Source organism: Pogona vitticeps, chromosome 2 (assembly GCF_051106095.1).
Source record: "Pogona vitticeps strain Pit_001003342236 chromosome 2, PviZW2.1, whole genome shotgun sequence".
Classification (NCBI taxonomy): domain Eukaryota; kingdom Metazoa; phylum Chordata; class Lepidosauria; order Squamata; family Agamidae; genus Pogona; species Pogona vitticeps.
In genome coordinates, this window is record NC_135784.1 from 143,400,912 (window position 1) to 143,458,902 (window position 57,991).

General features: G+C 44.3%; 2 long non-coding RNA genes across 2 annotated transcripts; one reads left to right on the forward strand and one right to left on the reverse strand.

Annotated features, from left to right (window-relative positions):
- Window positions 1-26,689: 26,689 nt before the first annotated feature.
- On the reverse strand, window positions 26,690-33,413 carry LOC140704586 (uncharacterized). Its single transcript, XR_013541054.1, has 2 exons — window positions 32,611-33,413; window positions 26,690-31,672 (listed from the first exon to the last, which is right to left on the reverse strand). It is a non-coding gene; the product is annotated as an uncharacterized LOC140704586 (long non-coding RNA).
- Window positions 33,414-35,556: 2,143 nt separating this feature from the next.
- On the forward strand, window positions 35,557-46,039 carry LOC144586300 (uncharacterized). The gene is made up of 2 exons (XR_013541053.1): window positions 35,557-35,917; window positions 44,722-46,039. It is a non-coding gene; the product is annotated as an uncharacterized LOC144586300 (long non-coding RNA).
- The last annotated feature ends 11,952 nt before the right edge of the window (window positions 46,040-57,991 follow it).

Genomic DNA, 57,991 nt, shown 5'->3' on the forward strand with positions numbered 1-57,991 from the left:
CAAATCAAGCGATAGCTTCTAATTCCTTTGTTTTAATGAGAGAGGGAAGTGGGGCTTTATTAATCGTTTGGGGCTTTCAGAAATTGCCTTTAAGTACCTCACTTTGTTAAGGGAAAAATCAATAATGCAAAGAAAATCCAAGTTTGTAAATGGACACAAGTGACAAAAGCAGCCAATTACTCCCCCCTCCCAAAAGGAGGCACTTCCTAAGCTTCCATTAACTCAATTACAGTTTCTAAAGCCTCCCCAATCACCTACTCCTCTTCCCATCCCATCCCATCCAGTTCTGCATAATTTTTACATCCAACTTCATAACCATTAATTTACACCAAGCTATTTATTAGGGAGGGGGGGACTTATGCCTCCCTTGTATTCTTATTGGAAGCTCATCTTCAGCTGTTGTTTTGGGTTGGTTTGAAGAAGCTCACCATCATTGTGGTGACTTATCTCCAAGTAACCTACTTTTCAGTGCAGAACCATTTTCCCTAACTTGGTGCCTCCAGACTATAGGGTCAGGTGACAATACGCATCAACACTAGCTGGCATTACCATGCAGTTTCATGAGAATGGGAGGTGTGGTCTAACACACATGGCAGGAGAACACCGGATGGAAATAGTTTCTTCTAGAAAATGGAGAATCTGAATAGAAGTACCTTGGATATGCCTGTTTTTTGACATGCATCTGATCCAGCAGTCGTAAGGTGACCACATGAAAAGAAGACCAGTGTTCCTGCTCTTCTAACAATTGTATGAGACTGAGAGCCTGACTACATGGACTGTTTAGCCTGCTATCTACAGGGATGGGGTGGTGCACTCTTAAAGGTGGCAATCAGGCGATGTCTTTGCTAGAGTGCACCAACCTGCCCCCAGAGCATTCCTACTGCATCTTTCTGGGCCCCATCAGAGGGTTCCACTTATTCGGTGCAGGTCGGATTGTTCTGCTTTGGGCTGGTTCCAGCACATGTGATTGCTAAAACTAATCCAAAGCAAGCCTTCCTCTTTTTATTTGCAAATATCTTTAAGTGGCTTACTAAAGCCAGGATATGGGCAAATTATTCACCTTCCCTGCTTGGCAGAGGGCATGGGTACTGAATTTTTTTAAAAAAAAAAACTTTATATAGATTATAGCTGATATGCTGTATCAGTTATACAAAAAAATTAAAAAATCTTTTCTTTGGCTCATCTTAAGTGGCTTCAGCTGCAGGCATTTTCTCAACCAGCCCTTTAAGAGAAGGGGGGAAAATATATTTAAAACCATTGAAGCACCGCATCAACAACAGTCTATATACAGATGGGGGGAAAATATTTTTTCCACTTCCTTGAACAGGGGAAGTGATTAATTTACCAATACTGTATCCTGAAATGGCTCGCTTACTAAGCCACTTAAAGATATTGGCAAATTGAGGTTACTACGCCACTTCACATTATTGGCAGGAGCAATTTCTGTTTGAATGGTCGGGCTTGATTAGATTATTCAAACTAAGCCCAAACATTCCAAAGCAGCCCACATTAGCTCACTCACTGCTAATAGTGTAGTTGCACCCTGAGAATTTTAGCAGGAGTAGCTTCCATAGCAACTGGGTTAGAAGAACAAAGATAGGGTGCAGACTGAAGGGTGGGACTGATCAATGGGTGAGTTGGGTGAGAAGGGACATAAAGAAACATTTCTTCATCAAAGCACAAACGTGCAATTTGTCTCTCACATACTGTAATTCTCTTGAAGCTGTCGCCATAATGCAAAAAACACAATGTGTACACATGCACACGCACCCTGTAGTAGCTACTGGCACATGTAAAAGAAAGAGAAGAAGACTTGGAGGAGTGTTTCAGAGGGAAGAAACTGAGTCAGAGCAAAAAGCGGAGGGAGTGGAAAAGAAAATAGGAGTGAATGTGGCGAGGCATAGGAGCAAAAGAGGCAGCTCCTGGGTTTCCTAAGAAAATCAGCAACCCCAGACAAAATAATAATTTTAAAATGCTTTAAGACATGGGGGGGGGGCAGACTGTGGTCATCCAAATCTTATTGGACAACAGGCCCCATCATCCTTCACTCTTGGCCCATACTGTCTAGGAGGCTGACAGAGAATGGGGTCCCAGGGCTTGGAAGCTCTCCCCTTCTGTGGATGGATAAACGGACCAGCCCATTAACTCAGCATTCCTATTCCAGCAGCAGCCAGCCAGGTGTGAGTGGGAGGCACAGAAGTAGCTTGAAGCTGGCAGGTATACCTTGTGTTTAGAGGCATACTGTCTCTATACGTCTGCATTGGAGGCTCCTTGTAACTAGAGGGCTGCTACCTGAATGTACAAAAAGCCCTCTGGTCTGTTGCTTTGCTTTCTGTAACAAATCCCATGCAGAACAAAATGTTCACAGTGCTTCTTCTCACAGATCAAATGCGCTGATGGAATGTTCTGTCGGTGTATATGTCGCAGTAGTCGTTTGTCTGGTGCTGCACTGTTACCAGAGGGCTTCTATCATACCTTACAGTAACCTCAGTTGGAACATTGTTGGTAATGTATTATCCTTTCCAGTGTAGGATAGTGTATTTAAAACACAACCAGTAGTATAAGGTGGTTTGAATACTAAGAGCAAAGAAGAAGAAGAAGCATGTATTAGCGCAGCTAACAAATGGTGAGCAGAATAAGAACATCTTTGCAAGTCTCATCAAAAATATCAACGGAAATACCCTAGCAGACTATATGGGAAAACAACTTTTTTAAAACAAATCCATAACAGAAAAGGCTCTATTTCAGGATGTTGACAGCTTATGGAATGGAGGCACCCCCTGTCTCCGTCATGAGCCATCACTGTTCCTGGGGAACGTCTGACCTCTGAAAACAGATACAGGATGTGAGCTTTATATACTCTCTGAGATAGACCTGAGCCATTTAGGACTTTTATCAGCACTTTGAACTGGCTCTGGAAATTGTCTGCTGTGAGTCGTTAGGTTACAATATGGCCTAAAGTCTTTCCCCCCAAAAATGTGTATTATCCTTTCTAAAAACATTGCCTTGTAGGATTATAGGGTTATAATGCATATGTAACATGTCCTATTTCAAAATTAATAAAGTTCATCTAAAACAAAAATTATAGAGCTTAGTGCTGAAATCCAATGTTGGCCGTGACTGAGTGTTGTAAAGCAGGACCGACTCTGAGAACAAAGCCCAATTCTGTATTGTATTATACCAACCCGACCATTAGGCAATGTGGCATCCTCTTCGGATGGCAGATGTGGGGTGTGAGGGCATGAGCAGAAATAGTGGCAGTGCCCCCCTGGCTTCTGATCTTAAGACCTTCAGCCCCTGTCCATTTGTCCCAATTGGAGGACAGAGGTACAGATGTGTATGCATGTATATGTGTGGCTTGTCCTATGCCCCCGCCCAAGCTAGTCATCTGCCATCAGGTGCAATGGAAAACATCACCCTGTCACTCAGATGTGGAAGTATAGATGGTTGAGCTATTTTAATCCATGCCACCTCAAATATTAAAACGCAGAGACCTGACTGCTATAGGAGTAAAACAAATCCTTCTACTTTTTATTTATTTATTTATTTATTTATTTATTTATTTATTTATTTATTTATTTATTTATTTATTTATTTATTTATTTATTTATTTATTTATTTATTTAATACCCCGCCTATCTGGTCATTTTGACCACTCTACATAGTAAGATATTGCCTAAGTACAAACCATACAGAGGTAGTCATCATGGTGTGAAATTTAAAATATCTTCAGCATGATGGCTAGCTACAGAGATAGTACATGAGCCTTTGGTATATAAAGTAAGCCACTGTGCTTCTCTGCTGGACCAGGGAGATCATCACAGGTTAAAGTCCTCATAGAGCCATGAAACTGACTAGGTGGTCTTGACCTGACAGATGGCTTGAAGATGTTGTGAGTATTAAGTGGGAAAGAGAGCAAGCATACACATCACCCTGGGCTCACAGGAGAAAGGTAATGTATAGATGTAATAATATATGTAACTGAATGCAACTAAGAGTTGCAGTCCTAAAAGTATAAGATAAAAAGTTGTTTCTAAGAATTCATAGTTTAGATTCTAGAAACTGTAGTCCAAAAAATTACTTTTCCAAGAGAAGGAAGGAAGGAAGGTTTAAGGTTATAGTTATATTCTGCCAGGGTTAGAACCAAAACACTGGTACTCTTTGGTCAAAAATTGCTTGCAAAGCTATACAAAGGGTGTAAAATGTGAAAGCAAATTCCCCTGAATTAAAAAAAAAACACATCATCAACATTGTCAGTTGCATGCTGAGTCACATAACTCAGTATGCAACATATCAAGCCTACAGGGATTTTTTTTAAAAAAAGGCAATTTGCCTCCAACAGTCACAGCATTTGTGTTACACCAACATAACTAGGCATGAGAATCGGGGCCTTTACAATCTGTTTCCTGAGGTTCAAAATATTATGCGTCTTCCAGAATTCAATTTGATTTGGTCCAGTAATGACAGCCATTCTCATGTAGTGGACAGAGTGTTGGAGGAGGACTGAGGACACCTCGGTTCAAATCCCCATAGGATGGACACTTATTCAAAGCTGGCAATGAAACACCACTCTTTGAACATCTCATATACCCCAACAAACCTATCAGGGTTGCCCTATATTTGGAGGAGCTTGATGACACATAATAAGTTTAATATAATCCAAAAATAAGCATGGGCAATACTATTACTGTGTTGAGATTTGTATCTCAAAATGTGTTAACTATAAATGTTCTATAGTGAAAGTAAAATGGCTGATTTTACCTGAGTCATGTACTGACTCTATTCAGGTGTAGGTACCAAGGTTTAAGACTTGATGTTGTACAGTGGGATCTTGACTTGAGAACTTAATCCGTATTGGAAGGCGGTTCTCAAGTCAAAAAGTCTGTAGGTCAAGTCTCCATTGACCTACAGTGCATTGAAAACCGATTAATCCCATAACAGGCCGTTTTTGTTCCATTTTGGTTTTTTTTCTGGTCTGTAAGTCAAATCTCAGTCTGCAAGTCAAACCTAAATTTTGCGGCCAGAGAAGTCTGTAACTCAAAAAGTCTGTAAGTCAAGCCGTCTGTAAGTCAAGGGTCCACTGTACAGCTGGAGAAAATAATGTAACTTTATGTAAGTAGAAAATGAAGAAATGTATTTTCTGATTGGTCCCAAGAATGTATGTATATAAGTCATGTGTAAAGGGAACATTTTATCTGCTGTAAGCCAGATCAGTTTTTCTATGCTATGTATTGTACCATGTCATGTTATGCTGCCAGATGAATGTCTATTCTCTCTGTATATATATTAATAGTCTAAGTTGGTATTTTACTCTCTCAGTGTTATAGTGTCTTTGTAAGCTGATATCTCCTAAGTCTGCTTATGTCCTGAGAATACATATTTAACCAAAATTTTCAACATACTGAACCACTAACATGACATAAATGGACAAGTTTAATTTTACATAGTTAAATTTGTACTTTGGTGGAATTCATAAGAATTGTTGCTATCATATGAAATCACTGTTGGGGTGATCATCAACCCAACATTGCCTTTTCTATTCTGTGACCGCAAATATCTGAGACCCAGCCCAAGAGCTTTGCCTTCTGTTGCTGAAGTCCGCCTGGGACTCAGCTCATGGTATCATCTCTCTTTCCCACCTAGAAGACAAGAGGCAATATTTGCCTGGCTTTTCTACTTACAAGGGCATGTTGTTTACTGTATTTGTTAAGTGCTTAAAATTGTATGAAGTATGGCACTAGAAATAAAAACAAGATAAGTGCCTGACAAAACAGCTTACAATCTAAAATAAATGTAAAAATAATGGCAACAGAGTGCTCTTCAGCGTAAAATTAGGTGTTTAGCGTCCTTCCCCACCCCTGCAAGACAAGAGAGCAAGACTGCATGGATGCACACACACACACACACAGAGAGAGAGAGAGAGAGAGAGAGAGAGAGAGAGAGAGAGAGAGAGTTTTCTTTTTATATGAAGACAGTTCTATGCACCTACCTATGATGAAAAGGACAACATCCACCTGGTCATACTAGGTTAGAGATTCTGGGCACTGTGGTCTAAAAATTAACTTTTCCAAAAATCTGACACTATGTGGCCACCATGAATAAAAAGGAGAAATGTATTGGGGAAAGTTCACCCATCGTTCCCTTCTTAACCACAGCACTCACCAATGCTTCTGGGAACCTCCAACCCGCCACCCCTCTGTTTTGCTTCCCTTCCCATGATTAGCTGTGCAGATGAAGAAAGGCAATCTTAGTGATTTTTACCAGTTTCCCTTCAAAGGCAGAAACTGAGCACAATCTCTGGAGCACACCCTACCTGTTTTTAATTAAAAATTTACACTTACAAACTTTAACCTTCTCCCGACTCGGTAGTTCTCCATAGTTAAAGATGGGGTGGGTGGGTTTGGAAATGCAATAATATGAAAACAACACAAATGTTATCAATTTCATATCTTTTTCTTGTCTCAGTCTCTCTTCTTTCCTAGAAATTGTAGTTAAGTCTCTACAGTTGCAGTTCCAGGAACTCCATAACAAAGGGGTAACATTCTGAAACAGATGATGGTGGGAAGAATAGGTCAGGTCATAGAGGAAGACAGAGTTTCATAAGCACATCACAACCCACACCTCAAGACTGAATCAGGGCACACGGTCCATTTGCATTTGAGAAGCATTGCACCCCAAGTGGAAGTTTCAAAAACCCTGTTCCCCACCAGCACTTTTACGGAACTAGTATGACCCTGGGGGGAAAGGCATGCAACCATCTGGGAGAGAGCTGACACAGATTGTCTGGAATAAATATAAGAAAATAGTGTCAAAACTTGAGAAAGAAACGACTGTGGAAATATTTACTCTGCATGTAAGACAGGCAGAAAACCAAACAGGAGAGAATCATGGGCTAAATGAAATCATAACTGAGCCACGATTAAGTGAGTGAGGAATTAGAGAACATACATTCAGAGGACTGGAAGTGGGCATGTAGACTCCAGATTCAGAAAGGATTTCCTGTCAAAATGATAAGCCAACATCTTTCAGACTAATGTGTACCATCCAGAAAGAGTGAGATCAACAGTGAACAAGATTTGCTATGGTAAAAGTCCCTGGAGGACACAGAGTAAGTCAACTGACTCAGTGAAGTAAATTCTACCATGCATTACAGGGAATCTCCTCCTCGTCCGCAATATATAAAACCAACCTCAATCTAGGGCAGGGATGGAGAATCAGATCTTCTTAGAATTCAGTTCCCAGCAGTCTCAGCCAGCCTGACGAACAGTGAGGGAGAAGAGGAGTAATGGCTCATCAATACCTGGAGGGCCTCACTTTTCCATTCCTGTCTTAGGAGGGTATTTTGTAGATCATGGATATATTTTCAGAGAGCTAGTCATATCCGTCTCTTTCAGCAAAAATATAAGGAACAATTCAGTGTGAGTTTTCATGGATTACATCTGTCTGAAAAAGTTTTGATTTCATGGGTATGCTGTGAATTATGTACGTTTTGCCCAACAGCAGCTGTCGTTGGCTCTATTGTTTACCCTACATTGATGCAGTTAATTCTAATTAGGACTTAGTACTATACGAAGCTCCCTCGTTTTGTGTAACATCTAATATGTCACCTGGCAGGACAAAGTTCCAAATAGAGTAGTCCTACATTGAGCTGGAATTTTCAGCATGTATACATTACTGAAACAGCAACGTCTACATTGGCTTGGGCATGTTGCGAGAATGGCTGATGGTTGGATTCCAAATGATCTCCTGTATGGAGAATTAGTGCAGGGAAATCGCCCCAGAGGGAGACCACAGCTGCGATACAAGGATATCTGCAAGTGAGATCTGAAGGCCTTAGGAATGGACCTCAACAGAAGGAAAACCCTGACATCTGAGCGTTCAGCCTGGAGGCAGGCGGTGCATCATGGCCTCTCCCAATTTGAAGAGACCCTTGTCCAGTAGGCTGAGGCAAAGAGGCAGTCCCAGAAGCAGCCAAATCAGGGAGCTGGACAGAGGACAGATTGTATTTGTCTTCAGTGTGGAAGGGATTGTCACTCTCAAATTGGCCTTTTCAGCCACACTAGACGCTGTTCCAAGTCCTCGATACAGAGCACGTTACCATAGTCTCTGGAGACTGAAGGATGCCTAAGACTACTAATGTGTGTTGTGACTGGCTCCAAAAAGGGTCCTCATGGGTTCTGCTCCTTCTCCAAGCTGTGTGTGGTGAGGAAAGCAGTGCTGGCAGTTCCCAGGGGTCAAGCAGGTAATCTCTGAAGGAAAACAGGCACACTTTGCAATCTAGCATGCTGCTTCTCCCATGTGCTCATGTCTTTTCCTTGTGGCTTTTGCCAGTTTATTCCATGTCCCTTCCACATTCAACTTACTCTCCCCCACTCCTATGGTCTTACGACTTGTGTCATATTGCTCTGATATCTGCCAATCCAGTGTTTGTTAAGAGATTCAACTGGTGAAGCCATGCCTGCAGCCTCAGAGCCTTCCCACCCTTGTGTGTGTGTCACATGCAGCATGACACACACACACTTTTTGTATAACAACCCTGGCTGAAGGGGTGCCCGACAATGCTGTGCTTGCTTTGCACAATGCCATCATGTCATCATAGCATCAGGGAAGGCATCCAGTGAGTCAAGCATGTCAAACACATCATGAATCCAGAACCTGGCACTGAAGTGTCAAATCGTATTGGCATTTAATCAATATGTTGCCATGACATTGTGAGCAGTCAATGCCAAGGAGGGGGGGGAAAAGCTTAGTACTGGAGATGCGCTAGCAAGCGTATTCAGAATAAGCAGGAAACAGAACATTCCACGGTGGGGCCATGTAGGCAAGACCCTGACAGCAGACTAGAGGAAAACAGGCAGGCAGGCCAGAAGTACAGATGACGACCTGGGCTAGGTGCTGGATGTACCTTCACATGGAGGGCAACATACACTTAAGGACACATGCAGGTTATGTGACCACACTCCGACATGTAACACATCCACCACACAATGTACTCCTGAGTTTTACACAGTTCTACACACACACACACACACACACACACACACACACACACACACACACACACACACACACACACACACACACACGTGTTATTTATAACTGATAAGGAGGAGGAGAAGGAACTGCTAGTTTGGGGTCTTTGATTTCCTGTCATACTCTCAGACAACAGTATGATAGGAAATCAAAGACCTCAAACTAGCAGTTCCTCCTCCTCCCTTCTATCAGTTAAAAATAACATGGGGGGGAAAAACTGTAGTTCATAGCAATTCAGTGCAAAACCCAGGAGTACATGGTGTGTTTTCAAAAATACACAAACACTTTGCAAGGCAGACGTGTAATAAAATTCCTTCTCTGCCCCCCCCCCCACTGGCTGTTGAACCCTTTTCAGTGTCACAGTAAAGCCACAGGAGCCGTTCCCTTGGAACGCTCCAAAATGTGGCCAGTTGTGCATAATACTAATTGAATTAATGTGATTTGCACACATGCCCTCCCAATCCTCACTGCAGATGGCTCTTGCTGACAAGACTGCAGAGCGTTCTCCATGGAGAGCCCAGGTGCTTACAGTGCCAAAGGCATGCCTCCAAGGACCAGATGCCAAATTGAAGAGAGGCTGGCAAACTGCAAAATATTCCAAGACGCAAGTTTCTGCCTGGAGGCTCCCATTAATATAGGGGACACCCCTACGCAGGGCTCACACTCTGCATGCTCACACAATGCCAGAACTTGGCAAATGAATCACCCATTGAATTTTGGGAGTTGTAGTCCCCAAAGCACCTTTTCTCACCTCTGCACAACACACAAACACATACAAACTAGCAACTTACTCCACATGGAAAGGACTCATGTGATTAGGGATAAAATGACCACATCTGCCTATTTGTGTTCAGTTTGATATATGCTGTCCAATAATCAATAATTCTGTAATTTGAGATTGGTTAGTGGGTGTCACATGGCCCAGGGCATGTTACAATTTATCATTTATATAGCAGATACTTAATGTACACTGTGCTTTACCGTATTTATCTTGTTCATCCTCATGATTCTTCAAAGAGGCGGTCATTAGCCTCCCTTGCTTTATGGATGAGCAGTGGGGGCTGAGAGGTAGTAAATGGCCCAAAGCCACCTTAGGTGCTCTTAGCTTGACCCTGGATTTGACCCATGGTCTGCCACTCTATAGACGGCACTCTCTCCACTGAGCCACACTGCCGTTCTCATGTTATCTGAGTGGATGAATTAATTTCAGCATGGTCTATTGACAAATATGCACTAAACACATCAAACCAATCAATACTGAAGGCAGACCATCCTATTAATAAGGATGAAAGCTCTACAAATAGCCCTGTTTCACACCAGATTACACTTCTGCTGATTGAGGTCACAGTTCTTAAGCTTCTAGATATTTGCAATTTTGGGTTGGGCATCTTCTGAGAAGAACAGGGTTGGACCAAGACATGTTGTGGCCTGAAGCAACCATGAAGTTCCCTCCCATTTGGGATGGGCAGCTGTATCTTTCCTCTGCAGTGACTGTGGGGAAGATATGGGCAACAGGATACTTTACGGAGAATAAGAGAGGCTGCCTGGCACACAGCTTCCTCTTATGACTTATGACACTTTGCTGCTGCCTCCCTACATCTGCTGCCTGAGCTGCCTGATGCCTTCTGCCTAGGATAGCGACAGCTCCGTGTTTGTCCACTGAGGGAGGGAAAGGCTTTCCTTTGGGACTGGCATTCAGTGGTGATGTTAGCCTGGAGTGGGAAAAGAAGCACAGTCTACCCCACTGCAGATGGGGGTATTTGCCCCACCATCCCAAATTGCCATGGGCCATCACACTCAGAAGAGGAAGGGCACATGGGCAGCAGCGGTGTGGTCTGTAGCCATGCCAAGGTAGTGGTACTCCCACATGTTGCTGAAGAAGCAGATCAGACATTGCCACAGAGGACTCTTGGTGTTCTGTGACAGACGCATCATAGTAAGGCCATTTCTCAGATGGCAACTTCAAAAATGCCTAGTTTCAAGAAAGTCATCATGGAAAGGGGGACATTTCCACAAGGCCCTCATCCCAAGGGACCTCCTCTGATCTGGGCATTTTTGAATTAGCCAGCCAAGAAGTGACAAAGTGATGGCATGGCATGGAGCAGCATGGTGTACAGCTCCAGTGGATGGCAGCTCTGGCACTCTGGCACTTGAAGCAACTGTTTCACCGTGGATAAAGGTAGGGCCGGCCCTGCTTGGAATGCATTCAGACACACCTACGTGAGTCAGGTCTCAGCCAAAATAGTATATCCAGAATACTGATATATTGATTTTATTCAAATATTTTCATCCCCACTTCTCCCCTCCCCTGTTCATGGCTCCTTTTCAGTTTGCGGTGCTGCTTGTATCAACACAGCTAGAATGTCAAATGCTGCTCTCATAGAGATTTTTCATTCAATTCAATTCTATTGCGACATAAATTGGTCACCATTAATACCTTCCTTTGCTCTATCCCATTCTGAGAGCCTTGGAGAGCAATAACATCAGAGCTGGGGGGAAAATTGCTTTTTTGGACTACAACTCCCAAAAGCCTCCAGCCAGCCTAGCCAATGAACTAGAGCCTTCTTCTTCTTCTTCTTCTTCTTATTCTCCTTCTTCTTCTTCTCCTTCTTCTTCTATTTTGGGTAAGAGTGCATTCTTCCGTAGTTTGAAATCAACGTCTACTGATCCATTTAATTTAAAATGAAAACGACAGCAGCAAGCAAGTGGTTTCCCTGCAGTAGAGTTTCCCACTCTTCCAGTAAGAATATAGCTGCTGCCACCCACCCCACCCACCCTATTTGCATGGTGGATCTATGTTGCTGGTGCCAGAGGGAGGGTAGGGCAGCTGTAAAGCTGTGAAGAAAATCTGATTTTGCTTTAAGGTTGGGTGTACATGTGCGCTTTTCCTGACAAAGTCTTCTAAAGACCTCGTATTTTTAATGTGTTTGTTTTGCTACCATCTGTTTTCATGTATAGATATTTTGCCGAATATCTTATGTAAATATTTTCCTTTAAAGTTGGTATATTTGCTTTCTTAATGGTCAGGAAGAACAACTGATTACTGGCACACGTATTTTAAAACAAATATAAAATACCTATTTTTAAAAAACTGGCATCCTGCTCACTCCACCACCACCCATGTCCTTTAAGCTCCAACATCAGGACAGCAGACATCTGCTGAGACCTTATTCTGTTTTCTGCCTTTCATCTCCACCCCCATCAACCTGTTCTAGATGGTCCCCTAATGTTGAAGCAGATTTTGAGGGTCCACAATGGGCCTTGGTTAGGGGGATGATCTAAGCAGCTTTTAACCTAAAGAGGTCTGTTTCTTCCCACTCGTATAATATTTTGATAAGGGACTGACCTTAACTTCTAACATTGAAATCACCATGAGTCCAGATCCCACTGCTCCAGTGTTATGTGAAGCCCAGGGCAACTCAAAAAAAGCTAGCTGGAAGGGGTAGAAAAGGTGACAGAGAGCATTACTGAAGAAGGATTAAGGATTCAACCTATGCTTTTATAATATATACAGAGAGATTCGGAGTCAGGAATTGTTTGGGAGTGAGGGAGTGCCTACTGTCTTGCACCACCCCAGGAATCACCCCCTCCTGGGGACAGACCATCAGAACCCTTAACTGTAACATAGATCATTTGTATTGACCCCTATTTAAAGTGGTTGCTGCTTTTAAGTTTTAATTGTTGCTGGGTTTATTTTATTTTATCTGCAATGTTATGTTTATGGGTCCTTTTTTGGCAATTATTTTAGTTGTATTAATTTTCTGTAAACCACTTTGGAAACTATGCAGGACTGTGGGTACTGCTAAAGTGTGTTAATTCAGAAGTAAATTTAAGTAAGTTCATTAGGGCTTGCATTCTAATAAGTGTGCTTCAGTTTGTCTCCATGTAGCCTGATCCTCTGACTATTTACACAGAAGTTGCATTGAGTACAATGGGATTTCCTTTCAAGTAAGCAGACATAGGTCTGCAATGGCACCAGCTCAGAAGCAAGTACTTTGCTCAATGCGGCTTACTTCTAGGTAAGCATGGACAGAAATGCAGCCATCCAGCATGTGCTTATGCATCTCTACTTAAGTTCAGCAGGGCTTACTCCTAGGGTAGGCAGGTATAATTTATTTATTTAATTTATTTATTTAATTTATATGCCGCCCACACTACCCAAAGGTCTCTTAACAGGTATAAGGTTGCAGTCTTGTTCTATTTTTATACCAAGAGAGGACCAAGATGCTTTGCTTGCTGCAGACAGAGCAGCACTTGGTGCTCTACACCTGCTAACCTGCCAGTTTCTGAAAGATAGGCAAGTTATCTTGGCATGTGACACAGAAAATCTCACAAGCCCCTCTCCTCCTCTTTGGTTGTAAAAATACAATAAGAGGTTAGACACGAAAGGAAGAAACTGGCTGGCTGCCACTGCTGGGTTTCAAGTTCTGCACAGTAAATAACAGCCAGAATCCTGTTAGCGTTTTCACATGCATAAGTGAAATTGCGTAACTCATCATGGCAGATTGCTCCTAACTAACAAGATGCTGAAGTTATGACACATGTGTTCTATTGCCCAACAGGCACATACCTAGCAAGGCAACCAGCACCTTGTTAGTGGCAATTTGCAGCAGTGAGTGACACAGTTTAACTGATGCATGAATAAATCACCAACAGAATTCTGGACATTATTTCCTACCCTTTTGGGACACCCAAAATCTGCCACCCAAGGCAGGCAGCTCACTGGTGAAGGCATATCTGTGCTATATTCTTACCTTGCTCCTCGTCCAAAGCAGGCATATAAATCCTTCCATCAATAATCCCCCTTCCAAAACAACGCAATCCTAGAAACCCAGCAGAGGTCAGCCAGCCAGTTTCTTCCCTTCTTGTCTAACCCCTTCCCACCAGTCTCCTTGCTTTCAAGGTCAAGGAGAGGAGGGTGCCCTCAAGAGCATCCACCTCTAGGCGCCTGCCCAGGCAAAGGTGCAACTGCGCCAAGGAGACACCCACCACCTGGGCGGCTCTCCCTGTCAACTAACTGAGCACAGGAAAGAGGGACGAGGTTACAGAGAGGTTACTCTCCATGGTTCAAGGGGGCGGGGAAGAGAGTAAATTAAAGAAAGACCCTATAACTGTCTGCTGACAGGATTGCTGGTCTTCATCTGTTTTATTGTCTTATTTGCTGCTACAGCTGTGCCACGGCTGTGCAGGAGGCCGAGCACCGGCCGCTCTCTCCACCTCTTGGAGGAGGAGGAGGAGGAGATGTCCTGTTAAATGCATCACCTCCCTTGGCCAGTGTTTGAGCGGGCGGGGGGGTATGAAAATGGGTGCCTCTCTCTGGCTTGAGTGGGCACCACCACATGGATTTCACGGGAGGGTGCTGACGCTGGGGGAGGGCCAGGCGGACGCTGATCTCATTGTCCATCTATTCCCTTGACAGGTCAATTTTCTCTTGTATTTTACAGGGGCCTTTTTCTGTACACCGGAAATTTGATCTCATGGCTGATTTATTTGCCTACCTGGGCTTTGTTTTGAAAGGGGCTTTGTTGCCTCTCTGTGGCTCTGGCAGGGCACATCGAAAGTGTCCCGTTTCAGTCTGCCTCCTGCCTTGAGAGGCCTGGTGGAAAGAAAAAGCTCCCAGGGAGAGCTGTGCTTCAGAGCGCCACTTCATCTTAGGAGCCTAGGAAGCTGGCACGGAAAGGGTACCAGAATTCTGCTGGTTGTTGCTAGAGCTGCCGCAGCCACCGATTCATGAGGAGTGAGAACCAATTAATGTTGTGCTGCTAAGTCAGGATGAGGAACATGTGCCTCCCCAAAGGCTGTCCCCCTGAAAGTCCCAGAAGCCCTAGCCAGCACAGCCAATGGTTATGCACGATGACAGATGCAGGCCAGCCTCAGCCCCTGTGCTAAATATGCAGAGGATGCATGCACAGCTGCACCCGGCCTCTCTCCATGCGCACCAGGAAGCCAGATGGTGAAACCCAGACAGTCACTCCACAAGCCCGTTGGGGAAACAGCTGGCCTTTCCCTTCACTTTCATGCAGCATGCAGGGCATGGGAGCAGCAGCCACGGCTCAGCCTAGCAAGCTGGAGCAGCTAGTTTCTCAGGGCCTGGCCTGGAAGCTTCTCAAAGCCAGGCCCCTATGGGAACAGTCAGCAGGCAAGGAGCATGGGCTCTTTCTCCAGCCACTCTTCCACAGGACCAGGCGCTATGGATGCACCCAGCTTAATGACAGCCCTTGTCCCATCTTTCTTCTCTGGGTGAGGGCAGGTGCTACTATCACCTCTCTCTCTCTCTCTCTCTCTCTCTCTCTCTCTCCCTCTCTCCTTTAAGGGAAGCCAATGAGGGCATGCCCTTCCTCTTCCTCCACTCGGTGAGGGGGAGAGACGTATATGCTGGGGATGCTGCAGCACAACAGGGTGGGGTGGGCAGGCGGGGCCCTTTGCTTCCCACATAGGGCAATGGGAGAGCTTGCACCAGCCCTGAACTGGTGACATATCCATGGATATCCAGTAAATGGAACCCAGAACCTCCTAATCTCAATTTGGGACTTCGTAAATTGAACGTGTACACAACACTATGTGCTGTGGTTTTCATTGTACAGTAGTTTTTGTTTGGCAATTATGACAGCTGGCTTGCAAAAGCTAATACTGTATATAACCACAAAATGCTGGCTGACCAATGGGGGGAGAGAAAACTAGTGGAAGAGAGAATAGAAGCATTACATGATTTGCTTCAACAAGATTCTGTCATACATTCAGGGTAGGAGGGGCCCGGCAGCAAAATGGTGCAGAGCGACGTACCTCTGATCAGGTTTCCAGCCAGCTTGCCAGGCATTCCTTTTCCAGTTTTCTGTCCTTACTCTAAAGTATGTCAGACATCCAAGCCCATTGAACAGGCTCAGTTTTCTTTGGAGAGGGTGGGGTGAGGAGGTGAAGACAGGGGTGCCTAATTCCAGCTGGACTAAATGTTAGATTTCCCCCATGGATTTCCATAGGTATCTCTCACTTCTGTCCAGTAACATTTAAAAATCACTCCTAAGTGTGCACTACGTAGAAGATGACTTATCCAGACAATGGAATAATCCTCTGTATTCTCTTTACATTTATGCATTCCTTCCTCTGCCTTCCTTTGCCAGCCATTCCGTTCCATCTCTCCTCTCATCCAATTTTCAGGGTGTGTTTTCCCTATCACCAGACAGTTTGCATTTCATGACTACTGAACATACACTATCCTGACTTAGCTTTTTGGGGGGAGAGACTTACCATCCATTTTCCCTCTAAAGATTTTCTGTTCTTCTGCACACCTTGAAATTATCCTGACTTTTTTGACAACCCTTCCTCTTACATGTAGGCGTTACGTTTTGGCTAGGTAAATGCAGTCATATGAAGAGCAGAGCGCAGTATTGGTCTATAGGTAACTCCTATTTCTGTATCTGCATGAAAACCAGCATAGATATGAACATCATGCAAGACCAATGATACACTTTCCCATGGACTGTTCTGATATCCAGAAGTTGTATTTAACAGGATAGGATATGCACAGACCATTAGCAGAATTGACTGATGTCCTGCCTTTCATTCTCAAATGTGGGCAATCTACTCCTCCTGGGCTTTCCTAGCATAACAACACATGCCTTGTTTACCAAGTACATTTGCATTATACACAAAAGCCAGTTGTATTTCCCCAGATTTCCACAAGACATTTTGCAAGCTATATTGTGTGGTTTTTTAATGCTGGCACTGATAGTTCTATGATAGAACTCCCCCAGCTGAATTACACATCACCAAAAAGAAAAAAGAAAAAAAAAGATGAAGAGGTGCATAAAATCTATGCATACCTAATCTAGAACGACACTATTACAACTTTGAAAATGATTGTTGTCACTGAACTAGAAAGAAAACAAATTTTACTATAGTGAAGAAGACTGTGCCTAGGTGACCCTTATGAGCTGGCTCCGTCTGCTGGTTAGTCAAGTTGCCCTGTGGATGGTGGACATCACGGTCGTGGCAGCTCTTCCTTCAGAGAGTTCTTCACCCACAAGTTAAACTTGGACTGGACCGCCTTCCAAACCAAGCAGGACTTCCAATAAGAAGCCTGTAAAGGGATGACAGGAGGACAGTGCATGCATGTACACATATATCCTTTGAACCAACAGATTCTAACATTCGTCCTCTGCCTTGTAGTGCTAAATTCCATTCCCCGCAAAGGGGGAAGAGAGAGCATGCTTAGGATCCTGTCTGCCTCTTTTCAGTTCTAAGGGATCTCACTTGCATGGGAAGGGTTACAGAAGGAGGAAAATACTGGTGCGTGTTTTGAGATGAATTGAAGACCAAAGGCGTTTTCGGCTACGCACTTCAGCGATTTGAGGATGGAATAGAAAAAAAAAAGCACTCTAACAATCTGGCTTGCAATGCAGCTAGATAGATGGGAGAGGGTTGTCACTGCATAGTAGGAATGACTAACGTGTGGGCCAGAGGCTGCATGTGCCCCCCCCCTGCATCCCTGACAACCAGAGGTTAAATTGGCTCAACTCATTTGGCTCAGAAAAGTCCCTTTGTTACTCCCGAGAGGCATGAGCACAATTTTGAGAGGAATGAGAGGTGGATGCATCTTGATCTACACAGACATGCATGCTGATTGACACCTGCTTTTCTATGCTCTTTGTATCCACCTGTCCCAATTTTAAATGTTGCCAATATATTTGAGCTAATGCTATTTTAGAATACATCCAGAACCTTTGGGAGATTGAATGTTTTATTAAACATTAAGTTGTGTGTTTTTTCAAAAGGAACTTTTGGAGTCAGCTCAGCTTATAATATAACCTGCTTTAGTTGGTTGTTCAAGTCAGGAAAATTCAGACTAAGTGAATATGATGATATCAAGACGCAAGAAAAAGGTCTGAGCAATGATTCTTGGCTGGTGGGAAAACAGAATTACAAATACAATGTGCGTGTGATGGCAGTATGCGCACAAAGTGTTATTGTTATGTGCTATAAAGTAACATCTGAGCTATGGTAACTCTGACAGGGTTTTCAAGGCATGCGACATGTTCAAGGAGCAGCCTAGGCCTGCCACCCCCTTGTGGGTTTCTATGACCAAGCATGGATTTGCTCCCAGATTTCCTGAGTCTATCAGGAATATGGATTACCAGACTGGCTGTCACAGACAATCCAGGTACATATACATGAATGCAAACATGCACACAGAAGTGAGTGCCCATCCTTATATAGCCATACGTGCACCATCTGCAAGAAGGTGTCCACAGTTCGGGGTGGGGTGGGGTCCATGATTGGCCAAAATCCTCAAAAAAATCTTTGGAAACAAGGCAGACTCTCAGCCCAATGCTCACCATGAATTAGCAGAGAAAAGAATGGCATCTCCAGAAAGTAGGCATAGTGGGCTGGCATCCTACCTAGGAGCACCCCAGACTGCAACATTTTGTTGCAGGAGCAAGTTGCATGCATTTTTATTTTCATCTGCAAAATTTCAGGTGCTAGGACCTTAACCTGACCAGCAGCATCAGTGCAATTTGACAAGGGTTCACCCTCACTTTTTTGTGTGTGTGCCTGCACACTTCAGCTGGAAGATAATTTCAAACAATGAAATTGATGAAGTCCTGGCAAAGCATCTTTCAGTGGTAAGCAGCCCAGGAAAGCACCGCATGCAGATAAAGACCTGCAAAGTGTGAGGTGAAGAGGATCTACACCAGGGAGTGGATTTATAGGTGACGTTTTGCAAAAGTTGATGAAGGAATGAAAATACACAGAAAGGACAGATTGATTGAGGAAAAGAGAGAATTGCCCAAATCTTCCTGCACAGTTATACTAGTGGAAAGGAAATGGCATAAGTCATTGCAAGAAATTGCTACTAACTAACAAAGTCCCCACTAGGACACCCCAAGGCTGCAGGACCAGAGCTTGGAAAGACTGCCCCTCTCTCACTTTGCACTACAACTCCCAAAATTCCCCAGTAAGCATGATCAGTAATGATTCCAAGCTCTGGTTTTTGGTACACATTAGTGTACTGTGGAGTAGGGTGGATCCACAATAAAATAGTCCAAGCCATGGAGATGTTTAAAAAAAGATAGTTCTCTAACCATGCAATCTTTTGCATGCCTAATCAGAAGAAACTTCCAAGTCTTTTTGATTGGAAAGTGGGTGCTCCTCCTTTTGGGGGAAGTATGGATAGGACTGAAGCCTAAAACCACCAAATAATTGTTGCTGTACCTCAGTGATCTGGTATTTTTTAATTTTTGGGAGAGACTTTATACAGAAGTTCTGAGGTAAGCATACTTTCTGCTATGGTTTCTTGCCAGCCACATTCCAAGGAAACAGCTGGGACAAAACAGAACGTAAAATATTCTCCCATGTCTCCCATGATTCAAAGAAGCGATACATTCAGCCTTCCTCAGCCTGATGCTCTCTAGAGGCACCAGACTACAACTCCCATTATCCATATTCAGCATGATCAGGTCATTTCTGGTTTGGGATGACGAGAGCTGTAGTCCAAACACATCTGGCTGGTGACAGATTGGGGAAGGCTACATCAAGAAATGGCTCAAAACAATAGGTATTCAATTCAGTTGCTTAAAACATACAGATTACCCTAATAGTGCATTGACTAGGCACCAAGGTGTTTTACAAGACCTATCCAGCACTCCTATCTAATCCAAGGCCTGTCAGAGAGATCAAAGCAAAGGGGGGGGGACTACTGGTTTTACCAGAAATTCTTTTATAAAGTGAGCTAATGTTAGCAATCATGCTTTTTTTGCTTTCAGATGCCTGCACCTTTGAGAAGCAGTGCATTGTTCCACTTCCAGGTCTTCCAGAACACTGAGATCCTGAGCATCTTTTTATCAAATTAGGGAAAAGATAGGAAGGAAAAACTGAAATCTTCAGTCTCTGAGAAATGATTTCTTTTGTAGATCGGCTGCCTTGCCACTGATATCTCAGGAAGTTCCCCACAATAAGAAGCCCCTCCTTCCAGGACAACCAGCAACACCATCAGATGCCCAGTTTCACATAAATACGTCCCACTGCACTCACTGGTACTTACTCTCCAGTAAACATGGGCCTGATTATAGTAATTGGGGGATACTGAGCCAAATTAAAACATACACAGATTCTAAGCTGCATCATATTTAATTAAGAGGCTCCATAAGTACTACAGAAAAAAGTGTAATATTCTAACAGATGGAGTTGGGAGTATTATTAGGGTTGCTGCTGCTGCTGCTTTATTTTGAGATGCCCAGCATCATCAGAGGTCCTAAACTGGAGCTCACTTTGTTGTACAAAAATCCAGCTCTGAAGGGATGGGCTATAGCCTGGCCTTATCATTACCTTCTTGGGTAGAGGAAGACCTAAGGCCGTGGTTGGAAGGAAAGCCAAATTAGCCACTACAATCAAAAGGATGAGAGATTCAAAATCACAGGAGCGCAATGCCTTGATTAGGATCAGCCAATTATAAATGCCACAAAAGTGTGTGCTTTATCTACCATGAAGCCTGATGGCAGGCTTTAGAGAAGTCAAAAACCAGATTTTCTTACAGTACTTTGGTTAGTCAGGGCTGATCCAAAACATTTTGCCACCTGGCACAGAAAAGCAAAGGATGTTCCCCTCATTGTCAGAGTATATAATACCCAAAGCCAGCCATGCTCTTTTAGCAAAACGAAGCAGAACATCCCCCAAGAAGCACTGTTGCTAAAAAATGGCAGCCAAACAAACAAACAAACAAACAAACAAACAAACCCACCGGAATACCTTAAGTAACCAGTTCTTGCCCTTTTCTGACACCCCAAATCTACTGCCTGAAGGGTCCACCCCACTTTGATTAATGGTAGTATCAGAACCCTTTGCACAGTCCTAAGAGATCACAGGAAGGTAACTGCTCGCTATGGTGCCAGTTTCACACCATCTCCTTCTAAAGCTCATCCTTACTCTAGAGCAGGGGTGTCCAACCTTTCACCTTCCCTGGGCCACATTAGAAGATGAAAATTTGGTTTGGGCTGCACATAAATTTGGTTTGGGCCGCATGGGGGGGCAGCCCTAGCCATCCTCCACAGCTCCGCTCCAAGCGTGCTTACCGGCAGCTGCGATCTCAGACAGCAGAGGCTGCCAGCTTCGACTCTGGCGGCTTTATGGGGCCGGGAGGGGGTTCACCTATTGACGGGGACAGCGCAATGCAGTCACGCAGCCCCCCTGTCCCCTCCCCTCCCGCTCCTTCCTTCCTTACCTCTCTCCCCCCTACCGTCGTGACGTGCCCCAGCCGCATTCCGGCCGCAAGCACCGGCAGTGTAACTTGAAACTCTGGAATTTCTTTAAAAATAAAAAATTGCATTGGGCCGCATTATGAGCCGACCTGGGCCGCATGCGGCCCTCGGGCCGCAGGTTGGACAAGCCTGCTCTAGAGGGCTTTGCCTGCCACTTGCTCCAGCAGTCCAGTGGAACATCCTAGTGACCCAGCTCATCACCAAGGACACGTCACAATTTAAGAACAGAGCGCCCCTCACTTCTGCTTAAGTGTACAATATGGGCAATGACATTTGGGACTGTTTTGTCACCTCTGTCAAAGCCATAGCTGAAAAACGTTCTTCGGCACGCCAAATCTTGTCGACGTCAAGGGGATCGGCCACCCCTCACGCTCCCTGCATGGGGTGTGCCGCGCCACTGCCTCCCTCCCTCTTTCGCCCAGCTGTTTTGATCCGCTTTATTATGTGGCTCTGACTGCATCTGTCTGACCTACAGCTGGCGAGCTACAAAAGGACTTTGTCAGTTTCTTTCAAACACATTGCACAGGCATGTCCCTGTAGGCCTCGGGAGCCAGCTATTGTTCCAGACAAAGCAGGGAGAGGCTGGTGCAGCTCTTTTTATATGATCGGTTCCAGACGGAGGATTCTGTGCTTACTGTGGGGAATGGGGTGGTGGGGGTGCGTGTGTGTGTGTGTGTGTGTGTGTGTGTGTGTGTGTGTGTGTGTGTGAGAGAGAGAGAGAGAGAGAGAGAGAGAGAGAGAGAGAAAGAGAGAACATAAGGAAGAAGTGAGGTTAAAAAGAAGACTTGCAGCGCGCCCAAGGTTTCTTCAGATCAGAAGGTCTTCACCAAACAAATGAAGTAAGAGGTTCAATTCCTTTCAAGGAAGTGGCTGTTATCTTTCTTGAAGAAACAGCTGGTCTCCCGATCAGAAAATATATAGAGACATAAACAATCAAGATAGGCAGCTGCATGCTACTAAACACACTGAGTATTGGGCAGTTGTGCATCTGAGGTAGGTATGTAGGAAGGAGGATAGACAGATGGCTGAGGGGAGAGAGAGCGCGCACAACATATACATTTGTAAGTCATACCATACAGGGTGCCTGCAGAGGGACTATATATAGCACAGACTCCATGCTTGTGAATGAAATTGTACTCCACAAAGCCTTGGCCACAACCCTTTCCCATATGCCAGTATAACTATGACACCTTAGATGTAATGGAAACAAATGCTGGTTGTTGTGGGTTTTTCGGGCTCTTTGGCCGTGTTCTGAAGGTTGTTCTTCCTAACATTTCGCCAGTCTCTGTGGCTGGCATCTTCAGAGGACAGCACTCTGTGCTCTGGTGTAGTTGGCTTCGGAGTGCTCTGGTGTAGTTGGCACTCTCAAGCCAACTACACCAGAGCACAGAGTGCTGTCCTCTGAAGATGCCGGCCATAGAGACTGGCGAAACGTTAGGAAGAACAACCTTCAGAACATGGCCAAAGAGCCCGAAAAACTCACAACAAACATTAGATCCTGGCCGTGAAAGCCTTCACGAATATATTAAAACAAACGCTGTTTACCTCTGCTTCAGTTTGCCCCTGCCCACTCCTATATTGTTTCATTTGCATTTTTGCATTGCCAGTGTTTTAGGGCAAAGACTTCTGCAGTACTGGGCATATTGATGTCACAATGCTGTCCTGTTTCATTATCAAACATCATCACCTGTACCCCGGTTCAGATCCAATGGGATTTCTTCCAGTGAAGGTCAGACAACTGACTGTCAAAGGCGTAGGATGAATTTCGTCTCAACTGTAACATACAGTAATTCCCAAGTGATGGATATTCAGTTTGCCTCATATATGTGACTGTCACTCATCCCTTTGTATGGAGACAGGGAAGGGGAACACAGTGATCAGGTGCAGGGGCAGTTAAAGATGTTCCCTGCCAATAATGACCCCCACATCTGCAGAAAGGGCCAGGTTTGGCTCCCTCTGGCTCCCACTGTGTCCAGGCTTGTCCCTGATTCTGCTTGGCCCAGCTTCAAGCTAATAATCTCACGCTCAGTTTAAAGTGGGAACTCTAACACAGTACTCTGAGACATTTATATTTTTCTGTTCTCTTACCACCACCACCACCACCACTGAATAATCCCCAGTCTGGGATAAAAACCAAGAATCTGTCTCATCACTTGGGAATTAACCTCAGTTGATCATACGACTGCACAGGAGAGCCATCAAGGATCAAACGCAACGTCACCTCCACCAAAACTTTTTGGTTTTGTTTATTTTTTAATGAAAGTCATCCACAAATTTAGAGCAAATCATCAAGTGCATGTAATAACCAGCCTTCTGAGGTTCTGGGCAGGAGGTTAAGTAGATTAACTGATCTAGGGATTTGCAAATTAAATGACATCTCAGAAGAAATGTCAGAAAATGTCCCATACCTACAATCCAAGGTACTTGAAACAAAAGGAGTCAAGTGCTTAGGACTCGGTGGTTCCCAGCCTTGTGTCCCCAGATGTTCTTAAACCTAAACCTTCCAGAAGCGTTGACCACTAGCTGCACTGGCAGTGGTTCCAGATGTTATAGTCCAAGATCTGGGGACCCAAGGGTGCAAATCCCCACTGGACCATGAACTCTCTGGACCAGTCACTCTCACTTTCACCTGAGTTACCTTGCAGGATTGTTGCAGGGTAAAAGCAGGGAGAAGAATCGAGTGCTTTGCCTTGAGCTCACTGGAGGAAAGGTGGGATATACGTACATTGAACCATGACATGAAGAAATAAATAGGACAGGCTACAAGGGGCAAGGAATTCAAACGTGCTAGCAGTATTTCACTACCTTGAGTCAGTTATCTCACTCAGTTTTCAGTCTGGACCCACATCTGGAAAAGTTACTTTTGAGATTGCAATCCTACAACAACCCCTACCCCCAACCAGCACTGCTACTAGATGTCTGGTGGCTTCTGGGATTTGTAGTCTTAACTAGACAACTTTTCTAAGCACCAGCTGGCCCTACCACATTGGCTCTCTAAAATGGTTTGTTTCATCAGACCAATGTCTCAATGAAAATACAAGTGAAAATAGACACTTTACTTATCAACGCTTTCTGGCAGAAAAGCAACAGATGCACCACGACACGGTGAAGACGACAATCAGCCTCAAAATAATCCCACAGGCTGGACTGAAACTAGAGCTCTCGCTCGCTCACTGTGTCTCTCTCACACATCCACAGAGTAAGGGGAGGGAGAGGGAGATAAGCAGAGGGAGACAAGGTCTGCCTCAAAACCGAACTCCCCACCTCCCTGCACAATTCCCACTTAGACTGACTCCATCACACAGATCTGTGGATGTGATAGGGTCAGGACACAAGAGAACGGAGTATCTACCCAACAGCAAGGAAGTGTGCCCCACAACCTAAGTAATCTCCAGTCTCAGGTTACAGCACAACCATTTTCTTTTCATATTAGTTCACAAATTCAGGACAAATGGAGATATGTGTATGAAGGGCCGTATATGTGCAAAACATGCATTTGCACTGACCTGATATGTGTGCGGAAAGGAAGGATTTATTCTTTACAATAAACAAGAGCACACAGCAGGTCCTCTGCCTTATTATAACTTTGAAGCAGCTTCGCCGCAGAGGAGTTCTAACACAAACACACACGCACACAAAAGGAAGACTTAGGCAGCAAAGGAGGCAGGGATGGCAGATGGGGTAAATTCCACTCTCCTCTCCATATGCTCAGAAGTCGTCTCTCTAGCCTGCCTTTATGTATGACCTGGCTGGATGCGTATTTAACAGAAACACAGTTGGTCTGCACATGTATGATGCTTCTGGAGGGAAGGCAAGTAGTGCTGCCAGCCAAAAGGCTTTGTGCAGCTATTACCTCTATTGCAAACAGATAAGAAAATACGGAGGAAAAGTGGTGAGAAAAGACTATTGGGGACAAGCCATTCTGCAGGCTGTGCACCTCTGGGCTGAGCCCTCATATGAGCCTTAGATTAAACCTTGATCCTCTGGGGGGGGGGGGCAAAACTTTCCAGGAGCATGAAAAGCATGTGCTAAAGGTTCTCCATGTGTGTGTGCCTGTTTGCATTTGTGCATGTACAGAAGGACTCATAGAAAACAACAGACACAACTGGAGGTCCATGTTCCTGATTAAAGTAAGGAATCGGTGGCGTCCGCATCTCAGGATATCCTTCTGCAATGTTCTACTACTTACATTTTGTAGCTTATCTACAGTTACTTATATAACTCTCAGCAGTCAGGCAAGTACCTGTATACGCTCTTTCTAACTTAATTTGCCCACTCTTTTTAGGACCAAGCTGGAAAAAGAAAGTATTTGACCTGTCTTGTCCAATTCTGAGGTTTGTCTCCCTCCCAAGCACAGTCAGCCCATCAGCCCAGGATTGCTTCCTTTCCTCTCTTTTCCTGTCCTGAATCTCTCCTGCCTTGCTCTTCTTTTGTCTCTCACTGGCCTTCCTCCCCCACCACCACCACCATGGGTGCTCCAGCAAGAGGGGGCTCCCATGTTTCAATTTGAAGACATGCGGCATCTCAAACCATCCCTCCTGGTACCTGAACTCCATTTGTGGCGATGCTATTCAGATTTCAGATCTGGAGGCTAAATAGCGCTTTTATGGCTCTGCCTGGCGCTCAGCCAAAGCTGAATGTAGAGCCCTAGTATTTATGCCATTCATGGTAGAGGAAATATGACAGTTTGAGGAGAGGGGCTTAGAAGGCAGCTCACAAAACTGTCTTTAATAAACTTGGGCTTAATGCCATTGTCCCCGGAGGGCCCAAAATCACAAGGTTGGTTTAACAATTGCAGTTCAACTCTACCTTGGGTTCGCTCTGCCTGAGCTCACTGGTTTCCCAATTCATGGGATCATGTTGCAATTATTCCAAAATATGCTGTGAAGTCAGGAGGTTTGGCAACTTCCTTTTGAAAAAGCCATTTTTATTCCTCTTCTTCCTGAGTTCCATAGAGAAAATGTGGGCTGGAAGCAGAAAAATTTCTCCATTGCCTTTCCAGCAGAAATAAAACAAATTGGAACAAGGGAGAGACAATGGGATAACTTTAAAGAGTTCATATTCACAGCCTCCTGCCGCCTCCTCCTCCTCTTCCTCTCTGCTTTTTGCATGGAGACTGCTGCAAAGAGGGGAAGGCCTCCTGCAATGGCTTGCATGCTGAGTGCAGATGCTGGCCACACACTGGCCACATGTCCTACTCCAGTTAATGCACAGTCAAAAGACATTCCTCTGTCTAGAGACATTCTCCGTTTAAAAGGTGCCCAGTTAACTTCCCGTTTAAAGAAAGAAAGAAACCCTCCCCCCCCCCCCCGCCTCTCTCTTTTTCCCTCTTTGGACAAAAATCAACTTTTTAAAAACTATATCAAAAATCAGTTTTTCAAAATAGCAATTTAAAAAATTAAACAGGCATTTTAAATTTTTATTATTACACAATGCTTTTTTTTTTTAAAAAAGCCCCATCTGTTGGTAGATTTAATTCATTATATTTTACAGCTCAAATATCTCAATATGGAATAGGAATTATAAATTCTAATTGTGTATTATGATGAGACAATGAATCCAGATAAACCAGCATCCTACTTGCAGCAGAAGGGCAGTCATGTAAGTGAAGCATTCCTTTAATTCTGCAAACACCCCCTCTCGGCACAGCTGATCACTTGTCCAAACTTGCAACCTGTGTGAGAGACCCAGCACTCAAAATGGAACCTGCCAGCTGCCAGAGGAATATTCACACAGCACTCCTTCCACAATCGGATATGGGCTTTTAAAAAATGTACAAATCTTATTTTGAAAAAAGTTTTGTAAATATAGGCCAACCTTTCTTGAATGGAGGCCTTAAATTTATGGGCTCATCCATATAGATTTTTCAAGTTAATCATTTCATTTCCACCAAGCAAGCAGCCTAGCCGACACCATCAAAAAATGTTGCAGTTCTCATACTGGGTTTGTGCTTCCAAAGATGTATAGTTGTTTGCAATAATATACGGAGGTAAGAAATAATAATCAGTCTTGTCGGCCATATTTTTCAACTCTGACTGAAGTTCTTCAAATCTTGGAACTTTTTGTCTCAACATATTACCTTAAAAATTCTTAGAAGCCCTATTAAAATTTTCAGAATTAGCTAACAACAGGTTCCTAAAGTGATGCCAATTCTTTATACTGTTGTATATCTGAAGTGTCTGAAAATATCGGCGAGGGAGACCCTTAAATATTTCATAACATTGTCAAAGAATTCAAAGTCCAAGTTTGGGCAATATCATTATCTAGGATTTGTAAAATGTTACAAATAATATGAGGTTTTGCATTACCAGAAGCCATAATCAGGCAAAGATTATATAAATAGTTGGGTTAAGGCAAATAGTTCAAAAATTGGACCCTTGGCTCATGAAGCCAAATTGCCAGAAAGCAAAATTCCAAAATTAACATTTAAAATGTTTCTTGAATATTATGTGTTGGCTGTTAAACAGAAGTCCACAGTACAGTGTTGTTTTAATAATTATATAAATTCTACATCTGTCTGATTATGGGAGTTGTCCTAAAAAAGTAAGAAGTATTCTTAAGTAAATAAAATCACACACACACCCATATACATTTTACCTGAAATGTATCTCTATCTGTTTTGGCTAAGAGAGTAAGAAAACCCTCCAAATATTCATGATTAACCTGTTGAACTGGAGATTGTTCACCTTCTAGGGTCTTCACCAGTACCTCTTTTGACTAGTCTTAATAACTACAATGATCATTTATTTTCTGACATAACTCATCCACATGCTTTTCAAATCACTGGTCAGAATCATATTAAGATTTTACTCCAGAGTAAGTGAAGTCATGTAAGACAAGTCACAGCTGCAAATTACAGCTAATTAACAAGGTGTTGGTTGTGCGACTGACTGCACCCAGGTATGTGGCCAAGCAAAGAATTGACAGCTTCTTAATTAGTTGCAATTTAATGCTATAACTTGCACAATTTCACTTACTCCAGAGTAAAATCTCAACAGGACTGACAACTGTTTTTTTTTAAATGTACATCACAGGCCTCGTAAAAAACAAAACCTGTATCTACAAGTTATGAAAAAAAATGTATTAATGAAATAGCAAACAAATCTGAGCTTGGTGTTGGTGGGGAATCATGATTAAATTGAATCTCTCTGAGTAGTGATTTAAATCTGTCTGCTTTAAATCAAATCCACCCTGTCCCACAGGTAGAAGAGCAGAGTCCTTAGAATTACCCATCAACAATTAGTGGCAGACTGAGCAACAGGCTCTCTGGTCAAAGTTCTCCCCACTGCGGGATTTCCATACTGAAATTAAAGCAATTAGTTCTACAGATGCATCTAAACATATAAATCAGTGCATGCAATTTTTAAATACAAATCTATGTCAACCTGGTTGAAATTCTGTTGGCAGAGCTGCACCGCACCACAAGAATGACGTCATCAGCCATACCTAGGCTGCAGCCCTTCAAGGCCATAGAAAGCTTCTTAGAGCCCAACACTACGTTTCCAGGTTCCTAGGGATCCTCTTGGTCTTGGAGCAGTTGCAGAACAGGATACGAAACCATTTAAAGCTGGACAATCAGAATCAGTCCCAGTCCAGGCTTTAAATTGTTCTTCCTCCCATTCCATGACTCCCGAAGGCTGCCTCAGAGTGAAGGGGGTCCCTAAGGTTAGGGAATTGACCACTTGGCTTCTGGACAAGTCAGTCTTCACATTCTCTCAGAGTTCTGAGGAGACGCAAAGAAAGAAAGCCGGAGGGCTTTGTATGCCGAAAAGTTCTATGGAAATTAATGGCAGCAAGGACAATAGAAGGACATTCTTTAACCTTTGAACTGCAGAGCTGGAAGGGGACCTATGGCTCATTGGGTCCACCCCCTCTCAAGGAGGAACAGCAGGAAACTGAACTCCCAACCTCTGGCTCTGCAGCCGGGGACCTAAGCCACTGAACTATCTAGCAGTCACAAACATTTTCTTGTATGTTATCTCTGCTGATAAATTAACTGTTGCAGGGCTGACTCTGGTATTAAACTAGGGTTTAATTCTGGCTCACCTGGAATGTGCATTTCTGCCCTCTTATGACAAGAGAATGGAGCCATGTAAGAAAGAAGCCATATCCTTCAAGTTAGAGACAAGTAAACCACCATTCTCACTCAACAGCCCTCATTGGCCTCGCTGGTCGGGAATGGAAGCAATTGTAGTCTAGCACATCTGGATAGCAACTGGTTGGAGAACTCTGGAAGGAAGGCAGAACGCACCTATGCCCCAACCTCTGCCATAAATTAAGCCCAAGCACGGCTCGACAACCCATTCATTCATGTCCACAGGCTCTTTTGTGATTCTCACCCCTCTCACTAGAATTACCAGTACAGTATTTTAATTGTCCTGGCTTCTGTCATGATGCCTTTGACAGGAGTCTGTCACAGAGCCATAAAATAATAAGAATTCTTCCTGGGCAGGGAGATCAAATGATAGGAAAGATTATCATCTACATGGTGTTGGGATTGTTGCTACAAACACATGTGCAGATCCATGAAAAATGTTGGTAATCCATATCTTGAGAGACAAAATTGCAGAACGAGAGCACTTTGCAAAACATGTACATATAGATGCAAACACATGTGCTATATTTTCTCAGTGTTTCAGTCTCTTTCCCACATGTTTGTATCGATATGTATGTGCATGCATATATTAATGATAACTGAAAGGTATGAGTTTCAGGCCAAGCCCTCCGGCAACTTCTCACCACCACAAATGATCAACTCTCCCTGCTTGTAAAATACTAACCCAATAGCCAGTCCAGGATATTTTCCAATCATGTTCAGTAAGTTTTAATTATTCAGTGATCAACACACCCTAACAAACAGGAGAGAAATGTATTATTAAGTATTATCACCATTATTTTTAAATCTGTCGTTGTTGGGATCTTTGCTTCAATGTCATGCAAGATGCAAACACCTACAGGGCGTTTCTGTTAATTTCTTCCCCATTATTACAAATCTGGCTGAATAGCTCAGTGAGTCAGGAGGTTGAGAGTTCAGTTCCCCACTGTGCATCTCAGAAGAGCCGGCCTGTGTGGCCTTGGGCAAGTTGCACAATCCTAAGGTGTTCTCAGAAGAAGGGAATGGTAAACCACTTCTGAATATTCTTTAACTAGAAAACCCTGAAAAAGGTTGCCACAAGTCAGAAATGGCTTGACAACAGACAATTATATTACAGTATTACCATTCATACTAAAATCATTTCAAATCAATGAATATATACTAAGCAATAAGAAGCAAAAAAGAGAGAGTTGAATTTGTGGGTCTTTGTTGATAAAACTTTTAAAAATGTACAGTATTTCATTACTCAACTGATCTAATGAAGTTATTTTTAAATTCTTATTTACTGGCCCATACAATAGGCAACTGAAGAATGAGGCACATTTAATTCTGACTTTTGCATTGCCCGGATGCAATCATAACTGGCTGTAACGGGCTACCTGCTAAGACTGCTGCATAGCAATGATTCTGCCACTGTACATAGTATGAGACTAGATTATCGCAAGATATATTCCAAGATTATAACAACTGTACAAATAAACAAAAGACTACAATTATCATTAGAGGTATCAAGAGGTTCAATAGAGGTATCAAGCATTATGAAAATATCTGATTACTCAGAGAGCACCAAGAATAGTCTTCCAAAGCTTATGTCCCTATAGCAGTTTTGGACTACTAGTCCCATCAGCCCCAGTAACCACATCCAATGCTTAAGATAATGGGAGCTACTGTCCAAAATATCTGGAGGAATCCTGCTGGGAAAGGATGACCTAGACAATATAGTAATGTAACATGCATATGACTACAAGAATTATTTCCAAAGCTGCCTCAAAAACATGTTCTTTGCAGTACTGTTCTTTGCAGCTGCATCTAAAGAATGTCTTCCCTCTGAACTTCCTAAGATGCTAAATCACATGTGCACATCTTCTTCCTGCCCCAGTTCACCACATATCCCTTGACTGTGCACCTTTATATAGTATACTGTAGGTTGGAGCCTTGAAAAAGCACTAGGGTTCACTTTTAAATGTCACCAGTATCTTAGTATCCTAGGCTTCTCAGTTTCAGCGTGGAATATGAAACAAGCAGAATAATGCCCCAGTTTGGACCAGGGTGTGTGTGTGGATTACGTAGAACTTTTCTTCATGCAGGGAGCCTCTTATTTGATGATAGCCTTTGGAGCTAATTTCACAGTGGATCAAGGCAGGGCTTCTAATTTTGATGGTCATAATGGATTTGCAGGCACCTCTTCCACAGACAGTCAGGAATTATCCTCCAATCTCCTCGGAGTCAAACTCAGCAGGAAGGTTGGAATCCACCACATGTACCAGATAGCAACTCCCATGACTTTTCTGTTCTGTCATAAGTGTGAGAAACAAACAATAAAATACAAACCATAAGCCAAAATTCTATTGAGGGGCTAACGCAAATAGTGTCACTTTGGTTAAGAAATTATCACTGACATCAGCAGTTAAAAGCTGAAGCATACAACTCAGTATGCAGCTAATAATGTTGGTGGTGATTCCTTAATGTGGGGCAATTCACCTCCAAGAGTTACACCATTTGTGCTATGTTAGCCTAATTGTGTAAGAGGATTTTGGCTATTGTGTTGCATGTTGATCAAGATATTAAGCTTGGTGAAGTTCAGCGTTCTTTAAAACAAAAAAAAAGGAAAGTAAAGTTGAGTCAAAATGACAGAACTCTCCTCTGCCCAAGATTTTGGTAATTTCTAGAAAAACTGCAAAAAAAGTGGGGGGGGGGTATTCAAAGTGAGGACGAGAGTCATTGTCTTTACTCTGACTTGGCTTTGTGCTAATATTATCTGGTCAAACCTGACTCTGTTTTCTGACAACACTAAGATCCATTGATTCTGATTTGTGATGTCATAAAGTAATAATGTGCTAGGCTGGATAGTTCAGTAGTTTAGGTATCTGGCTGTGCAGCCAGAGATTCCCCTCTGGGCAGCCTGTGTTACCTTGGGCAAGCTACGCAGTCCCAGGGTGTCCACAGAAGGGAATGATAAACCACTTCAGAGTATTCTCTACCTGGGAAACCTCAAAAACCCCTGGTCACCCTAAGAACTGACTTGACAGCAAGTGACTTATTTTAAAGAAATAATGTAGCCAAGCCTGTGTGGTTGCCCTAATTTCCTGGAATCATCTTAGAGAAGATTCTGTATTTCTAAAACAGTGTCACCACTGCAGACTGGAGGGAAAAATAATTTACAGCAGGCTGTGAGTATAACGCAAAAAGGATAGAGGGTATTTTCATTAGAAGTCTTCCTCCCATACTCACCTTTTGCCCTGATAATTTTCAGAAATGAAAATTCAGAGTAGCTCTAAGTTTAAAAGGGGACCAGATGACAGTCAGTTGGTTCTGAGCTGCCTAGCCTTGATGCCGAGATCAGGTTACTCAAGGTGAGGGAAATAGCCTGGCCAAAACCAAGCACACACAGAAAAGCAAAATGCAGAGAAAGATTCTGTGTTTTTAAGGACTTCATTCTTATTATCGATTGCTTACTGGAGGTCAGAGTTAAGGTGACATAAACAGGATGTCAGTTTATATATTTAGATATGCACACCACTCACAAATCTGGAAGTCAAGCCCTCACCAGCTTGGCTTGGAGAGTGCAATGTTGGGTTCTGTGGTTGGAAAGGAAAAAGGGGCCAGCTCAGGGCAGAGCTGCCGGCGCTGCCCTGTCCTTTTCTGACAGGTCACCTGGGCCGCACCACCACCACCACCACCCCCCAGGCAGAAAGGCAATAGATGTGGCCTTTTATGCTGGGACGGAGAGATGGAATAAGGAGCGAAGCTCTCGGCGCCGAATTCCTGTACACATCATGCAGCTTTTTACAAGGCACGAGGTCCTTCTCAGGAAAAGCATGATTTCTATGCGTGATTTAAATCCGCCGCCAATTAATCCGAGGTGAGGTGGCCTAAACGAAGGGGCTAGTTCTCCGCAAAGTGATCTTTGCCAGGGAAGTCCTCCGAGCTGCTCCCATCCCTTGCTTGCAACAAGTCCAGCGATTCCCCTCGGACGAGTTATAAGGGGGGGGGAGGAATCGCCTTCAAGAGGGGTGTGGGGGGGGCAGTCCCTTTCACCCACCACTAGCTCCAGCGATCTTCGGCCACCGCCGTCTCCCAACTGGGGCTCCGATGGCAAGGCAAGGCAAGGCAAGGCGGCTCAGCCGTTGCCGGTCCCTCTGCCTCCACCGAGCTTGCCTGCCTGCCAGCCCGCCCGGCCCCCCCTCCGCCTCCTGCCGCGCACAGCCTTCGCAGTCACGACGTTCTTACGAGAGCTCTCCGCGGAAAAGGGAGGGAAGGCCAGTTGAGAGAGAGAGAGAGATTCGGCGGCAGCGGGGAGAGTCCCGGTCGGCTCCCACCCCGATTGTCCATCCAGGCAGGAACACGCCCCCCACGGCTCTAGAGCCGCATCCCGGGGCATTCCCCACTGCAAGGTCTTTGCGCCTTTAAATATCCCAAGCTACGGCTAAGCAGGCACCTTCTCCAAACATTTAGGCCCATTAACATTGTTAAGCAGTGAGTTAGGGAGTGTCAGAAATGTGCTATTTTCACACGCCGGCTGATTGATGAAGGGCGACGCGCGCAGGGCCCAGGGTTGGCAGCAAGACAGGCTTGAACAATGAGGGGGCCCCCAGCCAGCCAATAAATACCAGCCTCTAATCTCATTCCTCCCACGTGGGGACAGACAGGCAGCCGGAGCGCCCCAGCCACTGGCTAACTCGCAGCCAACCAGAGGGTGTCAAAAAGAAGCTTCGAGCTCCCGTTGGCTACCTGCATTCCCTTTTGTTCTCGCCACCGCCGCGGCGTTAACTCTTTCCCGCCCGTGTTCAGAAGAAGGCCGGAAAACTGAAGAGGCGCAGGCGGCGTCCAGCTTCGTCACGGTGCAAAATAGCCACGGAGAGGGAGGGCGGAAAGGCGTATTTCGGGGAGCGCGATCCTCAAGCAAAGCAAAAGCTTGTTAATGTCCCGTGTCGTTACACGCACACACCTCTGCCTCGAGAATGTACCGTCAGGGGCGTATACATCCATAAGCAAGCATGTCCTTTGAAGTTGCTTCCCCACGTACACGCATTCCCGCCCCCCCCGTCCTCGCCTGATCTTCTCTAGCGGTGAAGGGCGAGCGTCATGGGGCTGGGAGATTAGGAGCGTTTTTGCCGGAGGCAAGAAGCAGAGCCTTCGGTCTCTCCGGGCCCTTAAAACAAGCCCTACGGGAAGGAGGATGAGGCCGGCCTAACACATTTTGCTGCCTGAGGCGGAATAAAAAAAATAATGCGTGCCCCCCTTCCCCCGTCCCAGTGTCATGGTACATAGTGCCCATAGCCAACCAAGTTATTCTAGCGCCTGAGGCAGAAGGACCCACAACTACTCCCCACCCCATCTCTCGAGAGTAATGATATAATATGAATACATTAATTTCACCTTATCACGATTCAGACACCTGCCTCCCTCTCCCTAATGCTAAGGCAAGGCCAGGTAGAGAAGCAAGGAAAGGGGGGGCGGGGAAAGAAGACACTGTTTGCCCGAGACGGCTCAGCTTGGTAGAGGTGAGAAGACCCACCTGTGTGTTTACAAACTACCTCCCATGGCAAGGAAGGTCGACAGGTTTGATGGTCAAATTTCGTTCACAATTTTCCTAAAGATTCCCCCACCCCCGCTATTAGGCAGAGAGGCTCAGGCAGCCGATACTGGGAGGCGACACCAACTGCGGCGGTCCTGCGTCCCTTGAACTTGCCTCCAGATGTATCAAGAGGGGCCTGCTCTGGAGCAAGAAAGATTAAACTATTAAAAGAGTCTCTCTCGACTTTTCTACATGGAACGTCGTAGTCGCCTCGGGTAGTAAAGGCAGGTCCTTCCCTCTATCCCGAAAGGCTTCCAGCCGACGAGTCCTCAGCTTCTCACTGGGGCAAGCGGAATACGAGCCCGAGGGAGGAAAATGGCGCTGCTGGGCCGGAGCTGGTCGCCCAGGAAGGCGGCTTGAAGAGGCAAAGGAGCACGCAGGGCAAACTCGTTCATGACCCGCTGCTCCCTTGCTGCCGTCCCTTTAGGCGCGCTTACACGGCGCCGGAGTGAAATCCTGTCGGTGTGAATGGAACCTGCGTCGGTGTGAATGGAACCTGCTTCGCCGCGTCAAGGGGCCAGTGGCCTCGCTTCTGCTCCTGGAGTCGGGAGCAGGACGGGGGGGGGGGGGAAGAAATGGCTTACGAGATCTTGGGCCCTTTGGTGGCGAAAGGGAGGCAGAGTGGACCGACCCGAAGGGGGCTCGGGAGAGGGAGCTGCCTGCACCCGGGGTGTGTGTGTGTGTGGGGGGTCTCAGTAAGGCAGGTAGGCCGAATCCTAAGGCTTAAGCCTTGGCTTAAGGAGACGGGCCCCAGGCGGAGCAGTTGCCACCCCCGAGTAGAAGAGTCCACCCAGCAACGCTGCCGTTTCCCTGGCAAAGATGGCCACCTGGGATGGGAAAACGCGAGCCTCCAGATCTTGCTGAATTGCTCTTCTTTCCCCCATTCCGCACCCTGGTGTCGAGAGAGAGAGAGGCGGCAGTTGCAGCCCCACCCCGCCCTCCACGCCTGATGCACTCTGGGTAAATAATGGTGATACATGTGTATACTGTAGCTCTTGCCCCCCATGCTTTCAGGATGGCTAACAGCTCTTCTGTTAGGTCCCTCGGAGACGACCGCTGGCTATTCAGAAGCAATACTTCATAAGGATTGCTCCGTACTATTTAGTTCGCTATCCTTCCCTGTTTGGGGGGGAGGGAGACGGGCGGGGGGAAAAATATAGGATGGTGTTTTGTGTGGAGTCAGGTCTTGTACGCGTCGCGTCCTGTATGGTCAACTACTCGTCCTGGCAGCAGTGGTTCATCAGGATTTTAGGCGCGATTCTTATATTATCTGTTGGGAGATGCCTCGTCGATCAAACGAATGGCTAACGAGGGCCGACCCCGCTTTAGCTTCAGGCGGCACGCTGGCAGCGGAGGCGGCTTTTCCCACCCCCACCTCTTGGAGAAAGGGGTCTTGTCTGCCTCGGAACGCCGTAGCGCGGACGGAAACCTTTGGCCAGACAGACTTATGATGATGATGATGCGAGTAGAGGGGGGGGACACCTCGGTTGGGCAGCCCCTGCCTGGCATGCCTTCAGGTTTGAGGCCTGAATTATTCTCCACCCGCCATCTATCTCGATGGAGCCGCGTTTCAGACCTGGAGAGAGAGAGAGAGAGAGAGAGAGAACCGCCTCCGTCCGTCACATCCTGGAATTCCCACCAGCTTTTGAATAGTTAAGCCTCGCTCCCCCTTGGCATCCCGTGATGATGATCCCCCCCACCTCCCCTCCCCAATATGCGGAATCGCAGCCTGGCAGGGATTCCTTCCAACGCCACGATCTGAGAAGTCACCGACTAAGCAAGTTAACAAGTGAACAATCAAATGCAGCCAATTTGGCTAGAGCTGTGCTGTGAGGGATGCCAATAGAGAAGAGTACGGGAACAAGAAAAGAAAAGGAAAGAAAGAAAGCTGGCATTAGCAGCTTTTGTTACCACCTGGGTAAGGACAGGGCACACGCTGGCAAGTGTCCACTAGCGCCTTCTCCCTCTCCCCTCCCCCGTCTCCCTCCCCTGTCCTCCCTTGTTGCTACTTTCTCTCCATGTCTGGAACTGGCTGCCATTCAACACAGTGAGCTCCTAACAGTGCAGTCTTCCTGGCTAGGCAGAGTTCTGAGTTCTGCCTGGCTGCATCTAAAGAGAACAGGTCTAGGACATAGCATCCTAAAAATGAGGAATATATTGAACTGGCATATCTGCTGCTATTCTTACTTTCAACAAAACTAAATCTGTTTTTGAACCAGGATTTCTGTCCCCGCCCTGATCAGTGCATTCTGCAGAACTGATCATAGTTGGCCTCTGCATGTTCAGGCACAGGCCATCCTCTTGTTTAGCTGAGTCATTGCATGTACCTTATTATAGCATTACAGACATTTTTACAGCATGAGATTTCTCAGGTCCCTTTTTAAAAAAACGTATCTTAGCTTTCCCCAACCTGGGCTGTGACTACATTGACAAATTGGGATTTGTTCTGCAGTTAACTCAGGTGAATCTGAAGTATTTTTCAATGGTCCCACAATGGAAGGGCAAATGTGAATCAGCCAGGCCCCTTTTGCTTCCAGTTCTGAGGTTCTTCCCCTTCTGGGGTTGTCTACTTTTAAAAGCCATAGCAATTCTAATGACATTTCTCCTGTGTGATCATTTGGTTTGTTCTACAAAAGGAAGTGGGGCATAATTCTGCATGGTGTTGTGGTGACATATTAAGCTAGGGTGGGGTGTTTTGGTACTCGCCCCTGCAGTCGTTCTCTCTAATTGCCCCACTTAGTAATTTAAAAAATAAGTCTACTAAGTTTAGTGCTAGATCATCTTATCACTGCATTGATACATTAGCTAGCACTAGATCACTTTGATGCAGACCCCCAAAGAAGATAAGAAAGGAGAGCCAGGGATTACCAGGTGGGTAGTACCAAAGGAAGGAGAACAAAGGGCTGTGGGCAGGTATCAAATCACATTGGATTGAGAGCCAGTGTGGACACTGGCACTGAAAAGATCCAAGGTATTTGTGCAGTCACCTAAACCAAATACACTCATAAAACATATTTGAATGAAACAAAAGGTGCCAGTGTAGTTGCACCTGTGTTTGCTAAAACTCCCATATATGCAACAAGTATGGCTTGTGCTGGCTGAGGATCATGGATGTTGTAGTCTGACCCCGCTAGATGATCCCTTATTAGGGAATTTTACACTGTTGTCAGCATCATTAGGTTATAGCCCAGTGCTAAACTTATTTCATTGGAAGCTTTCCTGCATTTAGTGGCTCATCTTTTCTGGCAAGTATGCTTAAGATTTCCACCATTCCTCCAATCATCCTTACAAGGCCATCCTAAAGAAAAGAAAAACAATATTTCTGCTCATTTGGGAACATTTGGCACCCTTGTTATTGAGACACTGAGTCAGAGAGATCCTTGGGTGCATGTTAAAACCCCAAGCTCTTGTTCTTACTTAACAAATAAAGTCTTTTTACCACCCTCTGTGTTTGGTCCCCACTGTATCTAGAATCTTGTTGCATTCACATAGCCATGCATGGAGAAAAAGGGCGGACATGTCCAAAAATGCCAAAGACCCATTCCTTTGTCTCCCTTCCATTTACCTGGTTGCCAGATTTTACTTTGCTTCTGAGTGTGTTTTGAGGTGGTCAGTGAGTTAACAGTGGTCAATTAATAGAATCTCTAGTAAGAGAATGTGGAATGGATTTTAAAAAGCCACTTGCTTCCAGGCCAGAGATGAACATCTGGACCACAACATTTGGGAAGCAGTCCCAGCATTTGCAACTTGTGCTCTCCTTCTGATTTTCTGATGAGGAATCTAGTGCTGTTCTTACAGTTTCAGATGCTGTTAGCCCTCATTGTTGCAGCCATGAGTATTTCTGCTTGGAATACAGGAATGTGTGAAACAGAAATTCTAAATGACATCTTGATGCCCTTTCTTATGTTCTTTGGACAAATCTTGTTTGACCTCAAGACCTTCCATCTTTAACCCTGTTGCTCCCAACTGGTGTCCGTGGAATCCATCCCCTTTCCTACTTTCATGCTAGAGTCCTCTCGTCTAAAATCAGGGCAAAACCCCAACATTTGCAACCAAAGCAGCAGACAGCTATCATTTGCATCTTGTATCCAATCAAAATAATTATGCTTTCTAGACATTTTTAAAGCAAAGACCCCCCTGGCTTTGAGCTCCTTAGAGCACAATTTGCCAACGGCAGACTCCTACGTCTATAACCACATCTCCATGGCAGCCAGCTGCTAATTTATTACATTTATGTATATTGTGGTTGCCACCTCTTCAAGAGAAGGGGGGATGGGGAGACCCATACTCCATTTGTATATGTTAATCCAGTTAAAATGCATACAAACTTATTGTCTAGCACTGGGGCCAAGCTTTTGAAAAACTGGAGAGAGGGGGAGGGGAACAGGAAGAGAAGAATAGTTAGGCCTAGGCAGTATATAAAACTAGTCAAGTGGCAACCCTCATGTAAATTTAAAACAGAACATTAGGATGGTGCTAAAATACCCATCAGGTGGTAGGCTTCGTAATAACCAAGCCTATAGAAAAATATTGGTTAAATAGCTTCTCAGTCTACCTTCCAAAGACAACTGAGAGAAAGAGAGAGAGAGAGGAGGGGTAGGGTGTGTAAGCAAAAGTGGAGGTGTTTTACTCTTCCTGTGTTTCAGGGATAGCAAAAAGCCTTTTGGGTGCTGTTGGACTGCAAATCCCACCATCCCTCAGCATTGGTTATGCTGGGCTGGGCTGCTGGAAGTTGTAGTCAAGCTGTAGCTGCTGTTTAGGACTACGAGCACTTTAAGTGGACAACTCTGAGGAATCTTCCCCACACACACACACACACACATCTCCCCCCCCCCCCATTCAACAGCTTTGTGTTCTCCTGTGGCAAGCAGAGCTCCTGTCAGCATTTATCGGGAAAAGGGGCCAATGCATGGCCTCTGATATATTTTGTAAAGTGGGCAGCAGGCAGGCTGTTTGGATTTCTTTGCCATCCATTTTTGTTGCTCTGGATGGGGCCTTTCTAAGTCCCGTGCACAGTAAGGGCCAACAGGTGCCAGGGGAGGTCCCTCCTCATAAACTGCCAGGACCACCACCAATACCGTGTGCCTTAGCAGAGGGCCTCCGTTGGCAGACATTTTGTTTTACACTGCCTGTGGTGAACAACAAGGCACTCTTACACCTCCTCTCTGCCTTGTACACATGTCGGCCAGACTAGCAGTTGCATTTGGCTTCAGTACAAGGCCAACTCAAGCTGTTTTGCTCCCTGAAGCAGAGCAACAAATGGCACCCACTCGCCGGATATACCCAGCCCAAGTCATTTCAGCACCCGAGGCAGAAAACCTCTGGTGGCAGCGTGGATGGTATATGTGCCCTCAAGTTGCTCTAACTTACTGTGACTCTAACTGGGTTTTAAAGGCAGGTGACATTTAAGGAGTAGTTGCTGTTGCCAACCCCACCTCCAAAGTGAGTTTCCATGACTGGTTGGGGATTTGAATCTCAGTCTCTTGAGTCCTAGCCAGACACTCAGTCCACTTTACCACAGTTGCTGAACAAATATACAATAATAGCAAAGTATCTAGTAGTTTGCTGCCTTTCCATGGCACCCCAAATTTGCTTCCTGTTCTGCCCACTGGTAGGGCCCACCTTGTTTCAGCTCTGGGGATGGGTAGGTGACCTTCACTACACCCCAGAATAGCAGCCTTGTTTAGAGGTGCATGGCAAGCCCAACACTTACCTTCCCAATTTCTTGATGCCTTATCTGACCTCCTAGGATCTGCCACTTGAGGCAGCTGCCTCACACCACCCAACAGTAGAGCTTGTGCTGTTTGAAGGAATTCATCACAGGCTGCTGTGTGGCCAGACTACTGACCTTTAGGTATAAGAGACAATTCCCTGGTAATCCTGCTATTCTGGTGCCCCTTCTGAAGTCTGCAGTGGTTGTAGGGTTGCAGCAAGCTGTCTGAACGTAGGTGCCAGTCAAGCAGGACCTGCCATTTAATGTTTCACTGTTGTCATACTCTTGAGTGCCGTCAAGTCACCTCCAACATATGGTGACCCTAAGAATGAGGGATCTCCAAATTATTGTGTCCTCAGTTGCCCTGTTTAGCTCTTGAAAACTTAAGCCTATGGCTTTCTTTAGGGAGTCAGTCCATCTTGGTATTCCTCTTTTCCTGCTGCCTTCAACCTTTCCCAGCATTATTGTCTTCTCCAGAGAATCCCGCCTTCTCATGATCTGCCCAAAGTAGAACAGCCTCAGTTGTCCATCTGATATTGTGACCTGTGAATAATTAAGGCTAATCCAAACTCAAAGGAAATTGTTTTTTTTTCAAGCAAGACATATTTTCTAGGAGTCTCTGCCCAACTTCATTGCCACTCCCTTTAGGAAGATGCCTTATAGGAGGCCAGACAATTGATTCCATCTTGCTCAGCCTTGTTTCCAAGATTTTGAACAGAAGCTCAGTCTTTGCCCAATACTCCCTGGTAATGTCAGGGAAGTTACCTGGGGCTTTTCACAGGCTAAGTGTGCAATCTGCCACTGATCCAAGACCCTGCCCTGTTCTTTCACTTCATTTGATCATCCTCCCTGTCTCTCTAGCCCGACCCCAACTCCAAGTCATCCAGAGTTACAGACAGGTGTCCTCTGGGAAGGAACATTTGTGGGAAGTAGAGGTTATCAGATCTGTTTTTCAAAAGTTGCCATGTCACTGACAGATACAGAGAAAAAGCATCACACTGTACACAAACCATCACATATCTTGTCTGATGGCATGTGTGGCAGCAGACAAGCAAGGCATTGGCAATGATAGAAACCTCTGTGTGTGTGTGTGTGTGTGTGTGTGTGTGTGTGTGTGTGTGTGTGTGTGAGAGAGAGAGAGAGAGAGAGAGAGAGAGAGAGAGTCAGAAATTGCTGTATAATTTGCATTCCTTAACATCTCTTTCCATAGGATGATGATCTTTAGTGGAAAGTAAAGATCTCGTCAGGCCATCTTTGGTTGTATATCTAGGCTGCAGTCACTATGAATTAATAAAGAGGAAAGCTCACTTCTGAGGAACCATTCATTGGATTTTGCTGCAAGGCCAGGAGTCTCCAGCTACAACTTGGCACTTTCCAAATTCACATGTTGAACTGTAAGGTCAATCTAGAGGGCTGAGTGTGATTGCAGGAGTTGTAGTCCAACATGCACTGGTTGAACTGATGGGAATTGTCATCCAACATATTGGAATGATGTCTTAGATTATATAGGAAGAAATCCTGTTCCTTAGTGTAGTGTCATACTAGAGTAGGTCCATTGAATCAGTGTAGACTTGGTGAGTGAACTCCTGCAAAAGTTCCATTGATTCAAATGGGCTTACTGTAGTTATGTCTTGCTATGCTAAAATAAGTCACAACTAGAGTAGGCTCATTTGAATCAGTGGAATGTACAGAGAAGTTGTCTTAGCAAACCTTACTGATTCAATGGGCCTCCTTTGACTTACTTTGCTAAGTGTCCAGATTTCAGCCATACTTTCAGAGGTTTCTATGAATGAGTAGTTATAGTATATTGGTTAATGATTTCAGTTTCAACACCAGTAGTATTAAGTTATCTGCAAAGAAATAGCACTATAATATGAAGCTTTCTACTTACATCTCTATCATGAACACAATTTCAATCAAATTGTGGACAAACATACAGACCTGGAATGATTTGTAACTATTTGTTGTCATTGTTATCGGTATTAGTGCTAGTATTATATCATACATGTTATGTCTCAGCCTTGCTGGTGTGTGGAGGTGGACCACAGACTGCTGCCTAAAAATTAGGAATCAAGTCCTAAACATTTGCAGGTGAGATGATGATGATAATAACTGTTAATACAATTCTTGTTTCTCGGTATTAGTGGTACAGGGCATGGGCCAAAGGGCCAATCCTAAAAATGAGGTGTCAGGTCCTAAAAACTATGGGTGGGACGACATAGTTGCAAAATCACTGATTTTTTAATTTGAGGAAGCCAATTAGCAGCTATTGTTTTAAGATAGTAGCCAAAGATTTTGGAATAGCTCCAGTTGCTGAATTAGTGTGGGGAACGTAATCTGATCTTGCTTGCATATTATTTTACTTTCTTGCCTTAATGTTTGGTATTTTGCAGTTTTTGAATTTGCTGTCTTTTTGAGGTTACTTGTTAATAGAACTGCAAGTTCTTTAAGATATCTTTTTCTTTGTTGCTTATTCAGAAGTATAATATCTTGCTTATTAAAATTATCTATTTAATTTGTCATAACTGGCCTGTACAGTATAGTACCACAGTTTTGGTTTCTACTACTGGAGGTTGTTGGAATTTATAATGTAGGTGTGAGTAATTCATAAGATTTGGCTAACTGCTGAAAAATAATCTTTGCAACTTGGTTATGCCTACACATGTAATACATTAATGCTAGTTTGGAGTATTCAGCTATGATATGTTTAACTCAGTGGTTCCAAACCTTGGGTAACCCAGATGTTCTTGGACTGCAACTCCCTAAAGCTTTCACCACCAGCTGTGCTGGCCATGGTTTCTGGGAGTTGCAGTCCAAGAACACCTGGGTTACCCAAGGTTGGGAATCACTGGTTTAATTGTTTCCTTGTATTCATTGACAGGCCCTATATATATATCACTTGCTCCTCATGTCATCATTATTTTCTGATACTATTTGGTGCAAATAACCTAGTCCGGGATTGTGCACATGGATCGCCTAATTTAAACCACTTATTTGATTGTTGCTTATCAACATTATCCCCTAGGAAGTAACCAGGGTGCTATTCATGTAAAGATTTCCCAAATCATGCACCCCTACACTGAACATTAATGCAAGTTGGTTCTCCCTTGCAAGTTGTAATACTGCTAGGCTTTTATTGTTTTCTACTGTCATCTGATGAAGTGGAGCCATTCTTCCACAGAGGTAGTTTCAAAGTTTGGCTATTTGACCATACAGAGATTTTTGAGGTCAACAGTCTCATGCCCACCCATACTTCATGGCAAATAAAGGCACTCCATACACGCCTTTGAATGATATCACTGATGTTTTCCTATTAAAATCTTCATGTTCACTTCCAGTGCACAATTCCAAAAGAACATATTAATACTGGGATTGCCCAGCTATTAATAGCAGTAATTTTTCATTTTGCATTGAGTTCTCTTCTGAGTACTGATTGATGTTGTTTAAATTTCCTTGTCCCTCCAGGCTGTATGATTCATGATTCCATAGTTCAAGTCACAGTTCCTCACTTCTGTGAGAGTCTGGTTTAGCTTTGCAAATCTCACTGATGTGTGCTACTGCTGAGGGTGATTTGAAGAGGGAGGACTCAAGGCTGACCCAGATGATTGGTGGCAACTTTGAGCCTTTTGAGGAAATGTGGCTTGCTCTAACAATACACTGTATAGCTCAGCCGGGCCAGCAGCAGCTGCTGTACCTCTTTCTGCTCCAGCTTTGTGTGTTAATCACTTCACTCTGCAGCCAGTGTATGTTTACCCATTATTAATAAGGCCTGTCATCTCACTTCTTTCACCCAGGCCACTTCTGTGCCAAGGAGATCTTGGACTCGGGTCTTTTCATTTTTTAAAGGGACAGCAGTTTCATGTTACTCTTGGAATACTGTAATAATAAAATAAACACATCTGGGCATTTGTTGCCTTTGCTGTTGATCTCATGACTCATGAAATGTGGGGTTAATCATGGAAGCCATTTTCTTTGATAAGAAAATATGTGTTCTTTGGACTCGAGTCATCTCTCTCCCCTTCCTCTCAACTGTAGCCTTCTACATTTGCAGCCTTTAGCTACAGGATCTCTCTGCCTTCCCAGGAGTGAGGAATCGTTTCCAGCCAATGGACCAAACAGGCAACCGATATACCAGTGAAGAATCATCTCCCTTCCCACTTGGTCCTTCTCTGGAGGGGAGGAAGCTCTACACAATCAAGATCTGCTGAGACTATTCTCTTTTACAGTCTGTGGGCCAGAAGCTCCCATTTCTCTTGTTATCCCTCAGGACTGGCCCAGAGACCATTGACTTTCTGCCTAAAAAAATGTTCCATCTTGCCCAATAAAGACATGCAGGAAAGAATAGCTGTATATTTCAGAACGCACAGTGTGAAGCTCCAGGTATTTTTACCCTGCAACTCCTTAGCCAGCACAGTCAGTGGGGAGGACTGGTGAAGTTGTAGCTGAGCAGCATCTAGGTGGCTGTCCTTTGCACACATTCAGGGACTCATTATCCAGACTGGTCATCGTAATCAATACTGCATTAAGTTTGCCTGTATGTACCGTTCTGTCAAAGGTAGAAAAATTGCTCTCCTTTCTACCAAGAAGAGTACCAAAGCATAACTAATCAATAGGGATGTGCAGTCCCCCCTCCATTTTATTTGAGTATGCGGCCAGGGCTGAACTGCTTCTGGTGACACCCCAACTTAGTTGTCTGAGTCCCCGCTAGTATATGTGTGTTTGTGGTTCTCAGTGAAGACCCGGTTTCTTTGAATGGGAAGAACCAAACGATAAGGCCAAGTTATAGATTAGATACTGTGGGCAGGACAGAAGGGCACCAGCAACAGTCTGCACACCTGGGACCTCTGCTTTTGTTTTTTATTTTTTTCTCAGCCATCAGAAGAAAGTCCCAATCAGCCTGTTAAAGCAGCCACTGGGAAGGGAGTGAGTGAGGGACATAAAAGGGGCAATGCACATAGTTGTCTTTGATGCCTTCTTAAAAAGCAAATGCAGAGAGCCTGTTGCTCTACATTTTACATCCTTTCTCTGTGCTCTTGCCCTTCTGTTCCTTGAATTTGAAGTTAGTGGTGCTGGAACCACAAAGTTTTGATTATTGAATCAATGATCTTGAAGCAAAAAAGGCAAGGAAGGTTCATTGGTACACCAAACACCACACTTTGTTTTATCTTTCTCAGCTTTCCCTCCCCCTCTTTCTCCATATCTAATAGCACTTTGTGAATGCCAGACTCACCGCAAGGGATCCCCATGGTCCACCAGTGGTTCTCGTTCTGCCTGTGCCCACATACCCCTTGGAAATGCTCAAATGCTCCTGATTTGATTTGTATTTACACATTTGACCAAACATAGTGCTTGTGCCTACTAACAGTCCCAAGAAACCAGAGGTGAGAAGGGAATCACACCATTCTTGCTCTTTCTTCCAAGTTCTTAATGCACAGCACCAATAGATTCAGGATCTTCTCCATTTTGAGCTGTCATGTTGATCTTGCCTCCTTTCTGCCTGATTCATAAGCCAGGGGCATCAGAGTCCTTAGAGAAGAGGTCTCCCACCCCCAGTCCGTGGCCTGGTGCCAGTCCATGGCTTGAGCTGGACCGGGCCGCAGAGACAGACCTCCCACTCTGCATGCACTCACCCCCACACAGCTGATTCACACATTCACGTGCGCTCCAGCATGCCCGTGCGAGCACTGCAGTGCCGTTTGTGTATGCGCATGAGCACAAACACACCCAGACAGGTGCTGCAGTGCTGTTTGTGTATGCGCATGAGTGTGCCCGCCCCGGCACAAGTGCAGTGCTGCTGTTTGCGCATGTGCATGAGTGTGTGCCTGCACAAGCACCATGCCGCTGTTTGCACATGTGCATGAGCGCATGCTCGTTTATGCAAGAGAGCACGTGCACTTGTACGCACATGCGCACGAGCATGGGGGTGCCCCGCCTTCCCCAGCTGGTCCATGGGGTGAAAAAGGTTGGGGACCCCTGCCTTAGAGTCAAGCTGGACCAATGTAGCTAGAGTGCTGGAAATTGGCACAGGGGATCAGAGGTTACTTCTCCAGCCATGGCTTCACAGTGCAGTTTTCACCAAATCAATACCTTCCCCAGTTTTGGAGAATAAACAGCGTATATCTTACTAAAAATAACATAAATACTTTTCACATGGTGAAACCCTTCTTTTTATATTTATGCACAAAATTTCAGCTTGTTTATAAGTCACACTGAATACTGTGAAGCATGCCTCCTGGCAAATGTGCTCTTCATCCTGAGACACAAACTTGATTCCTGCAAGCCGGTTAAAGGGCATTTGAAATTCTCTGTAATGGATGTGACTGGGGTTGGGGAGGGAGACTCACCGTATGATCTTAGAGATATTTACCAATAAGAACATTCTGTTGTATTTTGTGAGACTTCCATGTTAGGCACATGCAGAACTTCAGTCTTAGCCTGGCAACAAGAGATAGGCATGCTGCTGCCTGCATTTGTTTGAAATGTTCATTTTTGCAAGGAAATGCAAAACAAACGTAAGTCACCGCCACTTTGCCACAAAGAGTGTGGCAAATGTTGCTGCTGCCCCTCCTCGCTATCACTTTTGCTTTCTTGTTGTCCTTTTAATTAAAAAAAATTGGATGAGGTCTCTAGTGTTGGGATGGCTTGTCCTTTTCCAGTCTGGCACCTGGGATGAATGGAGGTGTAGGCCAGTCTATCTGGAGGGAGTTGTGAGCAAAGCTGGGAAAAGCCATGGGTAGATGGGAGAGGTGGACAGAAACCCCACCATTTTTTTTAAAAAAAAAAACACTTCACAAAACACGTACAAAATAACAGAGGTATTTGGAAGGGGATGGTTAGATTGTCACTCAATATTCACATCAAGTCCAAGATAACTTGCAGAACCGCATTCCATGTTGCAATCAAAATAGCAAAAGATGCATTATCTGGAAGAGGAATCACAAGTTAAAATATGGCACTTCTAATACAGGAAAATTATGAAGAATTCTAAAAGAATAACTTTGCAGAAAGACCCCCGGACTAAAAGCAGGGAATGAGGTGCAGCTGCATGATTATTCTATTCAAACCTAGTGTTGTGGGAGAGGCTTTAAGAAGGGTAAAACACTTTGTATGATAAGAAATAATTAGCCACAGTGATAAGCCAGGCTAGCCCTGGACATTGCGGGCTCTGTCTGGTGCCTCCTTGATGTCTCAAGAAAACTGTTTGTTTCTCTCTTTTCAAAAACAAACAAGAGGAAATTCAACTATGCAAAGAGACGGTCAGAACCTTCCATGTCAAAGAAGCTTTTGGTGCAAAAACTAGCTGTTTCTTCTTCTTCTAACTTTTAACTTGCTGCTTCTGACTTTCCTTAGGTTTCCATCAGCTGGAGTTCTCAATCTCCGCTGTAATGATGCCCAAAGACTGCCCATGGCAGCTAATGAGCGTGGAGACGGTCCAGAGGTCGGAAGAGGTTTCCAATAATGCTCACCCTTTGTGAGGGTCTAATACACCCCCTCCCCACTGGATGAGTTAAAACTAGCAACAGAATCCAGGGATCAGTGGCTCACATGCAAACCCACCCCCCCTCTGAAGAATTTTAGATCTATTGCTGCAGTGCCATACTGCCCTCTACTGTTGGCCTTTAATACTTGAAGTATGTTTTCAATTCATGCTGACAGCCACCAGTTGAATGTAACCAGCCCTTCTCTGATTTCTTCCTGCATGATCACACAAGTTCATGTCTTCTTGAGACAGGAGGAAGGGAGGAACTGTTCATAACTTGTATCCGCCAAATGATGAAACAGCTTCACCCCATTCTTCCATCCTTTCTCCGTCTTCTGTTCCACTTCTTTCCAATGGAGATAAAAATCGCATTCTAATTTATTAATTTTTTTAAAAAAATCAATCAAGCAGGAAATGTTATGCAATGGCTATAGGAGCAGAGGGAAGTATTTATATCAAGTCAGATATCAAGTTATTCTATATAGCCTTCCAGGGTTTTCCTTGATTTCAGACAGGAATTCCTTCTCTGGAATGCCCTGGTATTCCCTAATAATTGCCTATCTGGATAATAACTAGATTCAACTGTGCGTAGCTTCCAAGTTGGGGGAGGCTGATGTGTTTTTAGGGTGGTCTGATCAGGGTGATACGGTATTATTCTCTTACAGCCATACAGTAAGGTACTCTGGACAGAGTCTGGAGTGAAAGAGTGGAGAGGTAAAGCAAATCCTTCCAGGGTCTGGATGATTGGCGTTCATGGCTTGACATTTTTCAACAATTACTGCCCTTCCAAAAAAGTTAATTCTTTGCATGGATATTTTATTTTATGCAAAATCTGGCCGTCGCCTGACGGATGTTCATGCCTAGAAGATGCTAAACCCGTCATGGGCAGTGTCACACCTTTCTCTCTGCTACTGGTGACTAACCTCCCTTTGGACTGTCACTTGACTATTTAAGTAAAGGTTTCTCTAAATCACCACAGGAGTAACTGTGTTTTCTTTAATAAACTTCATCTATTTCATCTCTTCTTCTTTTTGCTGCCACCAACCTTCAGTTACCCCTATGTGTCTGTATTTGCCCCTTTATTCAGGCCCTTATAACATTCCCTACAAAGCCAGCCCTTGGATATAGAACTCAGCACCACTCAACCTGAATAGAACAAATAAGGTTTTAGTACAATAATTATGTTACAAGAATGTTGTTTATTCCTTAGCTATAAATACATTCAGCACAATCCCTGCCCCTATTACCTCTTCCCTACCTCGGTCTCTCTCAGACTGATCTTTCCAGCTTCTCTCTCAGATTCCAGAGTCCAAAACCACCCTCTCCCTGATTTCTCCACACCAGACATTCCTCTGTATCAGATTCAGGATTCCCTCACAGACATACACTCTGTTCCTTAGCTAGTTTTTCTCCCAGCCAATCAAAACCATTCTTACCAACCTTCGATGCTCCTCACTCACCCCCTCCCAACACATTCTTACCATACCATATAAACAATTCATTTCAACATGACCAGGCACCACAAGCAGCCTATCAGTAACTGACAGCACATCACATGGAGACAGGGTGGAATTGTTGGTTTCGAAAGAGTTTGCATGAGCCCTTCTTGGTCTGTCAGTATATGGGTGACATCATCTTCTTTGAGTCTTTGCTCTACCACAGAATGACTCCCTTGTTGTGTCTTCTTCCATTCTGTTCCATATTCAGTCATCTCACGTAGAGGGTCTGGCAAAGTTTTATCTCCTGGGAGTGGAGAAGAGAGTCCTGCTCAAGGTCATCCATTAATATTGAAGCAAAAGATATGACTAATGTCACTACCTCTCATTCCAGGGAACAGGGAGAAGACTTGGGGCACAGTGTGCAATACATAGCAGCCCGTTCTAGTTTATAGATGACATGGCTATTGCAGTGGAAGCTGGTGACTCCACTCAAAGTTTTAGTCTGAACTTCATAGGGAACTGTCCAAGGTGCCGAATATCTCCCAAATAGGTTCAGAATAGTGCACAGCACCTTCAAAAGTTCAGACCAAAGCCTGGAAGGGATTCACTACCCCCATGAAATCGGCATCACCAACTTCTACTATGCTCTTGACATGCTTTGATACACTCAGGACAATTATGGGACCCAATCCAATAGCAGCCTCCTCCAATGGAGGGTACACTCAGTGCCACCACATGGTTCTCTTTTGGCTCAGAGTCTAGCCAGGTTGTGGAAACAGCACACATCCTCTTGGATTTCTGGTGAGGCCTTGCACTGACCACGTCTGAGATTCCTAAGGAATGTGAAGCAATTATTTTGACCCTGCACCCCACTCCTTTCTCTCCCTCTCACCCATGTTCTCTGCCTCTAGTTTCCTTCTCAGTTTCTCTGGTGAGGGTGTTTTGTCACACAGTGGCTATTAATACGAAGGCTCTGTTTCTTCTCTCCAAATCTGACAGGATAACTATGAAATTCAAATGAATGATTCTTTTGATGCTCTTAGAGGCAGGGCAGGAAACCTGCCACCTTTGAGACATTGTTGGGCTGTTACTCTTATTATCCTTGACCACTTCTCATGCTGGCTTAGGATGACAGGAATTAGAATCCATCAGCATCCGGAGTACCATGTGTTTCTCACTTCACCTTAGTGTGTACAGAACTTCACAGGAGAAACAGAATTCACTGAGATAAACTGCACTCAGGTAATTGAGGGATTTAAAGCCCAAACTCAAAATTTCGAACAAGGCAAGGAAAAAGATGAGATCTCTTTTAACACCCTATATACTATGTGCTACATGTATATGTACCCTTAAGTACAGTCTTTCTAATAAACATGAAGTCAAATTCCTGATTACTTAACGTTTTTTAATAGCCTTCAAAGACAGTCCTAGATAAAGCATATTCTGGAGTTATAAAACACCAATTGAGGCCTGAGGAGACTAATAGGAGTGAGCAATCCTATATCATTAAAAGTTCTAGCAAGGAATACTGTACATTTGCTCAGAATGGTGTTGTTGACTAAACCTCTTTATTTAGGTGTTGTTGAAATTTTGCTTGACCTCTTCTTCTGCCTAACTACTGTTCCTTGTTTTGTTTGATTTACAACCTGACCTTCTTTAGAAGAACACTGGTTGGTTGCCAGCCTAGATAAAAGCATATTCTTTAAAACCACAAATTAGAGATCTCAACAAACAACTGCAATAGTAAAATCAGGAAGGGAAAGAAAAGGAACTAAATGAGGGGAGGGAATCATGTGGCCCCTGTACACAATCCAAAGGCAAAGAGGCAGCTATACTTAAAAATTGCAAATGCTAGTTTCCAGCACATAGGGCCTTCATCAGGATGAGCACCGGTGATCCATTGAAGCGACAATAAAAAAGCAAGGGTTCCAAAAATCATGGATAGGTGGTTTATGCCAGATTCAAAGTGATCCAATGCCATGCCAAGCCAGGAATGTTGGTTTCAAATTCCACTTCAGGCAATGCTGATCGAATTGTCCCAAACTCACAAAGCATTTAAAAATGATATTTAAATATTGTAGCAAAATTAAAATACGTTATAAAATGCAATAAAATCAGCAAAGGAAACAGACAGGTAAAATACTTGCTTATGCCCTGAAAGTTTGAAGAAACCTATTTTGGGAGGGGGAGAGAGGATCTAAGAGTCCTCTCCTTCCTCTGTGTCTGCCATCTACCTGTTCCTTAGGTTCCCCCCCCCCCCACGCTTCCTTTTGAGTAAATATTTCAGCTTGAGGAGGACTGAGATCACACAGGTTCGCCAGTCTCCTTGGTGTCCTTCTGGAATTGTACCTCAGCTCTTTTCACTTCTTAACTGTTTTGCTTTCATGGTTGCTGAGAGAAATGTGGAATGTGGGATGCAAATCAACATCACAGACTCAAGGAACACAGCAGAGCCTGGGTGTTTTGGTGCATTCCTCAAGAGGCTGTTTTTCTGAAACATCATGAAAGTCTCTTTATTTGAAATGGTACACCATGTTTGTTTACATGAGAATGGGAGGGGGGGGAAAATATCCTTCCAGTTCAGATCTTGGATATGATTCGCCTTGGAAACACACATGAGGGCAGCAATGCTGGCACATAGAGACAGGGTTTTGGAAATGTACTTTCTTTCTTTTTTTGACTACAACTCCCAGGATCCTTCATCCAGCAATAGTCATGCTGGCTAGGAATTTGGGGTTTTAAAGTCCTCCAAAGTAACATTTCTAGGCTCTGAATGAAGCATGATTACAGCTCTTTGCTGGAAGTCCCATTAAGTTAAATGGAAATTGTTCCCGTAAAAGTCAGGACAGGGCCCCTTAGAGCAAGAAGTTTTGGCTAATAACTCTTATCTCCAAAACAGAACCACCACCATCTTGATCCAGCCACAATTCACAAAGCCTCCCCTGCTATGCTATCATTTATTCAAACCAGAGTAGCTATATAGTTCCACATAACAGCCCAGTGTATGTTGAGGAACTCCATGGCATAAAGCTTGTTAATATACTTGTGATGGAAGAGTTGTTGCAGTAGACAGAGAGGACTAATTACAAAGATTGTGGAATATGAATGAAAAAAACTAACCCTGAAACAATTATAGGGCCTCACTCACACACACGTGAACTCACACAATCCATGGCCAGGTACAGTTAAAATATTGCCATGCCTCTGGGCAACTCAGAAGGATCCTGTGGAGAGGAAACTGGTTCCTAAATATAAGTTTGAGAAATTTATTCCTGAACAAAGATGTTGGTCTCCCCTAATATGTAGGTACTGGTAACTGAATTCTGAGGGGAAAAGATCCTGCCAGTGTGAAAGGAATTCATTTTTGTCTTACAAATCCTAGAACTAAGACAAGGACCAAAGACAAGTTCTAGGGCTGAAGTCCTCTCTAGAACAAACATGTTGTTTCTTGGCAACCTCTTGACATGGGGTACACATCCAAAAGTTCATGATGGCCACTAAAGAGGTTCTAATGGAACTGATGTCACTTCTTGCAGTCCTTCATTATGGGTGTACATATAGGCAGTCGTGATGATTCTATAGGCACTGTGTAGAATTTGAACACACACTCTTGAAGAACATTCCAGAATTTTTTTTTTCAGTTCAGCAGCACATTTTCTCCTGGCAAAGCTCCTGAGCAGCAACAGCCAAGTTCACTTTAAGGAAGATAATACAGTGCAGAAACACCACCGAAGCTTAGGCTTCAGCTCATAATAGACCACGATTGCCATCTTTTGAGCTCAGTTTTCCCACAGGAGGAGAAAGACATAAAACACCACATGGGGGCACTGTTTTCAAGTAGTCATGGGAGAACAATTCACCAGTTCTGTAGAACATTCCAGACATCAGTAAGCAGTTTTTCCATGGAGAGGACACATGCCCATGCATCCGAAACACTTAAAAGATCCACAGCCCTGAAAAGGGTCCTTATGTGCCTTTGTTTTTCTTCAAAATGTTTTCCTTACAAACAAGAGGATGGCACAATCGTTGGTTGAAGGCAACCGTTGTAGTGGTTGTTGGTTCATCTTGCAGTTTGGAACAAACCTGTTGGGAAGGTGTTGTAGAGCAGTGGTCCCCAACCTTGGGCCTCCAGATGTTCTTGGACTACAACTCCCAGAAGCCTTCACCACCACCTCTGCTGGCCAGGATTTCTGGGAGTTAAAGTCCAAGAACATCTGGAGGACCAAGGTTGGGGACCACTGTTGTAGAGGATACAGAGATGGTTTTGGCTGCCCAGAGCCAGCAGGTTCTACTGCAATTCAGCTTCCCTGGCTTCTGCCTGCCTGTTCATCGAGATCATAATCTGAAGCCCTCTTCCAGGAATCCTCACGGAAGATGTGATCCATGGTGATCCAGGGCAAACTTTTCACCAGGGTTAAGCCTTACTTGCATTACCGCTCACCCCTTATGACTCACTTGGTGCCCAGTCTTTTATCTTAGGCACTATTTAGTTTTTGGACTTTTGCTTAGTAATGAAGCCATTTATTAGAGTAAATTCAGGACACTTCTTGGTCAGCCGAGTTTAGCATCCCTTGTTCTGTCTAGCAGCAGCCTTTCCTGCCTCACCTAGAGAGGCCGAAGGTTTTCACACAAGACCTGTGGATTCCCACCAAGCCACACACATTTCATGGTTGCCTTTTCCAAGCAGAGTTCATCTGATTCAAGGGGAAAAAAATACACAAGAGCCTTGTAGCATCCTATAAGAAAAACATATTTATTACAAATGAGCATTAGCCATTGAAAGGGGGGCTTTCACAAGTTGTAGCCCATTTTATTAGACGTTTGGAAAATTATCGAGAATTTCTGGTATATTTACTATATACATGGTTGAGGGTGGGGGGAAGTTAAATGTAGAAAGTGCAGACCATGAGGATTACATCATCATCATCATCATCACTACCCACTGAGAAAACTATTGCCAATAAGCTGAAATCCAGGTCCTAAACAATGCATGCTGTGTAATTACCTTGGTTTAATTTTTGTTGCAGGTTTTTAGACTGCTATAATATTGTGGTTTTTATATTGATCTTGTAATTATTTCAGTTTAGGTTGTAACGACCTTTAGACTGTAATCACCTATAGGTGGTAACATGAGATACAAACTTATTCATTAAGAAGTTAAGTGGCCATTTACCTAGCAAATGTGTACAGTGACAGAATGGCTGGGCAACTTACAAATATTTGAGGACCATACAGTCCCCCACCCCCATGCCCATGGAACTTGCAGAACACAGCCGCTTTTCTACCCTAGCTACCCCGCCAAAAAAAAAATTCTTTTAAAAATTCTTTTTTTAAAAAATTGGAAAAGCCCTCCCCCACCCTCTAGTGGCTAATTTTTTAAATTGCAATTTTGGGGGCTGGGGGACAGGAGTGTTGGACGTGACATGACCAAATTGCCCCCCCATACATCCAAGCCAAAATGGGATATTTTGAGTGTGAACGCTGCATTTAGGCTCTTCGGAGGCCACAGGGAGCCTGTGGTCCACACTTGGCCCACTTCTGATCAAAAGGGTTTTGTAACCTGGGCTAGCTAGGCTGCTGTTGACAAGGAGAAAGCTACCATTTACTCTAGAATTTGTTATGGAATCCAATTGTTTATATAAGTTGCAAAATCTGGCTGGGATCCAAAAAGCTACTTTAGGCTCTCCTAAGGGCTTTGAATACACTCAGTGGGATTTTCTTCACTCCTTCAACAACCATCCCCACCCTATAGCTGGATTGCAGATCTTTGTGATGTGTGTTCAGGCCTAAGGTGTGTGCGTGGGATTACTCGCACAGATACTGATGACAGCATGCAAACAGTCCTGAAGTGTTGCAAATCAAAGATGAGAGAAAGTGCAATAACTAACTGTACTGTCTCCCAGTGTGTTTTGAAATCTGCTTACCGACAGTGAAGAGACTTATAGTTCAGCAATGGGTAAGGCGGCTGCTCAGCAATGAGGCAGATGCTTTGAATGTGGCAGGTGCCAGGTTCAAACTTTGCCATCTGTAGGTAGAACTGGCAACAACTCCTGTTGGAAACTCTGCCTGTCAGCCAAGATGAGCCAAGATCTGACTCTGTATAAGACAGATTCCTATGCTTATCAATCTGAGCATACCTGATCAGATCTGGATTCAGAAGCTAAAGAGGATCAGGCCTGGTTGGTATATGGATGGGAAATCCCCAGGTAGGGCAAGGAAAGAACCCTGCCTCAAAACAGGGAACGTTGCTACCAGTTAGAGTTGACAATATAGGGCCGCTGCTCTCACACAATATGGCAGCTTCCTATGTTCCTGTGAGAGACCGATATTGATGTATTCTAGCGGTTGGTTCCCATGTGCAAATATCCTGGGAAATAGGTTGACATTATCATTTCTGGCCACCATGTGTCTTTTAATGGGCAGTTCTTAACTATCACTTGTCACCCTAATTCTACATTTGTGCAAGAATGTTGTAAATATGAAGTTGCCCTTAGATTTTGCACTGCTACGTTGTGCGCTTCATCTGCATTTCGAAAGAGGCGGCAATTTTGCCAGCAGTTCTCATGAATCAGGGATCTCATGTGGGAAACATAGAAATGGGAGTCAGATTGTCAGCTGTACACATTCTTCCTGCACCAGCCAGAAACGACTGGGCTCATTCCGTTAGTCAATCATGGAGAAAAATAGAGATACACATGTACACAGAATTCCCCACAAACAATGGGAAGCTGAAACCACATGGAAGATAAAGAATGGATGGACTGTGTAAACTTTTAGGATCTCCCCAGAATAGAAAAAGACTAAAAATTACCTGTGCGTTAGGATTAAAAGGTGTCACTGGTACTTTGGGAGAAGAAGGAAAACAGACTATAGGATACAGTCAGAGAAGAATTTCATATTACACCTCAGTGTGAGATATTTGCCTCCAAATTTAAGATTACAGTGGACCCTTGACTTACAGACGGCTTGACTTACAGACTTTTTGAGTTACAGACTTCTCTGGCCGCAAAATTTAGGTTTGACTTGCAGACTGAGATTTGACTTACAGACCAGAAAAAACCCGAAATGGAACAAAAATGGCCTGTTACGGGATTAATCGGTTTTCAATGCACTGTAGGTCAATGGAGACTTGACCTACAGACTTTTTGACTTGAGAACCGCCTTCCAATACGGATTAAGTTCTCAAGTCAAGCCCCCACTGTACAGTTCAGTGTGGAGAAATTGCCATATTATATGTTACAGCTAGATGCCAGCAAGAGGGTTGTTTAGATACTATGAGATGTCTAATGAGTGGTTTAGTATTGCCAGTACCTGCTGTCCCCAGCAGTTTCCCTAGCAGAGCAGAGATTTGAACCTATCTCCTGCATTCCGGTCTGAACGCTGACCACTACACCATGCTGCCTCTTGCCATCATGTTTAGCTTGGAAGAATGTTTAAATGACTGCAGCAGGTGTTTCTTCACATGGGTGACACTCAAGAGCTTGGGGGAGTTACTTGTCCAAGATGCTCCACATGCATCACGTAGACAAGGCCCTAAAGTTTTTCTGTCTTCTATTATTTTTCAGTTTTGGACAGCATGGCAGCAGGTGGTTATAAAACACTAGTTGCACCAACCCTTTTCTAAATAAGGCAGAGTCTCCTCGGGCATGGGTAGGGATCTTGTGGTCCTTCAGAAGTGGTTGAAATACACCCTAACCATTGGCTGCAGTGTCTGGGCCTGACAGGGATAGCAGTTCAGTGACATCTGGAGGACTGCATTTTCGTCACCTTTGGTCTCCTAACTTCTGAGAAACTTTGTACATGCTGTTATCCATGGGACAAACCAACTGGAGGTCCCTGTGCCAACGTCAGTGCCCCATGGAGTATCTGCTTGACTAGAGAGGAAGCAGTGCTCCAAAGGACAGAATGTGCAAGTCAATGGGAAGAAGTCTCCCACACCTGTTCTCCTCACTGGCCTGGTACCAAAGCTCGTTACGAAAAAGGGTACCATGCAATTCACACATGCCTGTACATGACTTGCTTTCCAGCTACTTCATGACTCAAGAGCTGAAAGTGTGAACTCATGCCTTGTGCCTGAGGGTATGTGACCTCTATCAATTCCTATCTGTGGCATTTGAGCAGTGACTCAACTCATCCATGGAAGTAACTGGGATTCTAAATAAACAAATTAAAAACAGTTTTATTAAACTACTTTAGAGAAGAGGTGATTTATTTGGTTTTTAAGTTCAACCCACCCACCCACCTAGAATGCTCCAAAAAGGAAATCAAAACCAAGAAAATCCTTAGGTTTGCAGTCCAAATAAACAATTTACCACTTAATGCAGGAGTCATGATCATGACTGTGTAAACCAGAGTATGGTAAATAATAGACCAACAGTGAGTTACTGGCCAATTGTTAGCAA